The 72089-nt window shown below is 37.6% G+C and overlaps 6 protein-coding genes across 13 annotated transcripts in view; 4 read left to right on the top strand and 2 right to left on the bottom strand.

The window, feature by feature from the left end:
- Window positions 1-5568: 5568 nt before the first annotated feature.
- Window positions 5569-15582, top strand: LOC136246659 (uncharacterized). Of its 2 annotated transcripts, none has more exons than XM_066038194.1 (11): window positions 5569-5674; window positions 11671-11761; window positions 11814-11926; window positions 11980-12196; window positions 12609-12699; window positions 13713-13827; window positions 14324-14428; window positions 14487-14541; window positions 14595-14760; window positions 14811-14874; window positions 14931-15582. In XM_066038194.1, the coding sequence occupies exons 1-11, from the start codon at window positions 5654-5656 to the stop codon at window positions 15312-15314; spliced, it is 1422 nt and encodes a 473-aa protein (XP_065894266.1). In that variant the 5' UTR covers window positions 5569-5653; the 3' UTR covers window positions 15315-15582. The 2 variants fall into 2 exon arrangements, with proteins under 2 accessions (XP_065894266.1, XP_065894267.1); XM_066038195.1 differs by having other exon boundaries at window positions 5575-5678.
- Window positions 15524-23017, bottom strand: LOC136246662 (erythroid differentiation-related factor 1-like). Of its 2 annotated transcripts, none has more exons than XM_066038198.1 (9): window positions 22547-23017; window positions 17788-17900; window positions 17446-17737; window positions 17014-17387; window positions 16559-16746; window positions 16427-16504; window positions 16317-16383; window positions 16060-16266; window positions 15524-15599 (listed from the first exon to the last, which is right to left on the bottom strand). In XM_066038198.1, the coding sequence occupies exons 3-5, from the start codon at window positions 17675-17677 to the stop codon at window positions 16696-16698; spliced, it is 657 nt and encodes a 218-aa protein (XP_065894270.1). In that variant the 5' UTR covers window positions 17678-17737; window positions 17788-17900; window positions 22547-23017; the 3' UTR covers window positions 15524-15599; window positions 16060-16266; window positions 16317-16383; window positions 16427-16504; window positions 16559-16695. The 2 variants fall into 2 exon arrangements, with proteins under 2 accessions (XP_065894270.1, XP_065894269.1); XM_066038197.1 differs by having other exon boundaries at window positions 16559-16726; window positions 22547-23012.
- On the top strand, window positions 22222-26713 carry LOC136246663 (uncharacterized). Of its 5 annotated transcripts, XM_066038199.1 has the most exons (15): window positions 22222-23045; window positions 23091-23236; window positions 23295-23345; window positions 23406-23489; window positions 23626-23750; window positions 23813-23885; window positions 23940-23986; window positions 24036-24079; window positions 24134-24355; window positions 25008-25073; window positions 25123-25201; window positions 25247-25271; window positions 25321-25354; window positions 25412-25465; window positions 26409-26706. In XM_066038199.1, the coding sequence occupies exons 9-14, from the start codon at window positions 24279-24281 to the stop codon at window positions 25431-25433; spliced, it is 303 nt and encodes a 100-aa protein (XP_065894271.1). In that variant the 5' UTR covers window positions 22222-23045; window positions 23091-23236; window positions 23295-23345; window positions 23406-23489; window positions 23626-23750; window positions 23813-23885; window positions 23940-23986; window positions 24036-24079; window positions 24134-24278; the 3' UTR covers window positions 25434-25465; window positions 26409-26706. The 5 variants fall into 5 exon arrangements, 1 of the variants encoding a protein (XP_065894271.1); XR_010696722.1 differs by having other exon boundaries at window positions 22238-23045; window positions 23626-23885; window positions 24134-25073; window positions 25233-25271; window positions 26409-26713; XR_010696723.1 differs by having other exon boundaries at window positions 22238-23045; window positions 23626-23885; window positions 24134-25073; window positions 25316-25354; window positions 26409-26712.
- A 1401-nt stretch (window positions 26714-28114) lies between these two features.
- Window positions 28115-29741, top strand: LOC136247832 (probable outer membrane protein pmp15). Its single transcript, XM_066039654.1, has 3 exons — window positions 28115-29150; window positions 29538-29674; window positions 29721-29741. The coding sequence occupies exons 1-3, from the start codon at window positions 28115-28117 to the stop codon at window positions 29739-29741; spliced, it is 1194 nt and encodes a 397-aa protein (XP_065895726.1).
- LOC136246643 (uncharacterized) lies at window positions 29494-33676 on the top strand. The gene is made up of 2 exons (XM_066038173.1): window positions 29494-32552; window positions 33376-33676. Exons 1-2 carry the CDS (start codon window positions 30439-30441, stop codon window positions 33449-33451), a joined length of 2190 nt encoding a protein of 729 aa, XP_065894245.1. The 5' UTR covers window positions 29494-30438; the 3' UTR covers window positions 33452-33676.
- Window positions 33677-54593: 20917 nt separating this feature from the next.
- Window positions 54594-72089, bottom strand: part of LOC136246652 (uncharacterized) — a 32749-nt gene continuing 15253 nt past the window's right edge. For both annotated transcript variants that reach the window (XM_066038183.1, XM_066038182.1), the window contains 12 exons: window positions 67616-67705; window positions 65783-65846; window positions 65310-65479; window positions 64775-64802; window positions 63901-64374; window positions 62926-63110; window positions 59175-59627; window positions 58475-58609; window positions 57815-57884; window positions 57174-57235; window positions 56033-56519; window positions 54594-55736 (listed from right to left, as the gene is read on the bottom strand). In XM_066038183.1, coding sequence (XP_065894255.1) covers window positions 54748-55736; window positions 56033-56519; window positions 57174-57235; window positions 57815-57884; window positions 58475-58609; window positions 59175-59627; window positions 62926-63110; window positions 63901-64374; window positions 64775-64802; window positions 65310-65479; window positions 65783-65846; window positions 67616-67705 — 3207 coding nt within the window. In that variant the 3' untranslated portion in view covers window positions 54594-54747. The remainder of the gene's footprint in view (window positions 55737-56032; window positions 56520-57173; window positions 57236-57814; window positions 57885-58474; window positions 58610-59174; window positions 59628-62925; window positions 63111-63900; window positions 64375-64774; window positions 64803-65309; window positions 65480-65782; window positions 65847-67615; window positions 67706-72089) is intronic.

Consider the following 72089-nt stretch of genomic DNA (forward strand, 5'->3'; position numbering starts at 1 on the left):
ACAGTGTGCAAAAGCACACTCTGCGAAATGTGAAGCGTGAGTTTTGTAGGGGAGGTCTGGGGGCATGCTCCCCCAGGAAATTTTGAAAAATTAACATTCTGATATTGAATTTGGTGGCAATATTGACTGAACTTTGTCGATAGTTCAACACTGGAAGTATGAATACTAACAGTATAGCTACTGAACTAGAAAGCAAAATTATAGCTATAGTGTAAAGGACTAGGCTGCTCCCCATAGAAATTTTGAAAAATTAACATTCTGAGATAATATTTTGGTGGCTATCTTGGCTGAAATTTGCTGAGTTCAACACTGGAAGAAGTATGAATGCTAATAGTAGCTATATACTGAGCTACATAACAGAATTGGTTAGTATAGTATATCAATAAAATTTTAAATAATTAACTTTTTCAGATTGAATTTGGTAGTGATTTTGAATAAATGTTTATGAAACTATTAATAGCTAATTCAATGCAGCATAAGGAAATTTTGAAAAATTTACTTTTTGGGAATGATATTGATAGTAATTTTGACTGCCATTCACGAGAAACATGAATACTCTTTGCAGCATCTAGCTAAACCTAAAGATAATAATTACCTCTTTACAACCGAATTTATGATTTAGACAAATAAGCCAAGGTGGGAAAGTTTTTTATCCACCCACATTTCCGGCTCCAACTAAGTAAATGTGTCACTGTTAATTGGTACTTACTCTGTACATACACTACCATCATTATATGACTCTTCTTTACTGCTTTAATTTGCTACCTTTCATCATCATCAGCTGATTCATCACCAATTACTTCCTTGGTAGACACATGCGGTCTACAGTAGAGGGTGTAGATAATATAGTTCTACATATAAATCTGGCTATAGGAGATTGCAGACTTGCAAAATCAACTATCACTTGTTTAATTCTAATTAATGCACACCTCACTAAAGGAATTTTTGAGGATAGTGGGATTAGCTTCCTCTGGGGGATCAATTGGCTCGAGAATCATGTTACACCAAGTAAGAATATGTATTACTATGTACTAACTACTGTTTCATGGATGTTCTTTGCTGAGGAGTACTGTAGCTACCTTATACTTAGCTAGGCTATCAAGGTATACTAATTTACAAAAATTGTTATCAAAGTATACTTCGTATACCCCCGTATACTCTCAATTCGAGCACTGCATGTGGTTGCTTAGTGTGCAATACATACAAGTGTGTTGCAATGGAATTGATAAACAGCACATCACAGCAAACATAAAAAAAATGAAACCATCCACCACTGTATAATTATGTATATTCAAGTTTTGTTGGGGAATATCACCCAGTACATTGTTAGAATTTGACACCGCAAACATTAAACTTGGTAGCATGGCAACCGGGAGACAAACTGTCTAACAATCTTACCTAACACATTAGACAGGCTGCATTCCATTATGTACACTAAAGTGTCAACAAAACAAGACAATATAGAACCTATAGAACCATTTTCCTTCCTTTCCAAACACAACCGTTGTATTGCAAGTCTTAATACAATGGATGGTGCCTCTTAATTACAAGTACAATTAATTAGTACCACCATATCATCATCAAAATCCATATTGGTACAGAACACTAATACTATGCATTTTGTAGCATTGTACAGCATAGCATTGTTACATTAGAGTACTACATAGCAACTGTATAATTATAGCTAGCTACATCCTATGGCTACTGTATTACCTCAAATTATGGCCAATCTCATCACCACCGTATTAGTCACCAGAGTAGATAACACCATAGCCACAATAAATGCCTGTTTCAAGTATTCATAGTTTTAACAGACATCAGCCTTTGGTGTGACAATGCATGTGCGACACGCAACCATGCACACACCATCAATTTTGTGTGGCAATAATTTTTTATAATTATTTATATGATGTGTAGACTCAGTAGTATGCCACGCATCATGGTGTGGTGATGCTAAAACATGGAGTTTGTGTACCCACACGTGGAACAAGTTAATTTGCTTTACCCATGCAGAATAACATGTGACAATGTGCAAAAATGTTGCAAGTGTCAGTATGTGAAGTAAAGTGGTAGTTTGTGATATCATAAATGCACAACTTAGCTATATTCAATCATATATCAATTCTACAAATCCCCTGAGTGGTGTATTATTGTACATATCTAAATCTTATGATTGTGTACATTAGTTGTTAAGAATCCCTACCTAGTTTTGTAACTATGTAATCTGACCTATACACACTATCTCCAAGGAATACATACATATACAACTGTAACAATAGAAATAGTTGGCCTCTTCCATTCATAATCAACAAGTCATTACTTAACAATTAATTATAGATTACATATGTAGTAATCACTCATGATCAATGCTTTATTTTATTACGCAGCTTGTTGGCAATGACGATGTTATGAGAGCACTTTTTAAAAATGAAGGGTGCAATGTAGCTAATACACATGTGGGGGCTTCAGAAGTGTTTATTATTAATGATGCAGTGCATTCCTTACACAGCAACACAATGTAGTACTCTGTGACTGACACAATAGGAGATGTATGGTTTAGTCAGGTAGTATAACACTTCACTATATTCTTATCGGAATTTACAATTAGAATTAAACTGAAAGATAGTTCAGTAATATTCTAATATAATGCAAAAACACTATGTAGACCAATGCATGACCAATCTTTTACATAGGCATTGCATCTAAAGAAAGAATAACCACCCCAGAATGACACATTACTCAAAATGCATGGCTTCAAAATAGTCGATAAAATACAAAGTAAAGAACGTATTACTCACTCTTAGAAGGTATTATTCTGACTGTTACACAGACATGCATACAGGGATGAGTACACCAAGGATGTCTATCTTTACTCCAATCACTTTAACCATATATGCATAGCAAGCATGGTGACAAATTACAGATCTAGAGATGAATAAACCTTTTGTTCTTGATAGAAACACAAAAGCCATTGATCATATACCCATTCACATTTTGTCACTTGAACAAAAGAAACTATATTATCATTTATACCAATTTAATGACTCATTGTACATACATTATTATTGTAATATCACTGATGATTATAAAAGGACTATGGATTCTCATGATGGCTTCATATTTATAATGACTGATGTAACTGATAAGGTGACATCACTTGTTGTTTATCACACACAATGTAACTCAACAACATATCATTGACATGATGAAAAGAAGAAGCTTTAAAGTGAGAATTATATGGTAAGATCAAGTCAGGCACTAACACTCCATGGCTTTCATATGTATATACACTTGCCGTAAAATTCTGTTACAATTTGAATACGTACTAGACATATTAAAAGTTTAACATTTAAAATAAGAAATATAGGGATCGCTGAAAAAAGCCACGAAACAAGAAGGGATCGCTGGGGTGGTAATGTAAACCACAAATCCCTATTTTGACTTTTTATACTCAAATGGAGCATTTATAGAGTCAAAATAGGGATTTGTGGTTTACATTACTACTCCAGCGATCCCTTCCTGGCTTTTTTCAGCAATCCCTTCCTGGATTTTTTCAGCGATCCCTATTTCTTATTTAAAATTTTTAATATGTATAGTTTGTGTACTTTTTCCAAATCCATATATGGATTATAAGTTAATTGGCACATTAGTGTAGTAAGCTAACAAAGATTCCTTGGTTTAAAAGGCTAACTCATTAGATATTTTAATGCAATATTAATTTTGTAATCTATGATAAAGACTGTATTTTCATCCTGATTCATTTGTACACACACAAAATATAAGTTAATTTCTAGTCTATACTCAGTGTTTGAGCCATCATCGTCACACTTGGTACCATTGCTGAAAACACACTGCTATATGAGCTAGCTACCTGTCAGAAGAATTACTGATTGTGCACCTATCATACAGGAGACAGTGTTGATGACGGCACAGGAGACGTGAAGAAGAACAAGATGTCTTAGGTGTTTATTCTAACAGAAGGACAAAAATGAAACTCTATGATACAAGTTATAAGAATGGTAACTGTTAGTGTTATAATTCCTGTAGAGTCCAATTTTTTTTTCATAAATTTTCACGTGATATAATGATGCATACATCAAGCACGTACATTATAGGTGTAGAGTTGTCTAGCAGAATAGGTAGTGAAGAGATAGCTATATATTGTAGCTGTAGTGCTATTATTGTAGCGATGACGCTTTACAACACCTTTGTATAAATGCACGTATGAACAGGGCTGAATACAGCAGCAACATTGTGAGTTGGTATTAATCAAGCTAAATAGGAGATGGCTAGGCTTGGCCGAAAAGTCTTCCTATGCCGGTGTCTGCATGTACAAATCACAATGTCACTACCAGTGGCCAGTGGCATAGCCAGTCTTACATGATTACCAGGGATTTGGCAGTCATTACCCATACATGCAGGAGTACTTTAAACTAGCATATTGAGTTCCAATTGCCAGGACTTAGACTGGGCTCTAGCCCTGGAAAGCCTAGGTGTAGCCTGCTAGCAACAGTGTGTCACAAAGTGGAACACCATAGGTATAGTCAGCAAAGTCTGGTTAGCATGCATGTGGTCATGGCTAAATGTTTGCAACTGTCAATGTCACTAGCTGATCAGAGAGTGTGCTAGAATATGTACACAGTAGCTAGTTACACTGACATAAGCACAGTAGCACACAATCCTCCCATATAAGACTGTCAGGCTTCACACTCTGTAAGTTGTTTATGACATGGATACCATATGGGAGGGTTGTTGATTATATGTGGTTAGACCACAAAATATTATTAAATGGTAGGGTTGTAATAAACACCCCACCCAACCTTTTTTTGCGTGTGAAAAGCAGCCATGATATCAGCGCTACCATTTATCTTCCACTTATAATGGACAAACAAAGCACTCACTGTGATGGCTAGAAAGAAGAATAAACTGGATGCACGCTTAAACGGCTTCTTGTAGCAAAGATGGGCAGCTCACTAGAGACCCTATTATGGCAATCTTGTATGGTAGAAGAGTGCTGCACAGCTTCAATCTGCCATCTATTATTATTATTATTATTTGGGGGGAAAAGGGCAGACAGCAAAGCTGATTAAGCCCAAACAATCACAAATTATAAGTGCTGTTCAATCAAGTTTGAAAATGTAGCTAGAGTGTTCAGTTCAATTAGGTGCGTTGGCAGTGAATTCCATTCCCGGATGGTTCTTGGAAAGTAGCTTGTCATGTAGGTGGTGGTGTTTGTTGGTGGTACAATCAAGTGAAACGGATGATGATGTCTAGTGTGTCTGGTGGTGAAATGAATGTATTCTGGTAAAGATAAGCCAATTCCTCCATGCATTATTTGATAGAACAAATTAAGCCTCTGTTGTTTCCTTCTCTTCACTAGGGGTAACCAGTTGAGCTGTTCCAGCATGGAACTAACACTACTGTGATAACTATAGTCAGATAGAACCCATCTAGCTGCACGCCTCTGAACCTTTTCTAAGATCTATTAACGTTATAAAGACTATAGTCGAACAATACGCATCCCTGAGCACACAACATTCCATAATTTTGTTCTTCTACGGCTTCTTCCGTATACGGAACAGCAGGCAATGGCAAAGAACTTAGAAATTTATCGAGGTGGAGGCCGGTTAGCGATCGGGTTAATTAATGGGTCATGGACACGCGGAAGGACTCAGTGAGTAAGGCTGTGTAGTTTTTAGCTATCACGAAAAAGTGGAAGCCTTGGGCTGTACACGAGTGAAACAAAATAATCAAGACACACGGTAGTGTATCGTGCGGCCCAAGAAGCCGGCGCGTAACACCCGTGAGTATATTGACAGGAAGAAATAAAACGCAATTTTCGCACCTCCGTAGCTCTGTGCTGCCTTGATGAAACAAGACGAAGTTTGCTGTGGACACTCCCTCCACCTTCAGCACTCCACATTCAGAATTTGAGCGAAATCGCTTCAAGCGCTCCCGAGATATGCGACTTCAAAAATTGGCTTAGTTTCTTCGTTTTTTTTTCTTCTTATTTTTCTTCCTCTTTTCGCACACTTACAAAAACTACTATAAGACGCGAACGCCATATCCGATCGCCTTGAAATTTGGCACACAGAAGGGGGTTATAAAGGCGCATCTCTGTACCAACTTTGGCTGGAATAAGATAAACAGGCAAAGAGTTATGAGCGATTATTCACGAAAAATAACACCAATATGTTGTCACGCCTACAGGGTAAACCGCTTATGGGAAGAAGCTGAAAATCGGTGGGCGAATAGGTTAACTATTGAACCTCAAACCTTTTGTGGTTTGAAAGAAATCGAGCTAAAAACCAGGAAGATACAACGAAAAAACCAACAGTGTGTAACAATTACGCAATCTAAATTAGCTAATAAAAAAAAACGACTGCTTGCCACGCCTACCAGGTAAACCGCTTGGGGTAATGCTTTGAAAATCGCTGTACAGATGGAGTTATCATCTTAGAAAGGCTCTTCAATGGTGTAGAAGAATCAGACTTAAAGCCACGGAGTTATAACACGAAATCCAACTTGGTGTAGCAAGCGCGAGATCGAGATACTCTAATAGAGCAGTCATCCTAATAGAGCAGTCACCCGAAGAGAATTCAAGAGATCAGCTAGAAACAAGTAACCTGTATAGAGATCAGCTACAAACAAGTCACCCTGTAGAGAGATCAGCCACAAACAATTCACCCTGTAGAGAGATCAGCTAGAAGAAGTTACCTTGTAGGGAATTCATGCAACTATAGAAAGAGATAATTCAGCTAGAAGAAATCACCTTGTAGAGTTCAGCTACAAAGAAACCACAATGTAGAGAGTTCAGCTACAAACAAATCGCCCTGTAGAGAGATCACCTAGAAGAAGTTACCTTGTAGAGAATTCAGCTACAAAAAACCATCATGTAGAGAGTTCATCTGCAAACAAATCACCTGTAGAGAGTTCAGCTACAAACAAACCTCCATGTAGAGAAATCAGCTAGGAGAAGTTTCCTTGTAGAGAGTTCAGTTACAAAGAAACCACCATGTAGAGAATTCGTTTACAAATTAGTGACCCCGTAGAGACATCAGCTAGAAGAAGTTACCTTGTAAAGAGTTCAGCTACAAAGAAACCATTCTGTAAAGAGCTCAGCTGCAAAAAAAATCACCTGTACAGAATTCCACTACAAACTAGTCACCCTAAAGAAAGATCAGCTAGAAGAAGTTACCTCGTAGAGAGTTCAGTTACATAGAAACCATCATGTAGAGAATTCATTTACAAACTAGTGACCCTGTAGAGACATCAGCTAGAAGAAGTTACCTTGTAAAGAGTTCAGCTACATAGAAACCATTCTGTAAAGAGCTCAGCTGCAAACAAATCATCTGTAGAGAGTTCAGCTACAAACAAATCTCCCTGTAAAGAGATCAGCTAGGAGAAGTTTCCTTGTAGAGAGTTCAGTTACAAAGAAACCACCATGTAGAGAATTCGTTTACAAACTAGTGACCTTGTAGAGACATCAGCTAGAAGAAGTTACCTTGTAAAGAGCTCAGCTACAAAGAAACCATTCTGTAAAGAGCTTAGCTGCAAAAAAAATCACCTTTACAGAATTCCACTACAAACAAATCACCCTATAGAAAGATCAGCTAGAAGAAGTTACCTTGTAGAGAGTTCAGCTACAAATTTAAAGAAACCATCATGTGGAGAGTTCAGCTGCAAACAAATCACCTGTAGAGAGTTGAGCTACAAAGAAACCACCATGTAGGGAGTTCAGCTAGAAGAATCGAAGTTACCTTGTAGAGAGTTCAGCTACAAAGAAATCATCATGAAGAGAGTTCAGCTGCAAACAAATCTCCCTATAGAGAGTTCAGTTAGAAGAAGTTACCTTGTAGAAAGTTCAGCTACAAAGAAACCATCATAAAGAGAGTTCAGCTACAAAGAAACCACCATATAGAGAGTTCAGCTGCAAACAAATCACCCTGTAGAAAAATCAGCTACAAACAAATCACCCTGTAGAAAGATCAGCTAGAAGAAGTCACCTTGTAGAGAGTTCAGCTACAAAGAAACCACAATGTAGGGAGTTCAACTAGAAGAAGTTACCTTGTAGAGAGTTCAGCTACAAAGAAACCATCATGAAGAGAGTTCAGCTGCAAACAAATCTCCCTGTAGAGAGTTCAGTTAGAAGAAGTTACCTTGTAGAGAGTTCAGCTACAAAGAAACCATTCTGTAAAGGGCTCAGCTGCAAACAAATCACCTGTATAGAATTCAGCTACAAACAAATCACCCTGTAGAGAGATCAGCTAGAAGAAATTACCTTGTAGCAGTGGCGGATCCAGGATGGGGCGTTTGGGGCAAATGCCCCCCCCCCCTTCAAGATCGAGATACTCTAATAGAGCAGTCAATTACTCTAATAAAGCAGTCACAATGTTCATGAGGCAGTGTAGCTTACCTATGAAGCTACAAATAGGATTTTATTTTACATAAAAGACGTGATATAGTTGGTAAGGATAACTAGCTATTATTGTTGTGACCTTTTTTTTTTTTTTTTTGGTCTTCAACTGTTTTTCAGAAAGGTGCCCCCCCTCTTTCGAAACTCTGGATCCGCCCCTGTGTAGAGAGTTCAGCTACAGTAAAAAGAAACCACCATGTAGAGAGTTCAGCTGCAAAGAAATCACCCTGTAGAAAATTCTGCCACAAACAAATTGCCCTGTAGAAAGATCAGTTAGAAGAAGTTATCTTGTAGAGAGTTCAGCTACAAAGAAACCACCATGTAGAGAGTTCAGCTAGAAGAAATTACCTTGTAGAGAGTTCAGCTACAAAGAAACCATCATCTAGATAGTTCAGCTACAAACCTCCCTGTATAGAGATCAGTTAGAAGAAGTTACCTTGTAGAGAGTTCAGCTACAAAGAAACCATTCTGTACAGAGCTCAGCAGCAAAAAAATCACCTGTACAGAATCCAGCTACAAATAAATCACCCTGTAGAGAGAACAGCTAGAAGAAGTTACCTTGTTGATAGTTCAGCTACAAACAAATCACCCTGTAGAGAGATCAGCTAGAAGAAGTTACCTTGAAGAGTGTTCAGTTACACAGAAACCACCATGGACAGTTCTGTATTAAATATACGTATTATATATAAAATTTGTACATTTACTGATAAAATCAGAAATATTTAAGGTACATCTGCTTCATCTTTTCTTCTTCCTGTGGTAAAGAAAAAAAGATAGGTTTAAAAAGTCCCAAAGCAGGCCATAGGCTGGCTTTGGGGTATACAAATACAAAAAGAAGTGAAATCTAATCCAAAACAGCCAAGCTGTAAAAAAAGTGTGCGGCCCTCAAAAAGGCTATGGTGAAAAAAGATGTGAAATCCAAGGTGGCGGCCAAGAAATGGCTGTGATGGTAGGTTAATGGTAAAAATTTTAATAACGGCAATTTAGGTGAATTTTTTGCCAAGACCAAGCGGCACAAAAATTCACCTGAATTGTTGTTATTAAAATTTTTACCATTAACCTACCATCACAGCCATTTCTTGGCCGCCACCTTGGATTTCACATCTTTTTTCACCATAGCCTTTTTGAGGGCCGCACACTTTTTTTACAGCTTGGCTGTTTTGGATTAGATAATAATATTATGAATAATAATATGAACAAATCGCATAAAATTTGCAATTTTTGAATGTTTCTAAATTTCGTCTAGATCATTTTTACTGCTATATCACCATTTGTCTGAGTTCAGTGTTTGATAATAAGCCATCTGAGTGTTGTTTTGTGCTCGAGTCTGCTTTCTAAGGCTAGTTTTAGGTGACTGCTCTATTAGGATTATCAAAAATTCCACTGTGATCCCTATTATGAACTAGGCCTGCGCCTATTATGCCGGCATAATCTTGAGAATAATAGGTCACCAATTTCGTGAGAATGATTCCGGAATAATAGGATGGTTACAGGCATAATTTTAGAATAATTGGACGACCACGGGAATAATCGGTGGAATTAGGGGGCATGTCTCTTTTTGATTACCTAGAAGAAAGAGTTAAGCTACCACAAATGATATAAAGGAGTGCTGGCTGAAAGGAGCTGAAAAACCTCTAAAAGATCGATATACTCTAATAGAACGCTCAAATACTCTAATAGAGCAGTCAGATCGTTTCATGTTAACAATCTGCAGCGATTTAACTACATGATTATCTGCAATTCTGAAACTTGTACATCTTATACCAGTGTACCTTCTTCAAGTCTCCTTCTTCAAGTCTTTGAGCATTATTATCTACCTAACTTAGTAGCTATACAGTAGTTACAGCATACTATTTTAATACACTAATAATTAAATACACTTGAATTATTACTGTAGATAGCTATTCTAAGTCTGCTGTTATTATGGATAGAAAAATAATGTGTAAGTTGGAATGCTTCGTATATAGCTATTAATAATTCGGACAAAACTACTTATATATAGCAGCATCTTGAAAACTAAGTAACTAGCCACAGATATATCTGAATGAGAATAATTATGGAATAATAGGCTGGATACAAGAATAACAAAAAGAATAATAGGAGAACTTTTTTGGGAAATTCTGGAAGAATAATAGGTAAAATTTTGAGCATAATAGGCTCAGGCCTATTATGAACCCACTATCGTGGTTCATGATAACTATGTATTTATATGATATATTATAGCATTCTGGCATGTTATGTCAAAGTAAAAATACCTGTGGTAGTAGTACTAATTGTGTATTTGTACATCCACTATAACTATCAATTACTGTGTCAAAATTTTATTTTGTTTTCAGCTGTATGTTCTACTCTTTACAAATGAAATACAGCTGAAAAGTGCCACTACAATCAATCCACTATGTAAGAGGTGCAATACGTCCATTATAAATGCGATATCTCAAATATAAATGGTGCGATACAAAATTATGGATACTTTATCCCATTATAAGTTCTGCAGAGGTTGCTAGTTATGAAACAGCGTGCAAAGGAAAGAGGGAAATCATTTTGTTAAATCTTGACATGCATACAGTTTGTGTGATTGAAATAGAACATAAAACAAGCCATGCAGCACAAGAAGCCATTGATGTTTGGACCTCAGCAAAATTAAAAAATGAAGGAATTAATTGCAATCCTGTAGTGTTTGGTAGAAAGATATCAGTCAGTTAGTCTGGTACACTAAACCACAATGTGCACAGTGCCCTTCCATATTAAGTTGCTTGCTGTTAATTTCCTTGTATATAGGTACAGTATGTATGTAAGGTGCAACAGCAGTCTGTGCTCCACTATTGGGGCGGAATGTGTACTGCAAACCCTAAGGTTTTGCAGTACACATTCCTTAGCCATGTATGCACTGACTATAGTGAATTGAGGATTCTACATTGATTTTTAAAAGCACAAAGCGAGAAGTTTTACTGGGATATGCCAAAATGCCACTGAAATTACCTTTAATAGTGGTTACGACTGTTGGCTAATAGTTTACCTTTAGAGTGATAAGATTGTGAGTGTCGTGTCTATGAGCTGTTATGTGTTTATGGCTGGCTAGGCTACATCTCAGTCAGCACATTTGACCTGTTTGTGTACTGCAGTGTACATGTACACAAGGGGCTACAATGCCACCCCCTCGAATGACAAGCTTGTTGTACAGTGATGGATCAAGGCCACCCCCATTAATTCCAGCAACCTCTGTACCACATTATTGTAATTTTATTCTGTAGGTCATTTTATTTTCAAGCAATGGCTATTCTGCCTCATCAGAACCAGTAATACTGAAAACAGACTCATCTGTGAATGCAGATAAAAAGCATAGTTAGTAATATACAAATTGTGATGTTACTTTGATTGCATGATCTATGCTTAGTATTGACATCGAATCTACGAGCAAATCTTGAGGTTGATCATATCACCAACCACTCTGCATTGCTGACCTGGACGTTCCCTGTCACACACAGCATACATGGTCTTAAGTTTAAGGTCAGAGTCAGAGCCTGAACTCTAACAGGAACATGTGTACTTCCTTCCTACAGGTGAACTGCACTGGTAGCCAAGCATATCTAATGAATGGGAGAGCCATTCATGAGATTTATCATACAAAGTCTTATATCCATGATGCCTTATCAAAATACAACCAAGAACAGCTCATTGAAGATTTGGTACCAAATGTGAATTATACTTGCCAGGTGGTTTCATCAGTGGCAGATAACGAGCTAGTTTCTATAGTGCACTTTAAGACACTAGTTGGAAGTAAGAGGCATCTACATTACCTTGAGGGCTTCATAGAAATTGGAGCTTAGTAGTATATGTACAGGGAAAGTTAAGTTAGGTTAGGCTTCTTGAATAGCTCAAGTTGTGTTGGTCATGAATCAAATTTTGTCTTTTCACACATGTCCATATTGAGTTTCAGAAGGCTTGGCTTCCTTTAGTATTGTTGTGACTGGAACGGTGCTAATAACACATGGGCTGAATTGCTATCTCTCTATTGCATATCGTGGCACACAACACCTGACTTGCAACAGGAAATACCAACCTAGCACACTTGCACGTACTACTTTCATGATCTGTTGCATAAACATGCCATGCCCACAGGTGGGCGATTTGATCATTACAATTATGTAATTGTTTCTATGCGTGATTTAGTCTTACACTCTCTTACCAGGACCACAGGTACCCAAGAGACCAAAAGTTAGTATTAGTCATGATGTGGAAATTATCTTACATCCTACCTCAAATCAGTTTGGACTGATTAGGTAATCATGAGAAACTGTTTATATATACCACTTTAGCGTGGGCGTTCAAAGGTGCCGCTCAGTGTTTAACTCGCATATTTCCCGGGCACTATCAAGATATTTCCCGGGCAATATCATGGGAAAGCGGTTTGCCAATGACTTTGATACCCAGCCAGTTCAAAGAATCGATGCGCTTTGACTCGTTATATTGAGCGACATAGAGCTTTGTATTGTGGGACTCGGTTTTTTAGAGGTTGCTAAGCTTAGTACATAAGCTAAGATAGAGTAGTTAGTTGTTACTAAAGGATAATGAAGGCACAAAATAACTGTTTGGGCGATGGTGGATGCGTATTTCTACCCACCGTGTATCAGCCTTTGAACAGACCATGGAACAGCAAAGCTACTACTGCTACATTGAAATAGGATAGTAACTTACAGTTCTAAGTACTTAACTTAATATAATAACTTACTTACTGTCCCAATAGCGAAGTTAGTTGGCTTAACTTAGTACAAAAATGATAACAATATAAACTCCATCCCACAATCGCAAGTTTTCTAACATTGCGTGTTGAAAACTAACAGAGCATAGTAACGTATTAATGACGTTTTAACGTATGGACAACGTTTTGATGGCTATTAGCCCACGCTATTAAAACCACAATCGATCTTCAGATGCTACTGTATAAACAAATGGGATGAGTTCTCGTTAGTTCTTTCACCTATTAGGTGAGTGCGCCCAAGTGATATATATCACTTGTACCATGGCTGCTTGGGATTTTGCTGACATATACACCCGCAGCCCTCGGGCCTGCGGCCCTCGGGCTTTGGGTGTATATATCAGCAAAATCCCTCGCAACCTTGGTATAACTATTACATATATCATTAGTTTATCAGACAAATTAGGACTGTCATTTTTTTATTATGTACTATTTAATGTCAAGTATAAGCAATGAGTCAGCAATATTTAAATGTTTTAACAAAAAATTTTGGTGAATTACTTTTTTTGTTTTTTTTTGTTTGTTAATATTTTAAAGCCACTACACATTACTGGCAGTTCCAGTTCATAAAGATAAATCACAGCCAATTACAGAACCATTCTCTCCACTAATTCCGTACAACAAGCTACTGAACAAGGCAAAGTCCAGTCAAGTAGCTACCCATACTAGGGCTGAGCGATACTGCCATTTTAGTATCATGATCGATACTAAAGTCACTATTCACGATACTGAATAGTTCACGATACTTACAAACAAGTCAATCATAGCTGGTGCCACATAGCTTATTCCTCAGCATTCCTGTAGGAAGTCCTTATAGGTGATAGCAAACTAGCCACTATCATCCTTGTTTACAGTAACAGTTATTGTAACACATGCTTTGAGGTTGTTATGGTGTTCACACCTCTCTGCAGGGGAAACCAGATGGGTGGACTTTATCATTTACAAGGATTCTTAGCCAAGTACTGCATAACAAATGGATTTTTAATGACAGTAATGTACAGGCATGGTATCACGATAGTTAATAACAAAATATCGCGATATCGATACTTTCAAAATATCGCGATATATCGCTAAAACGGTAGTATCGCTCAGCCCTAACCCATACACACAAAAGTGTGGCTTTTGTCATTGATACATTCTCTGAAAAGCAACTGCCATCGAAACTGATACTGGAAAACACAACTGGGCTCTTATCTGCTTTCAAGCCTAACCAATACTATTCATTGGTGTTGGCTGTCTTCACTAAAACCAAGGTACTTAACTGTAGAAAGACTTCTTTGTTGTTACTTTTTCCTATTGAACTGTACATAGGAAAAGTCTTTACTGTATTCACTCAGCCCACCTTCAGATCCACCTTTCACATTGAGTATGTTTGTATATCACATAACAATTCCTCATTCCTGTTTCTCAATAATATAGATAACTCAATGTATATGTATGCTTCCTGGCATGCTAAGGAAACAACAGTTGGGAAGGTTTCAAAGTTGGTCTTATGGGCGATTGGATTAGTAGCATTCTGTGCTGTGACCATTACGATAACATGCATAGGCACTGTATACCTTCTACAGAATAGAGGATACAAAATGTAAACTATGAATGTATACTAGTATATAGTGTTACTAGTAATCATTGTAGACCATTTAAATGGAATGATAGCACTGATAGTGAGAATGATGAATTACTAGACAACACCAAAGAGGTAAGTGAAAGTATTTGTCATGGTTGTACGAATGGAGCCATTCAATCTTGCTACAGAAAACCTATGTGCCCATGAAGCCTATTATTGATTTGCATACAGAAGAGACCACAATGGTTACTGTAGAAGCAGATGCCACTAACTATGATAACCCACACTTTAGCACTTCCATGCACCATAGTAAAGGCCTGTTGGAAGATTTACAAGACACAATGGATTGTACTAGTGCAACTGTGAATCCTCCCCAGTCCCCATTTGAAATCTCTCAATCTCCTTCTGCCTGTTTTGATAAGGCTGAAGAAGTTTCCCCGTCAAAAAGGGGCCACCCTCTCCATTCTATTATTCCACACCAGGAGAACTGGAGAAGCTACAGACTGGGACATACTCTCTGCCACGCAGTGTTGGTCCCATTAAAACACCACGACGAAAAGCTGCACCTTTAAGAAGACAACCTGGCCAGAATAAAGGAATACCTATCCCTGCACCATGTAAACCAAGTGCCCTGAAAGAGTCTACATCTCAGGATACTGTACTAACATGACTATCAGCAGTATAACTTATATACATGTAGCAAATAGCTGAAAATATATTATCAAGTATCTAATACTTTAGAGGCTATATCTGTGAGCAAAATGTTGAGCTGTTTGCTGAGTTTCTTAATGTCTATTTCTTCAGTATCAATCTTTAATGAAGTGGCGTATAACTCCTTAGAACTAGCATCATTTCCACTATAAGAATGCATGAAAAATTTTATTTTAACACATAATTTTAAATTGTGATGTCTACACTGGTCAGATTTAAAATGTAGTTAGTTTATTTTGTGTATAAAACAAAAACTCTTTGAAGTTGTTACCTAGCATTATATATCATTACTTCTGAGAGTACAATATGTAAATGTATACCAATATATGGGGTCAATATTTGCCAGTTTCTTGCGTATAAAAATCTTTATACAAAATCCAATCTGGTTTTGTAACAAAGGTGTTTTTGCAAAAAGATGAACATTTTTTCTAACTATGTTTGGCCTATACACATGGTTTCTGTGTTAGCAGACAAAGTCAAATGTAATTTTGTAAATTAAATGCAGAAGCCCGATGTAACTCAAGATTACAACCAAACTTAAAACTCCCTCAATGTTGTTGTAACGTACACTAGTACATAACTCATCAACAACATACCTCTCCTCACCTTTTTTTAACATGGATAGCAACGACTTCTTTTAAGTTCTGTCTCAACTTGTGTGTTAAAAGATTTAATAGTTTGCTGGGTAGAGTACTGTCATCTGTGCTTGGCCCAGCACTGTCCTCTGGACTATTATTATCTAAGATATACTCTAAGACAGGCTTACATTGCAAGAGATATTCAGCATAAAGTGTGGTGATTTTGATTTGCTGCCTGTAAACAATACCAACATCAGATTTGAATACATATGCAAAAAAACATACCATACAATTCTTGTAGTGAAGCATACTCAATATGCACTTGAAGTATTTTCCAATAGTGATGCTCTAGCTGGTAGAAAGTTATACGTGAATCCTGAATAAGTATTACTTACAATATAACTGTTTAAAGCCTTTCTGTAGTGCTTTTCTGCCTGTCCTCGGGCTTGCTTTACTTTCTGCTGGGTCCCTTGCTATATGGTGACTGAGTAATTGTGTTGCATACACACATACAGACTTAAACGTACTGATCCAGATCTGATACTATGATGATAGAGACTAGCCAGTCGATAATGGCTATCACCAGTTCACAGACAAAGTCCAACATATCGAGGGCTATCACTGATGCAATGTGTCAACTCCGGTTCTGTGTGCTGTAAAGTCTTTAAGAGAATTTGAAGCACTTCACGCTCAACCTGTGTTGTAAATCAATACCCTACAACTGCATCATTAGACAAGAGACAGTTATGAACATGCACTGTAACATAATACAACCCAAAAGTTGTACAATCCAAGGAAACACTAACAAAATTATGTACAAATATAAAACCGACACTTTACTACATGTGACTAGCAAAGGCAGACTCAGCACTGTTACTAGGGCATTGTACGGCAGCAACAATACACTACATGTATTAACAAGCAGTATATTGAAATCAAAACAACATCTAAATGGGTTAACTTTTCCAAACCGAATAAATACCTCTTGAGTAGATAGTCGTAACAACGGTGCTCGGTCTTGTAGCAAGCTACCATAAGCATAGCACACTCCTGATAAATCATATTGAATTGAACTCCAAATGTCTGTGTGGCTGTGACGATTTTTTAAAATCTGGAGGGCACTTTGGTAGTAGGAAATTGCTTTGTCATAGTAGTACACTTTCTCTTGTTGGGAAAACTCCTCATTTTGATCTGTTGCAAGTGAGGAGAATACAGCTGCACATTGTCTCATTAGTCTGCCCAAGTTCGCAGAAACAAGAGCTCTGTTCGGAATGTCATTGCATACATCAAAACAGGCAAGCCCATCTGTTAGACATGAGTAACTGCTTTTCCAGTATTTTTCCACCAATTTAACATCTAAGCAGACAACATGCGTGTAGAACATGACAAATGTGTAACAGACCTTTAAACCTACCTTTAGCATAATCCATAACAAATGTGGCTTTCATGTAATAAACGCCCAATTCATTCCAGGCATTTCCCAGCCTTTGCTGCATGGTGGAGTCCTTCCCCTTGTCTCCACATGTTTCAGCATGTTTGTAGCTGTCCAAACTGGCTATTAATGTGGCTTCAAGGTCACCATGGAGTTGAAGACAAACGCTTTTGTCCTCTGACAAGTCATTACTCCATTTTTGAACTGCTGACATAATGGGATTAGTATCATCATTGACACATTTGCATGGAAAGTCAACTGGAAAATTGGTGGTCTGGAGATAATTTGTTGTAATGGAAAGCAGTTAAGTATTCAGTTTCAAACCTTTGACACAAGACTGTGCGTGTCACCACAATACAGTCAGGCCCTCTGTTGCAGCTGCAACTTTTCCTTCATGCCAGCATCACTACTGGATGAGCAAAGATGACCGCAACATTCTGAGGAAAGAATAATACCATCACAATCAAGTTAATCAGTTTGAGACCGAACAGATTACACAAAACTGCCTACTCCTTAAGCCTGTTGCCAGGTGCTATACCAAACTATTAGAAAATAAAACTATGATGCAAAATTATAATTTCCATTGCTCTTTTGGTGACCTGATCTCCTGCTAAGTACATCCAGGCCCTCACAACTACAGAGACCTGCTATATTTCTAGACAACATTAAGGTCAGTACACTTCACTCTGGACGGGGTATGGCAAAAAACAATAACAGGTGGAACCTTAAGTGAATCAGCAGATTCACAAACTGTTTTCTATTTCAACAGCTATTTTAAACTGACAGTAGAAACCCTGGGAAAATTGGCCACTGTTTTTCTCTATCTGTACGGGTGCAGTGGCGTTTACAGGACAACACCTTGTACATAACTCCTGTACTATAAGAGAGGGAGGAAACCACATCACAATAGAATTGCAAATTTCCTATGTAAGTGTAAACCAAATATTAGAGATACTAAGTGATTCATTTCGTTTCAGTTACATTTCTTGCTAAAAGTATGTATCAACTATATCGCATAGAAAATTACATTTAAGTGGTTACAGAATTAAAAGATAATTAATACTACTACATGCTGTACTATATCACAGTTCAATGAATATTCTTAGAGAGTATGTTCATTCAGGCAAGTAATACATAGGTATACGTTACAAGAATGTAAAATGGTTAAGTGACCAGGTATGTATTAACACAACAAGTTTTCTCTGTAATTGCATCACTAGAAATCTACAAACATACAAAGTCATATTGTGTTAAATTATACCTTATCAAAGTCACATGATTTGATTCCTACCATACCATTTGTATTCACTACATCCTGTAAACAAGTACAGCCTTGTTTTCAAGAAAATCCCTACAGTCATTTCTTCATAACAGACCACCCAAACATGATAACTCCCACACAAACATAGTTAAGTTAGCTAATATGTGATAATTTGTACACCTTTGTGATTTGTGTAAAACCAATCTGTAGCAATTTCCCTCTTATAACAAGTAGTTAGTTTATAAAATATGCTGTAGCTATACACATCACAGACTTCATAAAATACACAACTATTGTTATTTGATTGGCAAACATACAATTGGTTACATTCTTTACCGTGTGTGTTTTTTGTGTAGTGTGTGTTCGTGGGGCAACATAGCCAAGTGGTTAGAGCACCAGCCAGGGTTACAGGTTTGATACTCCACGATGGTCAGTTAATGTCGTTGTTATTTCCTTAAGGATGAAACTTTACTCACATTGCTCCAGTCTACCCATGCAGCTGTGTAATGAGGACCTGGTGTCAACTATGGAAGCAATTCTGTCTCACTTAGTGGTGTTGGGGTAGTTGTAAAACGTTGGGTTCTGTGGTTTCTATCCTGAGACCTGGACAGCCCTCTTGCCAGTTACTAGTCTTGCCCCAGTAGGATTTTTCAGCACAGACACAAGGTAGGTACACAGGCATCCCTGGTTCACTGGGTAGCAATATGTAACTGTGTTTCACCCAGTCCCTGGAGGCTTTGTTCTGTGTATGCATGCGTATGTGATTCCCTGAAAGGTGTTGATTTACGTTGAGCATTTATTGTAAGCTTTTAGAGGTGGCTCTTAACGACAGCTTGAGAAGAAAGAACTGCTGAAGCTTGTAATAACCACATGTGATACTACCAGAAACCCTTAAAGATGACCGTCTGATGAGACCACTATACTAGTTACTTCATATTGATAGCTATACTGTATCACTTCTTCAGGCCAATCATAGTTATTCAGAGCATCGACCACAATGTTTTGTGTGCTGTATGAAAGTTTGATAACACTGAGAAACAGCTGAGTGCAATGAAATAATACACACACACCCCTGGAAAAGGAAATGAGTGTTATAAATTACATGATCTCAAGCAGAAATTGGCTCAACAGTCTTGTGCAGCTACTAATAATATATTTCCCTATAAGCATGTAGAATTACTGAATCAATTCTTATTTTAGAAACCATTGTGTTCAAGTACTTTTCCAGATTGTGAAAAATAGTACACAAGTGTACTCTAAGACTCACTCATAAACAAAAAAAATGGTAACAAGTTTGTAAACAGTCTTGTAAGGCATTAGCTCTGCATCACTGTTATACCTATGGGACATGACCAATCTCTTACACACAACATGTCTATTAAGTAAAGGCCTATGGTACGCATGTCCTTACTCCAAAGATTCATGTTCTATTAACAAGAATCTTAATGTGTCAGTCTCTTTAGGGATTTCTACAAATAAGTGAATATAATTACGGAGGCACGGCCCTAGCAGTTGAAAGAAGTTGAAACTGTAGCAATATCTTTTTAATCAATATACAACAATTGCACTATAATAATGCCATATCAATGTATTGCCACACTACCCTTCATCCCTCCTATGATGGGGGATTTGACACACTCGAACACTAGTAGGGTAAACCTAACATGTCAATCCCCACCATAAGCCCTAGTTGTAACACAGGGAGTTTTGACGTTGTATTGAAAGTAGCATATAACACAGAATACTTGGGCACTTAATAAACACATTAGAACTATTGACTTTGTTAATTGCTAATTTCAGGTAACTGAAAATATTTATCAAAGATACGTAAATATTTGTATCACTATCCTTTTCCCTTCCCATCAATAAAACTATCAAGAGATGATGTCAGAGATTATTACAACCATAAAAGGGATCACTGCCTTCAGTTTCCTGCCTAATAAGTGGCTATATCTAGCAAATATGTATAATATTGAGAGTTGACATGTAGTTATGAATTTTGTAATGTATTGTGGGTTTTGGTATGTACATTCACCCACAATGTCTGCGCACATATTATGTGAACATTCCCTGCAAAACCTCTAACGTGCATGTTATTCCTACCAATACAACTGGAAGATGAAAGACAAATAAAATCTGCACTATACATAATTCCTCCCATGTTTGGTAATAAGCTGATCGTTCACCAGAGTAGTATATATTCATTGCTGGATATGCACAAGCAAGTGCAAGGAGAGTAATTCTGTTGTGTTAGTGTACTATAGCTATATTCCTGGACCAAGAATAATTAATGTTGGTCATTTCATTCTATGTGAATCACTACAGGATATTTGTATGCACTTATTAGTAACATGGGATTACGTTAGTTGACTAAAACACGTTGAGAACAATTTTTGATGTATACTGTCCAATGGTTTCATTGCACAGTGACAGAAACAAGGTAATGTTGGCCTATAGCCAAATGTAGTCTTACATCCCATACAGTTTGTGTGGTAATAAACCATCTGGTCATTGTTGTACATTCTGTGACCACTGCCCATGCAAATGTTGGCAGACCCACTGTGCACTATATGATGACAAATATTCTTCACATTCTAAATGCAACAAACTATATAGTTAACAATCTGTTTGTACAAAGTTTGAAAATGCTATGGGAATACTTGATTTCCCTACACAGAGCTCTCAAAAGTGCTGGCAAAGGAAGGTGTTTATGGTTTGTTAAATAGCTGTACTGTCAACAATGACTAATACATTACCAAGCTGATCACACAAGATGGCTGACAAGATTAGTACATTATTTTTTAGCACACAACAATACGGTAATGTAATATTCCAAGTCAAAGGATCTGCAACAAGATATCAAACGTTATATCTAGCAAGATACCAAACATGGCAATGATATCAAAAGCAAAATATTCAGAAAAGTTGGACCACAAGACATTCAGTATTTGGAAATTCTTCAGAAGGTAAAATTTCACACCTCAAATCTCTATAAACTGTACAAGAGTCACAAGGACACAGGGCATAGCACACACGATGTTGCATATATGGAAGTATGTATACAAGAAATATACAAGAAATATACAAGATTTCAGATCGGAATTTCAACAACATTTCAAAGCTGTGTGAAATTTCAAAGAAGTTGCAGACCATATATTCATTCCAGGTGTTCACAGAAGTATTATGCATGGCACTCCCATCTGGCATGCAAAAACTAAGCAAAATATTAGATAGCTAATTCTCTTGTTCAGACATTATGGTTTAGGACAACCACTGTTGAGCTTGGTGATGTATTTCATGATAAACTGAGTCACCCAGGGAGGGGGGCAACTGGGGCAGGTCTCAGCTCATTTGAGGTGTGTATTGTTGGGCCCATATTGCTTCTGGGCAGTCCTGATGGCAAACCTTTATCTGCATTCAGGTAGCCACAATGATCAGGATGAAAATTCTTAAAATACTGTATTTTTATTATTATTTTTTTATTATTATTAGCACTTTACAGTGACCAGCACTGAAGGTCTGGCAGCAACATGTGCTGCAGCCTTAGGATTACCTAACCTACAAGGACTTAGACCTAGTGACTTAACTTACTGACTGAATAAGGTGTAACAGAAAAGGGGCCAAAGTAAGGAAAAAAATCCCTCCAACCTCAGGATTCGAACTGCAGGTCACCCAATGTCTAGTCGGGGCCACACTCAGTCTTCCTCCAGGAGGGATGGATTTTCTTCCTTAAACCTAAAATATTTATTATTAGCACTTTACAGTGACCAGCACTGAAGGTCTGGCAAAAAAAAAAAAAGTATGAATACTGTATAGCTATACCTGTAGTAAACTTCTTTGTGATGCATTTATCATTCTTAGTGGTAGTCTCTGCTCTGTATGTAAGCTCTGTGCAAGCGACTTCCAAGTGGTTGCTACGCTGATAAGTAAAGCATACAGGATATCGGCTTGAGGACATCTGACACTCGGAGATACTGTACGACACGCTACATTATATATCGCACTATCCCTCGGCTTACGACGAAGTTAGATATATGGTCAGGAAACAGACGCAAAGATGTTTAAGCAGTCATCAAATTAGACCAGGTTAAACGTTCCATCCAAAAAGCTATTTAATTATCACCATATCACTCACGTGAGGATGTCATAACTAGGCAACGGTACTTTGAGGCAGCTGCTTCTGTTAACAATCGTTGAAGTTAAAAGTTGTGTAGCTACCTACGCAAAGAGCGAGGCTGGTAAATGTCTGGTTGCTTCATGGCCGGTGGTGGTGAAAGACGGTCGGAGCTACGCCGGCATCGACTAATGAATACCAGCTGGGGTTTGTTCACTGTTTCCTGTAATTGTTTAACTGTTACTTTTGTAGGCAACTACGGACTTTATTTGTTGTCCATGTGCTGATGGCTCGTTTGTGCTAGTGCCTACTATGCCAAAGCCGATTATATGCCTAAGTCGACTCGAGTAGCCATTCACATTTGCTGGACTCCGCCGGCTCGGCGTGATGGATGACAGGTTGGTAACACTGTGCTACTTGTTTTAGCTTATAGTTTTCATGTAGACAAGGTGGCAGACAAGGTGGCAGAGAAGCAGCAGTAGACAGAAGTGACAGGATAGAGTGATGGTACGTACAAAAGTCTCTCTGAGGCCGAGTTCATCAATGGTCTTACTCTATCCTTTGTAGTTCCAGTGACGTCGACATAGCATGCAGTGATTATGATTATGATTATATACTGGGTCGAGACAGCACAGCTGATAATTGACCCAGGTAATTACAGACAAAAAAAAAAAAACATTTTGCATACATAAAATTATTTATTGTGTGATGACAAGGTAGTTGGTAAAAATTTCTGTGGATTGCTCTTCAATAAAGTTGTTAGGTAAAGTGTTCCATTCTCTTAAAGTATTTGGAAAGAAGCTTTTCTGATACGATACAGTGGAACTGACTGGGATTATAAATCGATGTTGATGGAGCTGTCTAGTTGGATACTGAGTTGGTAAGAAATAAGATGGTAGCTGTATGGAAGGAGTAAGCTGATGAACGATTTTGTGAAATTGGCTTAACCTATTAATGTGTCTTCTCTCTTGTAGGGTTGGCCATTCAAGTGATAGAATGATACAAGTATGTACTGCTACAGAATTGATGGTCAGACTACCAAACATGGTAAAAATTGTAAAATATAATAATGTGTAATGTATTCTCAACTTGAATTCACAGTCGGAACACTATAACTGATTTGGTGCAGTCATATAGACATTATTGAGGTATGTCCATATGTATGTACTGTACAATATATAAAATACTTATTGACAGAATTATACGTTGCTGCTGAAGGATGTTTATTACTGACAACTGTGGTAAGAACATTCTTTATTGGTTTCATTTGTTTACAGTATCATACTACCCTATAGACTTGCAACATTGGTTACAGAAATAGGAGAAACTGATGGTTGCAGTTCCCATGGTTACCATTCATCTTCACCACATTATTGATTTCTGCTGGATTAACAAGACTTGAAACCCAGGAACAATAATTGTAATTGATGATATTTCAAAATGTACATTTCTAATTGTAGCAGTATTGAAATGGATACAGATCATACCACAATAACAGTGTGCGATACATACATTAGGTAAAATGGTCAGTAATACACACAGAGAATGGTGTGCTCGGTGCGAGGAGGCATATCATACACACTTTGGTGTGATATGCAGCCAACTGTTTTAACAGTGTACCCCACTCAAATCCATCAGCCATAGACACCTCTATATCCACAATTAATACTTATCGGTTTTCCTTTTTCATCAACTCACCTTTCCTTTGGAACAACGTACCTTCCAATATCTTACAGATAACTGACTCCAAACTGTTCCGTGTTGCCCTCCGGCACTTTCTTTTTAACTAAATGTTGCTTTGTATTTATCTGCTATTGTACTGTTTTATTTGTTGTTTGTGTATTTGTGTATCGTCCTTGTATCTTGTACTGTTTTGTCCTTTTGGGGAGCACGTTTGCAGGCTCAGCCTTTTGTGCAACCCTTCCTTGCCATTTGACTAAAATTGATAATAATAATTATGTCTTTATATCACGTTGTTTGACAGACTAGGTTTTAGATCACTACATGACAATGCGGTGAGACCACAAAAATTCATTAGCGCATTAACTTGATGTGATTGAAAATTTACAAGTATAGTTATTATATAGCTGGCCCACTAAAGTTTAAGTTTACTGTGTTTATTCTAAGTATATTGTACCAAACTGGGAATTACACCTTGTTGTCACATAGCTTTGTTCAGGAGGACCGGGATGTTGCTGTGAAGCACACCATGTATGAAAGTATTATAGTGCCAAGGTCAGCTAAGGTAGAGTGTAAATGTGAGGTCATTGTTGTTCCAAACTAGGTATCCCAATGAATCATACCTCATTGATAAAGGAACTCTTGGCATTATAATAATTGCCGATGTGGAGCAACCAGCAATGGTACCTTAACTCATCGCACTGAATTTTGTAGTGGTCACTCACTAGGCGATCTGCCACTTCTCTCTCCAAGGTACAGCTATGTGAAAATCGATAAAAGTGTTACAAATTTAGCAGATTAGGGGAAATAAAGTACAGCAATGAAAACTTGCACAGGTACAATGACATTGTTTCTCACACAATGTGTATAACATATTATGCTCTCTCTTATAGAATAAAAGCACTAGTTCCATGATGCTATACAGTAATGGACTACTGCATTAACAGGTAAATGTGTTGATTTTATGTCATAATATATGTGACCATCTCAGCAAAAACCTGACTTGTTCGCACACGTATGCGTATTGAGAAAATCAAAATTTAAAAATAATTCGTAAAATTATGCATGCTACAAAAAACTACACAATTTTTTAACGGGCCAGTACTTGAAAAAGGAAGACACAAATCGATTAAAACTATATACCATCTTATTCGCCTGTTCAAGGAGAGTTTGAAATCTTTGCTTCGTTTCTCTAGCTCTAACGATATGCGTGTCACGTGCGTTTGTTTATGATGCAGTAAACAATATTGTCATTGTTTCTTCTACCAAACCACCTTCATATCCATATGTACAAGTATCTACAGGGCTAATACTATACCTTCTCTGATGTGCTAATCCATGGTGAATGTTTTAAGCCAAATTGCAACATTGTAGACTAATCCAAATGGAAGTTATGGCTGTGAATGTAAGCACCTGTAGATTATTTTCAGTATAGTCGCTGTACAAATCAATTCCCTTACTCTTCCTACTGTCTATCGCTATAATTCCAAAACTACATACCACAGAAAGCTGAAACTTTGGTGGTCCATTCCTTGGACACTGCTGATATCGCTGAGTGAATAATTTTTTTTTAATTGTGTGAACAAGTCAGGTTTTTGCTGAGACAGTCACATATGTCTTGCATGGCTAAAATAATTTTTTGTGGTTAATGTTGAAGGATGCACAATACGGAAGTTTGGTATCACTGCGTTGTACTGTAAAATTTAGGGGGGGTGGGGGGGATTACAGATCAGTTTTATTATTAAATAATATTTCTCAAGCTATAGTTTAAGAATAGAAACTCTTTTGTCCCTGTTTCAATTCTGAAGTGAACATAGCTGTCAATTTTCTGCTATGCAGATGATACTGCTATGCTACCATGTCTCAGCTATCTTAATTTCCCTCAAACAGGTAGAAATGAAACAGTGGCATCTGGAACACCAGTGAGGCCTCATCAAACAGCTTCTTCCAAGTCCCTGCCAGTTCATCATCCCTTGTGAAGTTGCCTCTATCAAGATGTTCTGACCCATGTCTTCAATGAAGATCATCCAGCTCTACTAAATGATCGTTTCAGATGACCATCACATGCACTGACAGTACTAGACTTGTGCAATATGTGATGTATTGTTATCTTGTATCCAATTTACTGGCAATGTGGCCATAAACAATAAATTTCAAACAGTATTCATATTACTATTACTGTTAATTTACTGCATGGTATTCGTGGTGTAGCAAATTAACTGTAAACCCCCACTGAAATTTACTGTTAAATTACTAGTGATGTGTGTCTCATAGTAAAGTAGACTAACAGTAAAGCAGAAACCATAGTGCTGCTGGTGTAGTACGTTTACTCATCAGTTCACTGTTGATTTACTAGTCGGTGTGTTATTAGTAAATTATCAGTAGCCAAAATGTTCCCATCTGATAATTTGCTTCTTGATTTTTTGGGGATTTACTTCCTGTAAAACAACCAGTAATTTTACCAATTAGTGCATGTTTTGAAGCAGTGTAGGATATTCATTATTGATGGTACAAACATAGTGATATGCACCTCTTCCCGCATATGCAGAGTCCAGATATGACTAGTGTAAAAATAATAAAATACAAGAATGGAAAATAATGGAGACTGTTGCAAAAACAAAAGAAACAAGAATCAAACAATTGCTATGATGAGTCATGTCAAACCCATTAAAGCCAAACACTTGGAACTACACAGATCTCAATTCAGACTCAATGGATATGGTACATACCCTAGCTGTCTGATTTGTTCGACATGGTCTTGTTTCTTTTCTTTCTGTATGTTTACAACATGTTCACTATAATCCACACACTTCAGTATTCTTTCATATGCATGTTACATAATTGCCTCTATAGTGCAAAATTGGTGTAGTTGAGAACAAGTAACAACTGTTAGAAAACTGACCTTTCAACTCATCCCCTGTTGTCCTATTAATCCTATAGCAGCCACTGTTGATATCACTTTTGACAAGTTACCTATATAGTGTGTGTGTGTGTGTGTGTGTTATGCTAAACTTCATACAAGAATCATTTGGTAAGGATATATCCATAGCCTTCAGTGAACACTTGATCTTAATTCTAAAGTGCTGGCTATCTCTGGCTATGCAAGACCACAAGTATTGACACAATGCATTGGCTATGTAGCTATCAAAACTGCAGTACTATCTCACTAGTGACTTGTGAATACTACACAAGTAGTCAGAATAATGACATTAAAGCAATAACCATGTTTATAACCAGATTTGACAAAACCAGGCTTCTACACACATCCAGTTCTTTGACTTTGACTGCTTTTAATTTGACCACTCAGTATGCTATTGACTTAAAATTTTCACACAATTCTTTCATTGCATTATGACACAAATTTTAAAAATGGATTACATTACTTCTACGTTGAGTTATGTACTTATGATCCATTAAAAGTCACAAATATGGATGTGTGTGGAAGTCTGGTTTTGTCAAATCCGGTCACAAATGTGGACATTATCATGACATCATCAGTGTTACATCATATCCTCTTTTGAAGCTATAAACGTCAGTAACTGAACTACAAATTAGTCTTATTGTTACCTGTTGATACAAACATGGATCTCTTAAAAATGATCACAGCTGCTGTTCTGTTAGCATATTTGTTCTGTAAAATTGAAGGAGACAGTACAGTGATGCCTGATACCCAATCTTGGTACAGTGATGATGAAGACTTTGCTAGTGGTTCAGGTGGTGGAAATGAGAGAGGTCAGGATAAACTCTCCTGTTGTGTATCTGGAAACTTTACCTTTCATTCAATTGCTGACATTCTAAATAACATCTCCAGTGATAACACCATTGTCAATATTACAACTGATGTTGTGTTGTTCTCTAATGTGATATTAGAAGGTCTTGAAAATATCATGATAATAGGGCACAGAAATCCTGTTGTAAAGTGTAATGATGTTGGTGCAGTAAAGTTCATCTCCTGCAAGAATATAACCATTGAAGGTATCCAGTGGGAGGAATGTGGCTCTAAAGATTATCCAGGAATTGAATTCTACAACTCATCCAATGTTTCTTTAAAAACATGTTCATTCCATAACTTAAAAGGAAGAAGTGTTTTACTTTCAGAAGTGTCTGGAAATGTGTACATTGACAATTGTAATTTTACACACAAGAGTAAATACAGTGGACATGGAGCAGCTATACATTATATACTAAATACTAATAGTTCCAATAAACACTGGTTAGTGGTTCAAAATTGCAAATTCATTTTCAACAGAGCCACACAAAGTGTAGTTTACATTGATGGTTCAGGTAGCAGGATCCCTGGTCATGTTTACTTACAAGACAATGTGTTTGTCAACAACACAGGAGTACCAATTTACATTTCACATACTAATCTTCATATTAGAGGTAGTGTGTTGTTCAAGGGTAATAGAGCAAAGTCTGGTGGAGGAATTTATAGCAATAATTCCACTGTCATATTTTATGATAAATCTGATGTAAATTTTATTAGTAACTCTGTTAGAGCAAATGGTGGAGCTATTTATCAAGTTTATTCTAAAATCATTTTTGAGGCAAACTCAGTAGTGACATTCAATAACAAAAATGCAAGGAATGGTGGTGCCATAAACAGTAATAAATCTCATACCAAATTTGATGGTAACTCAAGCGTAACATTTAAATATAACAAAGCCAGATATGGAGGAGCTGTATATTGTCAGTATTCATCTCATATCACATTTGATGGTAACTCAAGTGTAACATTTAATAATAATGAAGCCTGGAGTGGAGGAGCTGTATATTGTGTGTCTTCATCTCATATCACATTTGATGGTAACTCAAGTGTAGCATTTAATAATAATGAAGCCAGGTATGATGGAGGAGCTGTATATGGTGTGCTTTCATCTCATATCACATTTGATGGTAACTCAAGTGTGACATTTAATAATAATGAAGCCAGTTCTAATGGAGGAGCTGTATATTGTCAGTATTCATCTCATATCACATTTGATGGTAACTCAAGTGTAACATTTAATAATAATACAGCCATTAATAATGGAGGAGCTGTACACTGTGATGAAACGTGTGCCATCTTATTTCATAAAAGTACAATAGTAACATTTAACAGCAATAAGGCCAGTAGTGATGGAGGAGCTGTCTATACCACACGGCCATCCCATATTGTATTTGAAGATAATTCTATTGTTAATCTTAATACCAATACTGCAGGACAAGATGGTGGAGCCATAGTTTCTAGCAATGTCACATTTACAGGGAGTTCAACTACAACATTTCATAACAATTTAGCCAGGCGAGATGGTGCAGCTATCTATTACATTAATAATGCAAAAGTTTCTTTTTTTGATAATTGTTTTGTTATGTTCTACAATAATACTGCAGTACAGCAAGGGGGAGCTATATATCTGTTTGACAATTCACTTATAACTTTCAAGGGGCAATCTAATGTCACTTTTCTAAACAACACAGCAATACAACATGGTGGAGCCATATATTCAGAGAGCCAAGTCATTATTCTATTAGAAGGATACTCTACAATCACCTTTAAGCACAATAAAGCTGGTCAAAGTGGAGGAGCACTCTATATTACTGACTATTCCACTGCTATGTTGACAGGACATTCTGAAGTGACTTATTCCAACAATGAAGTTACCCAGTATGGTGGAGCAATATACTGCATTGGTAAATCCAACATTACTTTGAAGGAGTATATTTCAATAGAGTTTATGAACAATACATCTGAATATGGTGGGGCCTTATCAATTTTGCAATCTTCCATATTATTTGAAGGAGACAGTTCAGTAAAATTCACCAGCAATAAGGCAGAGAATGGTGGGGCCATCTCTATTGTGATGTCTTCTGTGACATTTGTAGACAATTCCCAAGCACATTTTTTTTTAGCAATTTGGCTGCAAGAAGTGGTGGGGCCATGCATCTAAGTAATCGTTTCCTTGTAAATTTTTGCAATAATTCTAATATCACATTTTATCACAATAATGCTAATCGCCATGGTGGAGGTATATATTGTGACCTAACAAAAAGTATTGAAAGTAAAATTAAAGTCAACACTACAGATATTGTATTTGACTACAATACTGACTTCATCAGTTCTGACATTTATATGAATGTACCGACATCATGTGATGAGATGTGTTTGAACAACAACGTCATTAATGGAGAATATGATCAATTTGGTGGGGTCATTAAAACCTCCCCTAGAAAACTAGAATTCAGTGACTCAGCAGTTACATGTATTGATAATGACAATGATACAAATTGTCAAACTTATCTAACAAAAAATATAATGCTTGGTCAGGAAATTATAATCAATGCTTGTGTATTGGATTATTACAACCAACCTTCTGAACCAACACAATTTGAACTGAGTAGTGAAGATCAAGATCATTGTATTAATGGATCTGACAATGTACTAATATCATGTACAGTGTTTGAAGGAGTCAGTGTAATAGGAGAGAAAGTTGTTAATGCAACTAATTATTCAATGACAATTACTTCATATGATGGTAGTATATCTGACACGAAGAAATTTTCCATTGAGCTAATAACTGAACTATCACCATGTCACCCTGGTTTCTACCATGATACTACTACATGTGTATGCTACAGTGATAGTGATATTGTGTCTTGTTCTGGTAGTACATCATCTATCAAAAGAGGTTACTGGTTTGGTGAAGTTAATGATAAAGCTACAGTGACAATTTGTCCCAATAGTTACTGTAATTTTACTTGTTGTGAAATGGCTAATGGATTTTTTAAACTTTCACCAGTCAGGGAAAACCAATGTAATTCTCAACGATCTGGTACTGCTTGTGGTGGTTGTAAAGAAGACTATACTCTTTCATTTGATTCTATAGAATGTGTAAGTGTTGACACATGTACGACTGGACAAACAGTACTTGTGGTGACATTATCAATCCTTTACTGGGTGGTCATAGTTATATTAGTGTTCATTGTGACATACTATCACATTGGGATTGGTTATTTGTATGCTATTACATACTATTACAGTATGGTGGATATTTTACTGAGTGAACGCTTGTACTCATCACAAGGATTATTTAGCTTTGTTAGCATCATGTCGAGTATTGCAAAAGTCACACCACAATTTTTAGGACAGCTTTGTTTAGTAACTAATATGAGTGGAATTGATCAACAGTTCATTCATTATGTCCATCCACTAGCTGTTGCCATCATCATAGTAGTAATCTGCCAATCAGCAAGAATATCATACAAGATTTCATCATTTGTTAGTAGAGGAATTATCCATGTTATCTCTTTCCTGCTACTGCTATCCTATACTTCTGTGGCAACAACTTCATTACTGCTATTGAGATTGCTGAGATTTAATAATGTGGATAAGGTTTACACTTACCTGTCACCTGACATAGAGTATTTTCATGGTCGTCATCTACCATATGTTATCATAGCAATAGTATGTTCACTAATCATTGTGATGGGTCTTCCCCTTCTACTGCTGCTAGAGCCATTCCTTAACCACAAGATAAACTTTACTAGGATAAAACCATTGTTGGATCAGTTTCAAGGATGCTACAAAGACAAGTATCGCAGTTTTGCAGCTTATTACATGACATGTCGACTGGTGATTATTTTGACAATTATTGCAAATACATCCAACAATAACACCACCCAGTATTCATTGATCATTGCTAACTCCACATTAGCCTTGATACATGTGACATTAAGGCCATATGGATCTAACATTCTTAATGTGTTTGATGGCTTTGTGTTGCAGCTGATGATTGTGGTTTCAATGGTACCACTTATTGACAGTTATGATCCTGATTTATTGCTATCATTTATGTTTGTATTAGTTATACTACCCTTAATACCATTTCTGATAATGGAAATTTACCTTTACAAAAAGACAATTAAGAAAATCACTAAATATTGTGTACCACCTAAACCTGACACTACCAATGACCACAATGAGGTACCGTTGAGAGACTTTGTTGATAGTGTTATTGATGATAGCAAGAGGGTGAATGCTACTATTTGTGAAATGTAAGTATACCACAGTATGTATGTGCATTGAAACATGATATTATAGTGTTTTATATGTACTGTACAGTAGGTGCTAGATAAAGCCGTAGTTAACTATCAGTGTATCATCACGCAGTCATATACTCAAGTGCAGTCTATAAATGACCTTTTTCACGCACAAAATTTGACCCATTTTTGAACTTTGAAGTTTTGATCATGGCATATAATAGCCTCATTGAGTGTAGCTACAGTATCTGGCTTCATTCTAGTACTACAAGCAAGTTAATCAGCATAAGGAGTCAAGTGTTACATCATTCTCTTTGCTGGTATTGGGGGTTTCCTGGGGTTCTGGAAACATTGCAGTTCTCCTTCCAATTCTGTATCTCAAAATTTTTCCCAGCTGCATATAGCTATGATTTCAGTCTGTTCTATTAGAGTGTCAATAATTTATTACATGTGCAAAGTTTATAATCCCCATATCTACTATATAAAAGTTGCACCTATTATGCCAGCGTTTTGTTGTGTGTTATAAGTATCATACCAGCATATCATGCCACAAATTGTAGTTAGTTTCCCAGTAATGATACACAGAGGGAGAAAAAGAGATCTTCATAGTACATACTTTTACATCCTCCTATAGAACAATCAGAGCTAAAATGGTAACTCTTGACTTTTTGAAAGAGAATAAGTAAAGGATTTTACATTAATTTGTGACCAGATCTGCACTGTATACTTTAGTGTATAATTACACTGCAGTAATTTTTCTGCAATACACATCATGCTTTACAATGTGATTGCTGTCATAGCAGTAGATGGATTATGTTCTCATTACTTTTATATATAGCAGAGAATCAGAGATGGATGATGCTACTCACTACCGCGAATCCTTCATGGAAGTGATGGATGAGATTAAAGACTGACTGTGTGCTATAAGATGTGAACAATGACAAGTGCAGATTGTATGTATATAGTGTGTCACACATGCATGTATCCCCCTAATGTGTATCGTAGAATTTTTCAGCTTGAGATGAAATAGCTATAGTGTATAATTATGCAGATTTGTGTGCTTTGATTACTACTATTATGTAACTGAATTTGGAATATAACCCGTATGAGCATATTGTTGATTCATAGAAAAGCATATTAAAAAGCAGTGTAACTCACCTGACCTGGCAGATACTGTGTGCTTATGAATTTTTCACCAATGATGGAGCAGTTCATAGCATTTGAGAGCATCTAGTGGCTATGGTAGTCCATGCATAGTTTTCTGTCATTTTAGATAGGTTTTTCACCAGTGTTGCTGTATCACAAGTTCTCAAAAATGGGTGGGGTGGGGAAAATGTATGGAACAAATGGACTAGGATGGTAGGTGAAGACAAATGACAAACTACAAAATGGATGAGGATGGTATTTGAAGGCACCCATCCACAAAAAGATAGAGTACAAAATTGACAAGGATGGAAATTGAAGGCACATAAAAAGATATGACTACAAAATCAGTGAGGATAGCTGAAGACAGCAGACCACAAAACAACTTGTCAGAGGCAGGCTGAAATCTTACAAAATAGATTTAATTATGTCATCACACATTGATCATGAACTCTGTCGAACTCTCTACAGCATGTCGATGGTGTTCACAAACCTGTACAGATGTCTGGTGTGACTATACAGGCTGCCAGAAAACTTGTTTACCAAAAGTATACCCGACAAGTTAAAGGCAAGTTTGATGCACAAATTGTTAGCCTGGTGGTGTAGCAACTTTGTGCTAGTACGGTGTTACATATCACAGTTAGGCTTTTGCACCTGTTATGTTGAATCCAGGCACATTATATCATGATGTAAAAATCTACATAATGTGTGACTGGGTCTGCAGAAACAGAGATCATGTGGGCACATAAAATTTACATACTGTTTAAAACTTTCATGACTCCTAACTTTTAATGTGCTATATATGGCCATGAAATTTTCAGCCCTGTTTTAAGCATTGCATTAGCTATATCATACAAGTTACAGAATGCAAATGCTATATTCTATTCCAGTACTAAGATATTTTCTGTTGTGTGATGGTGTGTAGTTTGTGTCCACATGCCCTGTTTCGAAGGCCCTGTCACATAATTATGTGATGTAACTATGTTATATTTCTAAGTTGTTGTTGCTCAGAAACAGATGATGGCCAAGTTCTCTTTGATGTGGTAGGCATTGTCACACAACAAAGTACATTGTAGTTATTGGCTGGATAAATCTTTTCTAACATATATTATAAATGGATGGGATAGCTGCTCATGGTTGTATATTTCATATTTGTTCTTGTACATAATAATGTAGGTACATATTCCTGGTTGGTATTACAAGTTTTAGTTCTATGATATCCCATAGTGCATCAGATAATAAAATACGTACCAACAGAAACAACTAGCTATAATTTTTATGGTAATATTCCCAGGCCTGATTGGGGTAAGCTAAAATAGGTTTTAGTGTGTTATATAGGATGCTTTTATTATAATTTAAAGAGTACCAAAAATCAATGTGTATTATGAATTATTTCAGTGTGCTGGTGCTTTCATAGGTCATTTGTAGTAGTCAAACTATTCACTAAGTTATTAGTGGTCTAATTATAGAAGTGATAACTACAATGCTGTATATAACTTGACACTACAACAAGGCTAGTTACTGAATAACTAGTTATAATGCATTAAAAGTGACTACGTCACAACTGCACTGCATCTTTGTACCAGTATTTGTTTGGGGTAGCTATCAGAATGTGTGTGTACGTCAGATCAATTTGTTTGGTTTGACAAGTTTGACCATGCAACCTCCTTTGAGTTGATTCTGTATGTAGTTTTTAAGAAATGCCTGAAAATGAATTGAAAAGATTACATATCTGAACATGGCACTAGGAGTTGGTATGAAATCCTTTTTGTCACATTCACACAAATAAGTATTATATAGTGTTTATTTCTTATCTATGTAGAAATTACTTACCTTTTAGGTTACTTCCACTACTTGTAGCTGCTTGTAGAGTCTCCCACTAAATAACAAAAAATCTGAGCAGTTGAATGGGCAAAATAATACCACAAGTGCTCACAAAGGTCTATACTTGTTGTAGCCACTGTTGTCCAGAATTTTACATACATGTATTATTATTATTATTATTACTAGACCTGGGGCACATACAACCAAGTACAACCACCAATGGGGCAATCTACAGATGGGGCATGTACAACAGTGCATGACCAGCACATTGAATAGTGATAGTCACAGGTTTAGCGAAAAAATAATTATTTTGCAAAAAAAGAAAAATTCTTGCAGGCTACATAAGTATAAGTATGAAGGAATCTTAAACTACACTGTAGAGTAGGGACAATGTATATGTGTATATATGCAAGTAGTCAGCAAATTTTTGTCGATTAGTTAAAAGTATAATGCACCACATATTGCTAAACTGTACTCACTTAGAAGTTTATCAAGTTATCTAGCTTAACACAAGGTTCACTCACTAACTATGTTTACATGGTATTACATGTATAGCTCTATATTATGTGGTTTGCTTGACATATCATGTGAAGAAACACAAAGAAAGTCATGAAGGAAAGAATGCTACCAGTATGGATATGATGAAGCAAACAAGAGAAGTGTGCTTGACTTTATCCAACCAATACTGTCATGTCGTTGCGAAGAAAAATCAAGGCAAGTTTTTGGATGTTTTATCACCAGCCACACCCACACTGTCATCATCCTTACTATGCAGTACTATCGTACTGTACGATTTAATGTGCCCTTGGGTTGGTGCTATTGATGCAAGTTTTCATACTCAATGGAGGATTTTAAGGGCATTACACGATATGGTGACTGTTTTATTAGAGTATTTGACAAGATTTCAAAACCTTGTGTACAGAATTAGTGTGTGTGTGTGGGGGGGGGGGGGGGGGGAGGAGGGACTGTTTGAGTGGCTTCCACAGCCTCAGTCTGCACATGGAGCTAAGGTTCATTGGAGAGACAACCTGATTCAAGAGATTCAGTACTAAAGACAGAAACATGTAGAGAGATGTGTGCCAGGAAACTGAAGAAGGTGCAGAAAACTACTCTTTCTGCACAGGAACTTGTCACCATGAATTTCAAAATAGACAGAGCATCGCCAGACAAGTATTAAATGACATGTCCACAACGGAGGAAGAGGTAGCCATGGTTTGGTCCACTACCAATAGTTTGAGGTTTCATCCAGTGGATGGCTTCACTTTAATGGTCAATGATTGTGTGTGTGTGTGTGTGTGTGTGTGTGCGTGCGTGCGTGCGTGCATGTGTGTGTGTGGCTTTGAAAGGGAAGGGGTATGTGCCCTGTACCCCTTCCCACCACTGTCAGTAGCATTGTACACCTTTGCTATTGATACATGCATTGTATGGAAATTTGATGTTTAACATATAAAATATTATAGTATTGTCAATACAGCATGTACATATTATGTGCTTTGACTTCAGGTTCGGTGACACTAAACCAACTAAGGGCAGCCATACAAAGTTAATTTGACAACATGTTTGTGGTTATGCACAACAAATGCAGAAACTCAGACCATACTGAAGAATCTCAGTGGACTAACTTATGTACATTGTTTCAAAAGTGGCAGATAAAGCATAATACAATCAGAATTTTAAAAGGAAACTACTGCAATTCATGGAACGTATGCAAGTGGCCAAAATGAATGATGATTTTAGATGAATCTTTATTATGTGGCAATAGGTTGGCTCCAAAACATCAGGGTAAAAACCAGTTACTGATGAGGAAGTTTAAACATTGTAATTGGGTGGACATCAGAGATACTCTTTCCACAGCAGTGTGAAAATGACAATCACATAGTTCACACAATGTACTTATTCCTAATAGAACAATCACCAATATGTTGTCAGTACAATTTATTGTTTCACACTATCAGAGATTAGCTGGGAAAGAAATAATATTTCTTTTTGCTTAAATTATAGTACAGTTGCCATTACAGGGTTTCCACCGGTCATGAGAACTGCATGAAAAATCGAACACAATGACCAGTAACAGGAAGGGACACATGCATGCACTCAGCAGACGGACATTCAAAAGAGATCAATCTAAGAACTAGTTGATGTGACTCAACATTACTGCAAATGACAGTCAAAAATGAGATAACATCAGCATGAATTTGTGCACTATCTGGCTAACAATTTCCATATCAAACTCTCTATCAACTTGTCAGGTCTGCTTTTGGTAGACTGTTTTCTGACGAAATGCCAGATGTCTGTACAGGTTTTGAACAGCAGGGAAGTGTTTTTGGGGGTTCATATATGCACTCTGGACAGACAACCAGGGAGCTGAATGTGTGATGCATGTCTGTTTTGTGAGATTTCAGTCTATTCTTTCCTCTGATGGGCTGTTTTGTGGTCTGGTACCTTCAATTACCATCCTCGTCCATTTTGTAATCTATCTCTTACCCACCCTGCCACCCCCACACTCAGCCCCCTGGACGCATGATCCTGCAACACTGGTGGAAAATCTATCTAAAATGGTGGGAAACTCTACAAGGATTATCTTGGCCACCAGGTGTTCTTAAAGGTTGTGAATTGCTCCATCTTTGTTGAAAAATCCATATGTGTAGTTGCCAAGGCTGATGAGTAACAAAGTAAAAATACATTTTTCTCTGAATCAACAATGCGCCAGCCCATAAGGTGATTTTCCAAAATCCAGTCACACATAAAAAACTCCATAATATTATCATATATTACCAAGGTTTATGTCACGATACAAACATATATCATGATAACTAACTATAACATGATAAACTCCTTGTAAATTAAATATTTAAGTTGGACATATACCTCAAGTTAAAGTGACTCATAGTAAACAGGTTATAAGCATATTTTACTACAGCTGAGAAAAGTGGTTAGCACCCTATAGCAGGGGCATACTGAGGAGGTTTTCCAATGGGTTTCAGGAAACCCCTTGGATTTTACACACTACTTAAAACATCAAGAAATTGAAAATGCAGGTTTCCAGAATCTGGAATCTGCAATGGAACAGGACACATTTTAAACCATTATATTAGCTAAGTAATAGTTTCTCACATGATAGCAACACTTGTAGCATTGTTATGAATTATGATTTGGTAAAAAGATCGAGATACTCTAATAAAGCAGTCAGGCAATGTAAACTACTCTAATATAACAGTCACCTATCTGTAGCGGAAACTCCTTTTCAAAATTCCTGCGTATGCCCCTGTATAGAATCCTTAAAACCTCAGTTTACTTTGGGGTTGAATTGTGCTTACCATTATAAACCATCAACGCATAACTTAATTTAATAACAAATACCATATGTCTGGCCTCCCCACATCATTGTACAGGGTACTAAATGGTGCTACTATCGTGACAACATCAATATAATTGATTGGCTATATCAACACCTTACTATCTTGATACTACCGATAAATTGTGGCAACGCTACTATTTGACATCTTCCTGGTGCCAGTAGCGTAGCAAGACTTTTCAGGGCGTAGCTATACAAACCATATAACTAGCATGCCAATCTGAGGGAATGCCCCCAAGTACTGTTATTTTGAAAATTAGACCCTCTGAAATTGTGATTTCAACAATTTATTCGACTGTTGCATTAGGGTGACTGCTCTATTAGGATATCACAATATTTTATAGCATAAGCTTTCTACTAAATGCATAACACCCAAGAAATTTTTAAATTTTAGACCCTCTGAAATTGAATGCGAGACGGATTTCAACACTTTAATAGAATAGCTACTACTGAATACTCTGATTTTACTGATTGCTACAGTAGTGTGACTGTTCTATTAGAGTATCTCGATCTTTTTCGCTATGCTCGGACCTGGGCCTCGATTCCCGCTACGCCTCTGTTAATTGTAATTGTAATTGTAATTGTAATTGTAATATTTAAACAGGGATTCCACTCAGTGAAAAACACTGATTTTCAGTGGAGCCCTGCGAAACAAGCATACATACATACATACACAAATACATATATACATACATACATACATACATACATACATAAACATACAACACAAAAGGGTATACAAAGAACAGTACACAAAACTACACAGATACAATCAACTAAATTTATCATGATATAACCGTACAAATTTAGATAAGTTGGTTGCTTCAGTAACAGTTGATGGTAAACTGTTCCATATCATAGCTCCCCTGTAATAAAAACTTCTTTTCCCATAATTGTTGTTTACTCTAGGAACAAAGAGTCTATTAATGTTTCGACCAATATGACCTGTGATATCTCTGGAATAGTGAAATATATTGTGGAGATACGAAGGTAGCTTCTGGTGAATAGATTTAAAGATCTGTATAGCTGTATGAAACTTACGACGTTCCACCAAAGTAAAGGAAAACTTGCTCTGGTACAATGCTGGCAATTTTTTCATAAACTTAGAGTGAGTTCTTTCAATCAGTGCAGTAAACTTAGCGGTGGTGGGGCACCACACAACATCACAGTAATCAAACAATGGTAGGACAAAAGCTGAATAAAGCAAACATAGCACTGCAGGTGTCAAAGTTCCATACCGAAAGATTGATGAGAGTCTTGATCTAGCTCTAGAGGCTATATTAGTGATATGTAAGGACCACGATAATGTGGGATCAATTATAACACCCAAATATCGAACAGAGTCAACTTGGCTTAAAGCCATACCCCCAATTGAGACATTAAAACTTTTGCCCGAAATTCTTTGCCGACTTCCAATGAGCATGGCAGTTGACTTCACAACATTAAGACATAAATGAGAACTACTGATCCACCGAGCTACCTTGTCCAAATCAGATTGAACTTGTGCTTCCACAACACCCAAGTCTGAATGGCTATAATGTAACTCAGCATCATCAGCGTACAGGTCCATAGTAGAGTAATCAACGACAGATGGCAAATCATTGATGTATAAAGCAAAAAGCAATGGACCTAAAACAGATCCTTGGGGCACACCAATTGTAACAGTGCCCCAGTCTGATGTGTTACCATTAAACACCAGACATTGTTGTCGATTTAACAGTTAACCTGGTGCTACCTTTCAGTCCTACCCCCACTTAAATTACAGAAACTTACAACACTTCTAGCCGGTTTAGTTGTAAATCTTCGGCTCAGTTGATTCACTCTTTCAGTGCCGCTCAGTCAGCCGTCCTTCTGCCGGGTCGAGTAGCTAGTCTGTCTCAAACACCAACTTTCTATGTAGTATGACGGTACCAGTAAGGTACTCTAGCCAACGGCGGTTCATCCTAATCCGCGGAGTTTTGTCTTGATAAAGTTCGAAGTAGTATCAAGAGTTCATAATATATATACCATCTTTACAACACCGTAGACGAAGGGGTGATTTGATATATTTGTACCAAATTCTCAAAGGCAGTTATGATATAGAAAATCATTTATTTACCCCATCCACTTCTACTGTAACAAGAGGTCACACAAGGAAATTATTCAAACATCACACTAATTCGTATACAAGATCCAATTTTTATAGTAACAGAGTAATCAATGACTAGAATTCATTACCCCAATCTATTGTTGATTCTCCCTCTGTCAATGATTTTAAAACACTGCTGGACAGACACTATAGTAATTGCTTATTTGATTTTGTGTAGTAATTAGAATAGCTAAGTACATAATAATTATTAATTTTGTTTATGGATGTACAGGCATAAGCCTTTATCCTTAAAATACAAATACAAATATATATACTAAGGAGAGTATCCTACTCTCATATACCCCTGTAGAAAGGCGTATCGTGAAATTATGACGTAATACTTCTGAGTTCGTCCGTTTTTCTTTGTATAATTAATGATGTCATTAGTTGAACATATATTAAAATATATATATATTATTGTTTACTGAGCAGTCAGCCCTGCTGGTGTGCTCAGGAATCACATAAACAAATACATTATAATTAGGTACAATAATATGATTGGAGTCTAGCTGTAAATAGATCAGTATCTGCAATTTCAATTGTGTCAGTTGGTAGTATGTTCCACTCGTTTATTGTTCTTGAGAAATAGCTGTTTTGGTATGCCGTGGTGGATGAGGTAGGTAAAATATAGTGAAGATGGTGGTATTGTCTTGTTGGTCGTGTTTTTGGTAAGTAATAATGAGGAATTTGGAGTGATAACTGTTGGTAGTGTATCTTATGCAATATTTGTAACCTAGATAATTTCCGACGAATTTGTAATGTAGGCCATTTCAGCTGATCCAACATTAGAGAAACTTAACTGAATCTGCCATAGTCATTCAACACCCAGCGCGCTGCTCTTCGTTGTACTTTCTCTAATTCTGAAATATCTCCAACGTGGTAGGGATCCCAGACAGCAGATGCATACTCTAGTTGTGGTCTCACCATTGTTAGGTAAGCTGATTCTTTAACTTGTTTTGAACATTTGTTTAGATTGCGTTTTAAGAAATTGAGTGTTCTAGATGCTTTATTGACAACATTTGATATGTGAGGTGACCATGGTATCGATTGAACGCGTGCCTACCAACGTCGCTAGCAACCAAATTAACTCCAGCTCTAAGCGTTTCTCACCCAACTACAATCGTTTCTTCGTGAGTTAAGACCGCTTCGTAGGCGTTTCTTACTAGGCCATTCGCGAATACGGCTATCCTGGGTAAGGCTATAGTATCTATGCATGAGCGTCGCAAGTGTGAAACGGTGCTAACGATTCTTGCACTTTTACGGCTTCCTGTACGTCACAAACCACAACATCTTGTCGTTACGTCATAACTTCACGATACGCCTTTCTACAGGGGTATATGAGAGTAGGATACTCTCCTTAGTATATATAGAGGACTTGCAGCGTGACGTAAATCATCGTAATTGCTAAGCAACCGTAGCTGTCGGCCATGTTTCGGGACAGTGTTTTGGCTGAAAAGCGCTTTCTCAGGATTTGGTACAGGCTGTAATGAAGCGAATCAGTGTTGGGTTGTGTTGTAAATACCACACAGCTCGTTAAAAAAGGCGACGAAGTTAGAATTGGTGGGTAATGTATCGAAATTTAATTAGCCACCTATTTCACGAAGCCAATGATAAGATCTTCTATTTCGAAACCAGCCCCGCTTCCCAGTGCCACTATACCCAGCGCTTAGTGAATAAATCTCGTTACCTTCATTCTGACCCAATATGCGCCATAGAAAGTTGTCCCGAAACATGTCTGCCTAGCAACAGTTGCTTCACGCGTGCAAGTCCTCTATATTATGAACTCTTGGTAGTATCTAACACCTAAGCCATGAACTGGTTGCTATAAGCTAAAACCGGTTCCGACCAGCTCTCAAACCGGTTATACAAGTTCAATGTTAACTGTTATGCGTTGTAACTAACGCGTACTGCGGTTGAACCAGTTGCCAGGTACTGAAGAGATGTTACTATGGATAGCGTCAGGGGCGTAGCCAGGATTTTTTGGAGGGGGGGGGTTCCAGCACCAGCATTGAGTTACCAGAAGCAGGGGTCTGGGGGCGCAGCCCCCAGCTGCTGAGAGACTTTCAATACTTTAATGAATCAAAACTCAGCAAATTGCTATATTGTATGCAAAAAGTACATTAATTGTGATCCATATAAGTGCCCCGCGATGAAGGTAGTACTAGATAAAGCCACCTAGTGGAAACAGACAGCATAACACATAGAGACACATAGTAATCTGTAAGTGATAGTTATCTCACTGTGGTATAAGAACCATGAATCCACTGATACAAATGTACTATCAAAGCAATATAACTATACATGAAATATGCATAGCTTGAATTCATTTTGCATAACACAAGTGATAAATTACTGGAGCTCTATATCTTTAAACACTGCACACCAAAGTTATAGCTGTATAAGGTCATGCTAAGTTTTGCATTTAATGTTAGAATGTCTGAAAAACTTCATATGGACATGGATATATTTATACATGCATGTTCTATTAGAGTACACCTGACTGCTTTATTAGAGTATATCGATCTTTTTAACAAGTTTTGAAGAGGCCTAAGGCTCATGTTACCTCTGTAAATCCTTCCTTGAGAGATGAGCAAGCTTTATCAATTGCCATTACACTATATTACTCACTCATTTTGTCCTGCCACACTAAATGGTGTGTTAGGATCCTGCTTGCAGAAGTCAAAATTTTACAGGGGGGTTCCTGAACCCCCCGGAACCCTCCCTCCCTACGCCCCTGAGCGTTATATAGAAAACCTAACTTGGTAATGAAGAGTTGCAGGAAACAAACCCGTCGTTTTATTTAATGTTCGGATATCGCTTCATCCAATACCGGTTAGTGTTCTGTTCTATACCTTGTAGTTTTGTCTGTGAATTAATTATTTATGAGGTCATGTTTGTATTAGTACTTGGTTAATATTATAGCTAATATAATAATTATTATTGATTATTATTATGATTATTGTATGTACCTGTATACATACAGTTGTATGTGAGTGTAGAATTGTACATGTATATAATTGTACATGTACAAGTGCAATTTACCTGAATATGTAATATACATTAGTGCATGTAGCTAGCTATATCTGTAAATATGATGGTGGGGATATTGAGATGGTGGATGACTTCACCTGTATACCTTGGCTCAGTAGTGTCTAGTGATGGTGAAATCTCTGAGAATATTAAGTGTAGACTAGCTGAGGCTTCCCATGTTTTTGGCTATCTGAGACATCGAATCTTTGCCATTGTTTGTTTGTCATTAATGCACCTATCAATGTTAAGCCCCACTACCCCCTCCCGGGCTTACTAAGGGATTAGTGGGGGATTTTCGCCGATTTGATCAGAAATCTTGCCCCACTAGTGGGGCATTTGACCGTTCGAAATTTTAGGCGTTTGCTTTAGCTTGCATGCGAGCTATAAGAATTGATCTGTTTCCTAAAGTTTATTCCAGCGATACTACATGGAGATTTGACCACTAGTTGTTCCCCAGTGGGTGGAGAATTTGATTTTTCAAAAAGTCAAATCCCCACCATTTCCCCCACTATGCCCGGGAGGGGGGAGGTGGGGGATAACATTGATAGGTGCATAAGTGCTAAGAGAATGGTATATCAAGCGACAGTGTTAGCTGTGTTATCGTATGGGGCTGAGACATGGACACTTGAGGCTGACAATGTGAGATATTTGACTGTTTTCCATATTTGTGTTAGGACCATCTTATATATCTCCAGGTATGAACAATGGCAACAACACCTAACTTCAGCTACTTTACTTGATACGTTTGGCATTGAGCCAATATTTTTAAAATAATCATAGAGAGACTTTAACGTTGGCTGGGACATGATGGCCATATGGATGAGACTAGGCTACCTCAAATTAAAGAAAAAGAGACCTGCACATGGACCAAAGAAGTAGCTATTGGAGAGATTTAGTTTTTAATACTGACTTAAAACAGCTAAATTTAAGTGATGGCTGGTTGGAACTCAGACAGATAGTACAAACGTACGTTCTCAGGAGGGAACATTTCAATTATCACAATTTGGGAGAACTTGTGTGCTGCCAACCATCACAACCTGTAGGTGGACCTTTCCACTGTCAGTGTGGAAGAGCTTTCAGAAGAGCTGGTGATCATTTGAGACATCAGAAGTACTGCAAGTCAACATACTCCAAAAGCCTGCACTAGCCAGGCTTCATTATCACAACTTCTGGTTGTGGGCGACTTGAGGCTTGAGGTACATATGAATTGTAATTGTGATGGAGGTATAACACAATTCTAAATACTAATCAATTGTACCCAACTCAATATCAGAAACAGTTGAATAGAAAAGTGGAAATACAAGACTGAAAGTGGTCAAAATGTTATGTATGCTTTAAGGGAAGCCTTAACACCATTGTCACTGCTCATTACAAACACCGCACTAGTACTGTTACAGTAGATATTTCATGTAGCTATATAGTAGGTTTCAAACATAGCTAGGGTTGAGGTATACTTCATCAGTGACATAGGGAGGGGTTTTTCTGGGACTCCAGAACTTCCCTTACAATTTGAAGTCATTGGCATGCAGCAGGAACATTAAACTATTAAGACTTGCCAGAAAAGACAAGATCAATGTAGTGCACTGCAGTATAACTAACAAGGAACTTACAATGACTCCTCAGAAATGTTATTGACTAAGGGAGAACAAAGGTACACACTAAAGTTTTGATACTCTAATAGAGCAGTCACAACTACATACATTAATAGAGCATTCATAGACACTCATAACAGAACATATATATCTTTAAAACAGTTATTAAAGAAAAATAGACTGAGGAAATTTACTGTAAAGCACGATTAGAGTTTTTCACTTCAATTAGAGAATTTGTAGAAGAAGCATTTGGATCACTAAACTTCATGACCAGCCATAAGTCATAGTTATAACATTAATGACTGAGTCCAGCTGACTGAGATAGAATTGTACGAAATATATTTAGCATTAATTTTGACTCATCAGTTGATGCTGCACTGAGCACACTGGTAATATTCTCCAGGCTAAAACTATATTTAAATACCTAAACCTGACCCAAGACTGACATGGAAACTGATAGACGATGAATTTAAAAAAGGGTTGGAAGTTAACTCATACCTTTGTTCATCTTCTTCACTCATGACCAGTAAAGGCTGCAATTCATCTAGTGCTTTTTGCGACTGAGTGATGTTGGTTACGTCTGCTTAACTTTGACTGATCATGAGAGACCATTTAATTGTAGCATTACCAGTACTGCCTTCTCTGTTACATGATCATCATCACTATTGTCATCTCTATCATCAGAATGGTTTACATTACTTACGTTGTTCCCTCCTAAACTTAGTGAAGACTTCAAAACAATGATTAATTCTTAAGGCAGTTCAAATGACACATCTGTTGCAGGAGGTACACTGCTTGAAGGTTCTTAGTTTACTAAGTTGTTAAGCTGCTTTACTGTAGTATTACCCAGTTATATTGGTAGTAAAATGTCAGTAACTTTAAGTATATGGAACATAATTGTTTTACTAAGTTTTCAACTCTCAGCAAAACATCAGTGAACGCAGGTTTACTGGAAAACTACTAAAATAACAAACAATTAACTGTTCCATATACTGGAGATATACCGCACTTTAGTAAACAAAGAAATTTCAAGCAGTGGTGATGGCACAGGTATTGATTCAGTTCAGAATTGTGGGTTGTGTCAAATATATGCTAGCGCTAGGTACCAGCCTATTATGCTGGCACAATATGGACCATAATAGGTGCTTTTTAAGCATGAAGCATAATGCTAGCATAATGGGTAGGTTTTTGCCATACTTTAAATCATTATCAGTGGAAAAAATTGGCATACTCAGCTACTCTATTTACAGCCTTGTGTACTTTCCTATTCATTCTTTTCACACAAAAAAGAATTTAAGTTGTGACGTGTAGCCTTATTAGTAATTCTAATAAATGAATGAGCTACATAATTTAAACATTTGACATAATAAGCTGCTAAATGAATTGTTTATAAATGGTTAACTTTGAACAACATTTCTTGCAAGCCAAAAGTTATTGTTAGTTCATTATCCATATAGAGAAAGTGCAAAACTGTTAGTTAAACATGAAAGTTGTGGCAAAAGTTTGAGCATAATTGTGAGCATAATAGGTAAACTTTTTGAGCATTGCAGCATAACATAGCTAATAGGTAAAATGAAAAGCATAATAGGCTGGTGCTTAGCTAGTGCAATTATTCTGTTCTTTGAGTTCTGTGAATGCTATCTCACTACAATAGGCTGAAGTGCTATGACAGCATAACATTAACATATTATGTGGATATTTCAAACTATGGAGCTTAAATTATTCCTAATAGAGCACTCAAATGTATTATATATACACACCTAGCTCCTTAGATCAATATTCTCTAATAGAACAGTCACTTTGTAGTGAAATACCAGTATGTAGTTTAATGGAGCATTCACTAATCCATTATAATGAATTTGGGGAAAGCATTGGCAAACTTATGAGCATATTTGACTCAGGCCGGCTGCCTATTCAGAATAACATCTCCCCCAGACTTCTACACAGTTGAGTAGACAGACTAACTGCAGGTGATATGGGGTCATCTACACATTGAGTATTATTACCCAGCAGCGGCGGAGCAAGTAGTTGATATGAGGGGGGCTGGGCTGACCCAGACTTATTTCTATAATTTGGTAAGGTGAGACCAAAAAAAATAAAAAAATTAAAAAAAAAAGGTCGCAACCAACTGACAAGAGCTTTCTACCTCACCAGCTACCATTTCTAGCTGATAAACTACATAAAAATCCTTACATAGCTTGCTACACACTGAATACTTTATTAGAGTGACTGCTCTATTAGAGTATCTCAATCTTTATCACAGTTTTCAGCCCCACTCCAAGAAAGATAATTTCGGTGTGATATCATTCTGAGGGGGGGCTTCAGCCCCCTAGCCTCCCCCCTTTCCGCCGCCTATGTTACCCAGTGTAGGGACCCGCCGATTATGCTTATTATTTTACCTATTATGGTTTGCTGCACTGCTCAAAAATTTACCTATTATGCTTAGATTAATGCTCAATATTTACCTATTATGCTCAAATTATGCTCAATATTTTCCCATATTTTTCTAATAACTTTGCACTTTATGGAAAAGCAGCAAGTGGTTGAAGCACAGACTGTTAAATCCTTGCTTGTCAAAATGCATGTCACAGAAAAGAACGATATACTCTAATAGAACAGTCAGCTACCTGATAATTTTATTAGAGTTACTGACTGTTCTATTAGAGTATATCGATTTTTGTCGGATATGTATTTTGATAAGCAAGAATTTATAGCATTGCACAAGTTTTCTGCCTATTATGCTAGCATTATGCTCAATGCTTTCAGGCACCTATTATGCTCATTATTATGCCAGCATAATCGGCGGGTCCCTACCACTGGGTGAATATGGCTCATTGGAAAGTCATCAGTTTGTCACCAACACTACTTGTAACTTATTAGGAGTAGCACTTAGTTTGTTAGCAACACTGAGAAATTTTGTTTCAGTGGGTCAGGTGTAACTGCTTTTTGGAGACTACACATCTTTTGCAGTTTGGTTGCTTTGGTTTAGATATCACTTCCATTTGAATTGCAAGCCACAAAGCTGGCCATAAGCATGCTTTGGAACTTCTCTTTAAGCGATCTTTTCTCTAGTACAGAAATAATCATTTGTGTGCATAGCTTTGTGCTGATTAAAAATAAAATAATTATGTATATTAATAAGGTGACTTAATTCATCATTCATTCATTGTTCAACTATCCCTCTAGGATCTACAGGGAGGCAACAAATTAGCCTGTGTAAATTACCACCAGCTGGTAAATTAACATGAACCTCAAAACTATGTGAATGCAGAAAAAATCCCAGACCAGGTGGTGAATAGGGATGCGGCGATTATGCTGGCATAATTTCGGGCATAATAGGTATGTGTGGAAATCAGGAATTATGCTAGCATTTTGAGGTGATTATGATCATTTGTGTTTGAATATTTCTCTTTCATGTTCTCCAATAACTATCAACCAGTCCAGTGATGTACTATCTTACAATTTTAACAAAGGGGATTATATGAAGCTTAAAAGCCTCCTTAACGAAACTGCCTGGTTGACGGAATTACAGGATCTAAATGTATGCCAGTCTTGGAATTTTTTTATGCAACGTTTTAAGTCTGCTATGGAATACTCTATCCCAAGGTACCATAAACCCCAAAGTAGAAAATTACCATATACTAATCATAAAGTAATTGATCTTAAACATAAGAAGGAAACATTATGGAAAAGGTTCCGTAGAACTGGCAATCATTTGGATCATCTTAGGTTTACTGAAGTAAGAAATTCGCTTAGACGCCTTACACGTGACTTGAGATCTAAGTTCGAGATGAGAATTGCTAAGGAAGTGAAGACTAACCCTAAAGCTTTTTGGCGATATGTAAATTCTAAGGTCAGAGTTAAACCCTCCATTCCTACCCTGGTTGATGAGTCACTTAATGATACTGAAGCAGCAACTGATGGAGGTAAAGCGGAAATGTTGAACAAGTTTTTTACTAGCACATTTACCAGAGAATCCATGGATAACATCCCTGAGTTTCAAGACCGTGACTTTGTAACTAGTCTCGATGGCATAGCAATTGATGTAGGCATTGTAAAAGAAAAGTTGTGTGATTTAAATTCTAGCAAAGCTACTGGACCTGATGAGCTCCCCCCCAGAGTGTTGAAGGAAGCTGCTGCTGAAATAAGCATACCTCTGTCTATAATTTTTAAGAAGTCATTAAGCGAGGGTAGACTACCCCCAGACTGGAAAGTAGCAACTATTATCCCAATTTTCAAGAAAGGAAACAAATCTTCACCCTGTAATTACCGTCCTGTAAGTTTAACATCTGTTGTTTCCAAAGTTTTCGAATCTACTATTCGTGAGGGAATGTTAGAGCATTTGTTTGACAACAATTTGATGTCACCATGTCAACACGGATTCCTCCCTCGCAAGTCTTGTATGACACAGTTACTGTGTGCACTTGATGATTGGACAGAGACTTTGGACAGTGGTAATTCAGTAGATGTTTTGTACCTTGACTTTAAGAAGGCTTTTGACTCTGTTCCTCATGAAAGGTTGCTCAAAAAGATTTATGCATATGGTTTGAGAGGTGATCTGTTTAATTGGATACAAGACTTTTTGAAAGGACGCAGACAAAGAGTTTCTGTGAATGGTTCAATGTCTGGTTGGAGTGATGTAATAAGTGGAATACCTCAAGGATCAGTCTTGGGTCCTCTCTTCTTTGCAATTTTCATCAATGATCTGCCATCATTATTAAGGAATAAAGTTCTTTTATTTGCAGATGACACAAAAATATATTCCAGCATTAGTCGTGCTAACCCAATATCCTCCCTGCAAGATGATATTAATGCTTGCATTGAATGGTCAGTAATGTGGCAGTTGCCTTTCAACATTTCTAAATGTAAAATACTACATATAGGTCAGTTTAATCCAAGATATTGTTATAAGATGGATGGGGTGGACATTGTTAAAGTAAATGAGGAAAAGGATTTGGGGGGTGTTGATTGATTGCAATCTCAAGTTTCATAGTCAGTGTTCGGCAGTGGTTAATAAGGCTAATAGACTTCTTGGCCTTATTAAACAGACCTTTTCGGATATTTCTGTAGATTCATTTACATGTTTATACAAATCAATAGTACGTCCTATTTTAGAATATGGTAACTTGGTTTGGGGACCTTACTATAAAACAGACATCCAAAAATTAGAAAAAATCCAACGGAAAGCAACTAGAATGATCAAATCTATAAGAAATCTTGACTACGAGGAACGATTGAAAGTACTTAACTTGCCATCATTACATTATAGACATTATAGAGGTGACATGATTGCTGTCTACAATATGCTACATGATAAGTATGATATAGACCATTCTGATTTTTTTACTTTTTCACCCATTACCCATACCAGAGGTCATAAATTTAGGCTATTTAAATATTTTTCAAGAACAGATGCCAGGAAATATTTTTTTACAAGAAGAGTTGTTGAACCATGGAATAATTTACCCCAAGAAGTAGCATGTGCAGCATCAGTTGATGATTTTAAGAAATTGATTGACCAATATTCATCTAACACTATGTATAAATGTATGTAATTAGTCTACTTGTACTTTTTTTACCTGTTGATCAGGTGTAACAGGCTGTTTAGCCTTATAAATTACCTGTAATAAATAATAATAATAATAAATAATAAAGCTTTAACAGTAGGAAAATCTGCAGATTGCACAATTCCGTTAAAAAAGATCGAGATACTCTAATAGAGCAGTCAGAAACTCTAATAGAACAGTCATTGAATATTATTTACTCTAATAAAGCAGTCATATTGAAATGAAATTCTCTAATACAGTAACCAGCTAAAGAATTCAAGACTATTTGAAGCCTAAACATCAATGAAAATGGTCTGATACAGCAATGCATTATTAGCCAATTATGGTGGCATAATTTTGGGAATAATGGGCAATTCTCAAAAGCATAATAGGTGATTTTTTGAGCACTGCTCAAAAGCATAATGCTCAATTTTTGGAGCATAATAGCCTCATGCCTAGTGGTGAATTAATTTACAGACAACTTGCAGTTCAGACAAGTGCCTGAGGAGCCACACAGCTAGGGACCAGTCTATTTTGCTTTTTTTCCCACCTATTTTTCTTTCCAGCAATTCTTTTATTTTTCACCTATTATGCTCCATATTTTGCTCAAATTTTGCTCAGCACTGATCTTTGTTAATTGAATATTTCCAATTGCAAAGCTACAGTTTTGCCTTAAAGTGACTGTTCTATTAGAGTATCTCGATCAGCAATTACTTCTAACATGTAAAGCAAGAAGCTAGCTAATATTGCTTAACATGTGTGACTATTTTATTAGGGTATCTCGATTGTCACTTGTTGTTCCAGTAACAATTAGCTATGCATTGTCGATATTTTAGCGCGTCTGACTGTTCTATTAGAGTATCTCGATCTTTTGTGCAATTTTTATGTCCACTTCACAAAAATTGCACCTATTATGCCAGCATTTTGCTCATTGCTTTTACCCACCCATTATGCCAAAAATTTTGCTGGCGAAATCGACGGGTCCCTACACACAGCCTGGGATCCAGGATTTTCTATATAACTTGTTACATGCATAAGTGAACTGCAGGGCGGCTGCAGCCAAATTCTCTGAGTTCTCTATTGGGTCGGGTGACTTAATTGAAATTAGTTAATTAAAGTCTCTACAGAGTACACGTAACTTGTTTCTCTAGCTATAGCTGAACTCTCCTTAGGGTGATCCTGTTTGTAGCTGAATTCTTTATAGGATGAATTGTTTGTAGCTAGCTTGTTTTTGGACTGTATATAGAGAGTATACGTAACTTGTTTCTAGCTATAGCTGAACTCTCCTTAGGGTGACCTGTTTGTAGATGAACTCTCTATAGGATGAATTGTTTGTATATAGCTAGCTTGTTATTGGACTGTATATAGATCTAGTATAATTATTATTTTTATGATTTTCGGCAGCAGCAACATCATTATTTCATTGGGAGAGTGTTCCTACACACTATACCATACTGCATGCAGCTCTACGATTTAGTGTATTATCATTTAAAGCACAAAATACATATAGAGTGGTTGGAAAATACAGCACAAGGAGTGTGTGTTGAAAAACTAGTCCATGTCCAGCACAAGGCAGTGCTTTTAGCAATATACCGTTCTTTCAGTTATCCCCCATGAAGTGTTATTCTTGAGTACGTAGCTTTTGGCTATCAGTCTTGAAGTAGGCATCCAGCATACAATTTCTTGTTATAATAGAACAAACAACTAGTTATTAGTACCAATTAGCAATTCACAAAGTTGTCCACATTATATCAACCATATTTGTTTCCCATAGAATGAATTCACAATCTTTTCAACACTAGCTATACTGTATCTGCCCATGTGGTGTTGTATGGTAGATATAACATATCATAATAGCTGGAAAGTTTGGCGGGAGGAAACTGGTAAATTTGCCACTATAGGATTTTGGCGAGAAAAAAGTTTGGCAAATTTAGTAGAGCTAATACAGATTTGTATTGGACAAATGATTTGGTGGATTAAACACCGCTCACTTGTCAAACTTTAAATTTCTGGCTGTATTGGAGGTACTTCAGCACTTTGATCCTCTCACTTTAGTTAATGGGACTAGAGAATGTATCAACAATGGAATGGACAACTGGAATGAAACTTTTGATTGAATTGTTTCATGTGTAAAGAAATGAAATGAACTTTGTTTACAGCACTAACAGCAGGATGAAGACATCATTAAGAGTATGAATTTAGCCACTAAATATGAGAGCAACCAATGGAGATGGTCTCAATAACAAGAGTACTAAACTATGATACATCCATTACATTATAAGCAATGTGGTTAATGACACTACATCATTGTGACTTGTATATTTCTGCACAATGCTCCATGAAAGTACTTTGTGTTACATGTACTCTTTGTTGTGTAAGTATGCATATTATGTAATATAAAATACTGTCTTGAAATTCCTACAAATTACATTACATGAACTTTTTACAATACAACAATCAGATAACCTGCATTATCAATTCTTTTGGTTGGTATTCCCAGCATCAAATCACACTGCTTTGTATTGTTAACTAAGAACTTTATAATGGTAAAGTTGGTCAGTTTTGTGTATGGTGGGGCACAAAGATGCTAAAGTAGTGTAGAAGGCCTGTGTGGTAATTTTACCTTATTTGAATGTAAAAAAAATCGACTTAAAACTACTAATGTCTCACAGTACCTACTGTATGTATTAGTGATGTGTGATAGTAACTGTATCAATTATCATGATACTTGTATCATGACTGTAAACCCAAATGATATGATGAATCAGGGGCGGTGGAGCAGGCCAGAGTGAGGGGGCCAGGCCACCTGTAAGGTGAAGACCAAAAACAAAACAAAAAAAGGTCACTGCCTGCTGACAATAGCTGCTCTCCATATAACTACACATACGTAGCTAAGTAGCTTGCTACACTGCTTCTCTGAATACTGTGACTGCTCTATTAGAGTATCCAGATCCTGACTGTTCTATTAGAGTATCTCGATCAACAGTGTCCCAATAAAACTATGTGTGTGTGTGTGTGTGTGGGGGGGGGGGGGGGGGGGGGCGATGCCCTGTCTCCACTGCCTATGCTATGAATAATTTTATAAATTATTCCTATGCCATTGCAATCAAAATAGCACACAAAGTGAAACGTATACTTCAATGAACTGACTGGATTTGGATCTGTGAAATGGTATATGACTGGATCTGTGAAATGGACTGGATCTGTGAAATGGTATCTTATACCCTTTCCAATTGCATGTACTTGGCAATCCATAACTTGACTTGTGAGTATGGTACCAGCCTGAAATTTGGTCACCTTACACTCCCACTATTCCTGAATGTGATTTTAAGACAATGGGTTAATTAAACACATGACGAGTTATGACTTGTCAAACTTGGAAAGTCTATAAGATCCCTTTTCACAGATCCGGTCACATACGTATACTACAACAGATACCCACAGTGAGTAACTCACAGTGCTATTATAAAATAATGGTATATAGCTACACACAATACACACATGCAGATATTTCACAATTACAGTACAAAGTTACGAAAAGTAACAACTGACACAGAATTGCATGAAATATAATGAGCATTATTGTAATTTATCAGTTGATGCTCCTGTTATCCTGGTTACCACGACCACGGAAGAACCCAGTAATGTAAAACCATAACAAATTACCTAAACCTGATCCAAGATTAACAAGGAAACCGAAAAACGAGCGAACAGACCATGATGAAGCAGTTGAAGAAGTTGGAGATGGGTTAGATGTTTCATGAACAGTACCATAAGTTTGTTCATCTTCTTCATCACTCAGTAAAGGCTGTGATTCCTCTAGTGCTTTTTGTGACCGAGGTCTTGCCTTATGATGTTTCTGTTGACGTCTGCTTAGCTTTGACTGAGACTGACTCACTGTAGCACTGGCACGACTAATCAGTTGTGTCTTCTCTGTTACATTATCATCAATAAAATCGTCATCTCCGTCCTCAATATAGTCTACACTACTCCCATTGTTCCCTCCTAAACTTAGTGAAGACACCCTACCCTTCAATACAATATTTTCTGAAGGCAATTCAAATGACACATCTGTTGCAGGAGATGACGGCACAGATATTGATTTCAGTTTAGGATTAACATCTCCCAGACTTCTAGACAGTTGAGATGATGGAGTAACAGCAGGTGATATGGGGTCATCTACACGTTGAGTAGCATCAGGAGAGTGAAGGTGTTTACCACTAGAAGAATATGGCTCATTGGAACGTCTTCGACGTGACTGCTTGCCACCACCACCACCACTAATTTGTAACTCATTAGGAGATTTAGTAGCACTCAGTTTGTTAGCAACATTCAACAGTACTTGATCCTGTGAGAGATTTTGATTCATTGGGTCAGGGGTTATTGGGAAGGCAGCTTTATCACGATCAACAACTTGTTGTAATATAGGACTCTTAGCTAGTGAAGTGACTAGAGGACTAAATGGTTCAAGACTTGATCCGTGACTATCTGAGAGGTTAGCATGTGATGATGAACTGGTGACGTCATCATTAGCTGGTGTTATCAATGAAGGAATAGGTCTGTCCTCTTTATTATCATCACCTAATTGTGGAGAATTTTAAATACAGTAAAATACATTCGAATTAACTGAAACATGGCATGTACTTTAAATGTGTTGTATACAAAAACAATTCAGGAGATACAATTCCGCACTATTAAAAAAGGCCAATTAATTTTGTGGTCCCATTATCAAGGTATTAATACATCACATGGCCTTGAATGAAGCTACAAGCTCCTTTTGAATTCTAGACATCAAGCCATCATGAAATTTACATTCACTGCACATACCTTCTTAACCAAATAAGGACTAAACTAACAGCAAAATAGTACATATATACCTTCAGCAATTTCTGATGGTGATTTTACATCACAATTCTTGTCATCCTCAGTATAACCATAATCAGTGGTAACTTGTTCATCCTTTGACTGAGTTGTAACAACAGCATCAGAAGTGTCTCCCACTGGTGTTACAAACACTGGTGAAGTGTCACCCCCAGTAGTACCAGTTTCCACAGGTGTAGCAAACAGTGGTGAGGGTGACATCACTTTAGTAGGCAATGGTGTCTTACCAGCCACATAAGGTGACTGAGAAAATGTCTGAATTATTGGAATTTCTTGATTAGCTGGAGTACTAAATATGGTGTTGTCATTTTCACTATTAGGTGGTGGTGATTTATTATGTTCAGTAGTATCAGGTGTAGTGGTTGAGTCAGTTGTGGCAGTGAATTGAAATGGTTCAGTGAGTTTGGTAGATTGTTGTTGACTATCAGTAGTGATGGATGTACTAATGTTTGTAGTGTCTACACTACAATTGAACTGGGCATCCTGTAGGGACAAGATACCAATATAATATCTAGTGTAACATGATACAGTAGATTACGATAGACACCATCCTTAATTTTGTTTATTAAAACTGACCATTCTATTAGAGTATTTTGAGCATTAGTGTGTGCTCTATTAGAGTGCAGCAAGTGTAATACAGTATGTTCTATTAATTATTATTTGACTGAGATTGTCTGTAACTTCCATAGTGAATGGATAATTTCGTTGTAGGGCATGCCCTGTGGCCCTGTTTCTTGAACTTCAGACACTTGCATAAATTTATCACCAAGACAATACGTCTACATTGCTTTCCTTCTTGTACCCAAACACTTTACGACAGTATACTGTAAAACATGCGCTAAGTTCAATTTCAACATGTTACCTGTGTGGGTGTGTTTGTGTGTATAGTGTTGTGTGTGTGTGTGTTTGTGTGTGTGTGTGTGTGTGTGTGTGTGTGTGTGTGTGTGTGTGTGTGTGTGTGTAGTGTGTATAGTGTTGTGTTTGTGTGTGTGTAGTGTTGTGTTTGTGTGTGTGTGTGTGTGTGTGTGTGTGTGTGTGTGTGTGTGTGTGTGTGTGTGTGTGTGTGTGTGTGTGTGTGTGTGTGTGTGTGTGTGTGACGCTGACAACCAAGAGACACGACGACACGACACAGTCTACCTGTGGTGATGATGGTGTATCAGTTTCTGGCAGAACACTACTAAAGATCGGTACAGTACCACCTGAAAGACAACAACAGTTGTATGATGACAGTTTAAAGACAGGTATATGAGACTAGTAGTATACTGTATTACAAGATCAAACTTTAGATAGTTTCAAAATCGTTTTCAACAAAAAACAGACAAGAAATGTACACTAAGTAGTGCTCCCGATAAGAATTCTTCAGTGCCAGGACAAACGTCCTGACAAATTCCTGGCTATAGGCATTCCCTTTGTTGTGCTGACGATAGACATTCTTTTATGTGCTGAGACACTATACAAGTGATTTTGTGAGGTTTCTGTACAGCAGAGAGGTTAGCATTGGTACATTTGTGGTCACTCTCTTGGGTGGCTTTAATGTTTAATCTCCTAGCAACCAAGAGACAGATATTATTAGTATAATCAAATATGCACACCCTGGGGTTTTTGGGCTATTTTGATAGGACATTATGTCCTGCCAAATACACTGATGGTCAGACATTAGCTAATTTGTCCCAGTGTCCGACTGTTATCAGGAGCGATGCACTAAACAATACAATCATCGTCTATTCTAATACAACACTCATAATTACATCAACAGTAAGTACACCACTACAACTTACTATCACTTTTAATCTGGTCAAACACTGGTGCTAGATTCTTAACAAGAAACTGATCATTAGAACCATCAGCCTGTAACAATGGAAACAGCACATGCACCAAATGGTACACACACACACACACAATGCCTCTGGCAGCTATGCAAAACACAGCTATTACCATCCAGTGAACTACCACTGAGATGTCTGTGTACCACTAAGGCATTCAAGTCTTTTGTGAAGGAAAATCCTCCCTGGGGCAGCATTAGTGGAGCACTGTCAGGTCACATGGATAGAGGATGTGGACTCAAAAGTTCCACAACATAGTTTATGTAACAACTCTGGATAGGCTGCAGGACCAAGTGTCCTACAGACTTTCAGCACTTGTGCTGTAAAGCCTTAATAAATAAATAAAAACAACGACCCCAACACCACTAAATGAGACAATGATAGTTGGCATTTGTTTCCCTAGCTAACACCTAGTAACCATTGATGATACGGTTGAGTGGGCTGCTTTCCCAGTTTACCAGATCCCTATTACACAGCTGGATAGAATAAGTAAAGTTTCTTGCTCGATAAAACAACAACAATGGTATATAACTCGGCACATATACACTTAAATAGGATCTGTTTCACTGGTTGCTAGAGACATTTAAAAAGAATGCACAACACATGTATACCTACCACTGCAGGTTGCAAGAGGCCAGGTTGACCACCATCATCAACTGGGTCAGTGTTGGAATGACGTTTAAATGCTGCTCTGCGTCCTGATCTTTTAATAGACTGATTCTTTGATGATACCCTCATGGACTGACTCCTCTGTGTGTGTGTGTGGTGATAACACGTCACACAATCACATACACACTAAATACAGTTACTATACTAGTCAGAGGAGGATGCCACAATTCTGTGATTATGCAGCCAAGAATGGCACCAAGTTAAAGGATTTCTTTTGTTCATCTAAAATGACACTGTTGTACTGAGAATCATTATAAGGGCCCTCACACACATAGGGTATAGATACACAATTGGTTTTACCCAAAATATTTGGCAATAAAATAGTTCAACATCTTTGAGATCACAAGATGAAGGATCAACCTTGTCTGAGTACCAGTACAAGGAACACACAAAGAAAATGCTAGGGTTACAAGTCCTATAAGGCTGGCAGCATGAGCAGTGTATCATGTGAATTTTTAGTTGTACTGTTTGTTATGTTACAGTGTGTGACAAAAGGGGCTATTGTTTCATATTGTAAATGGATATAATTTTGGATCCTTTATGATTGAGAATACACAATTAAAAATGTATTGTCAATAACCCCCTCCTCCTCCTATGCAACACACAACACACACACACACAACACACAACACACAACACATCTTACCCTCAATGGAAGGCTGGTAGTCACCAACTGATCCTCGTGGTCACTCACTACAACATAATCCTCATCTTCATCATCATCATCACTTTGTGTATAATCTTTGCTCTGGCCCTCCTCTGATTGCCTTGACAACAGACGAAAACGTTTACGAGCAGCTGCCCCTAATATCCCTGGAGCAGAACCTGATAATGAATATGTAATACTCCTTGTCACCGACATGCTACGTCTCATGCGAGGCAGAGTACTGCTGGGGGCAATAAAACGTCCTGAGGCAGTTATGAACATGTCTTCATTGGTAGTCCCAAGCTGTTGTGAATTGTCCTTGTCAATGAGTCCATTGTACATGGGACTGGAGTGTATGGCAGGATCAATATCATGTTCCTCTTCTGAGTCAGTATCTGAAGATGTTGTGTGTACTTCAGTCTTTATGACTGCTGCGGCCTCCAAGTCTCCTTCCTAAGGATGACAGAAAAGTATATTAAACGAAAAAAAAAAGCATTAAGATGGACCTTCAGTGCTGTAAAGTGCTAATAATAATAATAATAAATACAGTACAACTGTAGCATAGAAGGTCTCCATTCTCTGAACCAATGAGCTACAGTGTACTTACTTACAAGTGAGCGAATCAAAATGACATCTATTCATTTACTTAATTTAATCACTCTAATTTAGTATGTGGCTTTTAATGAAACAGAATACTTTGACATAGCAAAGAGGACATGAAATGGAATTTTCAACCCTTAAGGATCACCCTGGTATTAGGATTACTCCGTACCTTCAATGTTGTGTGTAGAATTGATATAGAAGTACACAATAACACAATGAGACTATAATAGGGTAGGCTAGCCAACTACACTTATAATAACTCTGTAGAGCAATTACTATGGTGGTGTAACCTTAAGAGATTCACTGTAGTATTGCTATGTATAGCTGCATACAGATAATGTACAGGCGGGCACTATGGGAGGATATTCTTACCGCTGTAAATTATTTTTACTACTTGTCTGGGAATAACATGCAATGAACACACAATTACTGTATTAGTCACATAGTGACTTAGTTTGCCATACATTAGTCTCAATAATAGGAGTGCAATTAATCCGAAATCACATGGCCTTATTTCTGTAATGCGCATATCAATGTTTTGCTCCACTACTATGAACATGGGCAGAGGTGGGGGATAGGTGGGGATTTAAACATTTAAAAATTCTTATCCCCACTACCTGGGGCTACTTTTGATGTCGAATCCCCCACTTATCCCCCAGTAAAAGACCCCGAAACACCTGCTACGTGCCCTCGTAGCATCAAATACTCCACCACCTGGGGCACGATTTGAGGTCGATTCCCCGACTAATCCCCGCCTAGCCCCCACTTCTGCCCGTGTTCATAGTAGTGGAGCAAAACCAGAGGCGTAGCTAAGGGGGGGCAAGGGGGGGCATTTGCCCCCCCATCACTAAATGATTTTTTTTTAAACCTTCGTCACAAGTTTACCAGTATTAAACTGACACGCAAATGACTGTAATTTATGTACACTACTACGCGGTATCACCAGGGGTTGCTAGTGAATGCGCACACACAACATTCAACTCGCTCATGAATCCATCGAACGAAAATATTAGAGACATACTTCTATATTTAGCCTAGATTACTCGCGTGATAGAACATTTTTGAATCTAAAAAGAGTGACCCGCTTCTCCGCGGCAGGAGTCACAACTCACAAGTGACAAAGGAGACCAAATGACGCTACGAACCTACTGCCTACGAGATGATAAAGTGTTAGCTAAATAAATGTACCAAGTTTATTTTATCGAGTCGATCACACTGGAACTTTGTACGTATGGCAGTGCAGTCTGTTTTTACTTTGTCAGTCAGTCAGTCAGTCAGTCAGTCAGTCAGGTGGATCAGTCAAACTTACAAGTTCTGCTAGCAAGACAGGTGGGATTTCGTGCAATACATGGCATTTGAATTTCGCCGAGTGAAGTGAGTGAATACGTCATCCTGTCAGCAGTGTGCTAGGACTGCAGCACAGGCTGTGGCTAACGTAAAGTAACCTGTATTTGCACTAAAGTATTAGCTCTACGGAACTGTGGATGAATTTGTTGGAGTACAGTTGTGGCACGTGCGATGATGCTCGACGAATGTAGCTACCTCGATTGGAAGCAGTCAGTACTGAAATAGTTACGTAGCTAGTTCTTTAAGCTGTAATAATACGACACCGTATGTTGGCTAGCCCACCATTGGGTGATTAGCCTTTTTGCAATCATGAATGATTTTGAGTGTTTCGTGGGGGCATGCCTGCCCCTCCATCACCTTCTGGCTAGCTACGCCCCTGGGCAAAACATTGATAGGTGCATAATTGCACTATAAAGTAGCCAACAAAATAGCAGAATAACAGAAGCCTTTTAAGTGCAACAAGAAAGTGATATAATGAATAGCCAATGAAATAAGCTGACAATAGAAGCCTTTTAAGTGCAACACATGTAGACATTTTGAGTAGCCAATCAGAATTTCTGACATGTGAAGCCTTTTAAGTGCAACAACAAATGATGTAATACGAAGAAGGATGATGCAATCACCTGGTAGAAGTTAATGGCCACAGAACAGGATAGATGTGTACTACAAACCATGAAGGGTGGTCACTATGTGATTAGTAGGCAATCACACACATTTTCGTGCAATTATGGAATAATTGTACTCGTAACAGCCAAAATTGCACTCAAATGTGTGTGATCACCTATACGAATTAGTCCTTGCTAACACACAAATCCATCAGATAGACCTTTCTCTTGCTAACTTTTGTGAAAGCTACTTAAGGCCAGGCAAAGTTAATTCACACAGTTTATTGTCTCGGTTTTCCAAAAAAGCATGTGGTCATTATTTCACTTTGGGAACTGAAATGTGCAGAAATTGCTGCTGAGCTGCATTTCAGCTAGAAGTCACATTGCCTTTATCACATAATACTGTATGCCACTCCCAGTTACAACTAATTTGTTTATAGCCATTGTAGTGTAATGCAACATCACTGCTAGCATGTGATATTAGCTACGTAGAGACTTTCCTAGATAAATCACAAGTTACTGAAAACTGTAAAGTAGGAAATTTTCGTTCAAGATAATTTAATTGTAAAATATATTCGATGTTATATTTTCGCAGGCAGCTTAAGCCACAACAATATTTCACCAGTGAATTTTTTTGTACAAACTGCTGAGCTATTAACCTCTATACTGTATCTGCAGTCAGCACACCATTGGGATTAGAAGCCAGCACCGCTTTCGCTACGTTCCTTTGCTGTAGTACGCAATGCGGCACACAATGAAGTTGATCAAGGTATGACAATGTTAAACTGGTATCTGTTGTACAATGAACATCTAATTGTAATGGATCCCTACAGTTGTGACTGCATTAGGTATGCTTCAACCTTTTGTTGTAGTCGGAGCTAGTACAATCATATGCAACTACAATAATTCTGGCAGAGAGGGCTCTATAGGCCATTCTGTTTTCTCCATCATTCCTCAGTGTTCAAACTAGTACACTAATTTTGACCTGTGTAATATAGCCACAAACTTTATGACAAGCCACCAAATAATATTTCACAATTAGAAAATATTCACGACCGTAATATTATTTTCATTGGTTGAGGCAACCACAAAATATTCTTACTCTCGAATATTTCCCTATCTATGGTAAACTACTATACATTGTTAATTTCTTATAATGGCATGACTATAGGGCTTATATTCCATTTAACACACACCTCAGGCTTTCCACCATCAGTGACATCATCAGATGATGTTGGTTGAATAATTTTATCATCATCATGGAGACCAGGTTCATCAGTTCCTGTTGTTGTCAATGGCAACTGATGATTACTTTCTGTGATGTCATCATGGATCATGTGATCCTCTTGCATCACGTGATCTTCTGCATCACCATCACATTCTATATACATGTATAAACATCCATAATTCACACACACACACACACACACACACACACACACACACACACACACACACGCGCGCACGCACCTACACACATGCACACACGATTTGCATAAACAATGTACATACTTCAAACATTTCATAAAGTGTTACACCCCCAGGTGTTGGTACACAAACACTAGTCTTGCATGGATAATCAGTTCAAATAACTTGAATAATCAGTTTTGATTAAAATAAAAGCCAATGCTATTCTCTACTTACTGTGTAGTATAATGATGTGGGGGAGGCTAGACATAAGTTATTTGGAATTTTCATGAAGATATGTGTTAATGGTCTACAAGTCAAGTCCACAATAAATGTTTTAGGCTCCTATGTAGTACTGTACATCAGTGTTGTTTAATATGAGTCATTTAATAATGACGAGGATAAGTATTAATGCAAGCAAAAGTTATGAGTATGAATTAGTCACCTGTAGTATATACTGTATATAGTCACTGTACAAATTGATTTCTTTGTTCTATCTACCGTCTAACGTTATCACTCCAAAACTACTCACCGTAATAGGCTAACCCATACTTTGAACAATGTAAATAATGCTAGCGTTGAAAAAAAAAAGAAATTAGAATGTTGTGTGAGCTAGGTGGGTATTGGCTGAGAAAGTCACAAATAAATAAGCTAGTAATGGAAGCCTACTCATCAGAAGTTTTCTACCCAACTGAGAGAGGCTACAACTACAACAAAACAAACAAACAACAACAACAACAAAAACAGTCAGCTAACATACATACCATCTTCAGGTATTGGGGTCATTGATGGTTCTGTACAAATCTGAATATCACCAAGGCTGACAAGAGAGCTACGTTTAGAGGATGCCACAGACGTCGCATCACTATCTTCCCCCTCCAAGTTGACACTCTCCAACGATGATATACTAATAACTGATTCTCTGTAGGGTAGAGTTCCTTTAGGAATCTTTCCAGCTGTTTCATCAGATACAAAATCTATGATCTTGTCTTCTTCTATTTGTGCAAGAATTGACATGTTTCTCAGATCTCCTCTACGCATTTTGCCATCTTCTCCACTGTCTCCAATATGGGAGTCGTGAGCAGCTAACTTTGACCACTGTAATGGGCCGTCGTCTGGCGGTTCAACTAAGTGAATCATTTCCGTGTTTTCGTCTGCAACTGTGGAGTATCCTAATAGTTTGGGATGGGAAGGAGTCTCGTCTCGAATAATGTTAGAAATATTTGTATTAGTGGATCCTACAGGAAATAAAAATATGAACAGATTACAACATAGACATCAATATTCAAATGTACAGATTTAACTACTCTAATATAACAAACACTACTATATATTCTAATTGAGCAATCATCTTCCATTATGTGGGATGAAGAGCGTACTGTAATATTTTCCTTAACTGCATACAGTTCAAGTTTACTATCCACACAGTAAGGAGAACACAATAATGCTGTTGGCACACAATTCACCCAAAATTGCAGTAAATTGTCCTCATGTGTACAATGCACACACACATACAGACAGATATTTGTCCAATATGAACAGGATAAAAATGATACAGAATCCAAAACTACAACACAGACCTGCTACATAGGAGGCTAAAGTGTACATATAGCGAAAATGAAATGTTTTCATTCCTACCTGGTTGTGTTTCCATGTCATCAGATTCCTAAGAAATTAACAAATTGATTTAAACATACACACAGCTTAATAGTACATGTACCAATTGTAGCAACTGAATGTCATATGTAATGATACAGAGTGAGTTTGTTCCCGGAGGAATTTACATATATGTAGCAGTAAATAAGCCTACAATACTGGAACCACAACAGCCACCATATAAAGTTGACACCTTTTGTTTGTGCCCAAATTTATTTTACTAATACATATAATATTCATATTAGAAAAGTGTCATGATTGTATTGGTCAAAATATCTCCTGGTTATTAAGGTGACATTACTAATAAAACTGTTCCATTTTCAGAGATCTAAATGTGTGTATACTAATACAAATGGTAACATGGACAAGTCCTCATTATTATAAAGATTTCTTTGATATTATACACTTTTAGAGAAGAAGCAGTACAAGTACACCACATACAGCATTATAGCATTATATGGACATTAAAATTGTAATTGAAAATTGTTATCACAAGCTCCAACAGATCACTACATACCTTACTACGTTTGACGGAGATTTTTCTTCGACTTGCATGATGTCGGCTGAACACAACAGGACGTGGTCCAATGTCCTCATTAACATTTGATTGGTCTGAGAGAATTTGGCGTGGCTCGGATATGACCGGTTCATCCTCACGATATGACCGAGGTCTCTTTCTATTAGAGTCTACATGATGTGTGTGATGAGAACAATATAAAAACATGTCTCATGATAAAACAGTTTATAAAAGCAATGACATTTTTAGTGAGCCCTAACATATGGTAGTGGCTGACATGTGTGTTATGAAGAATGGAACAACAAATACAGTAGAGACTGAGTTAATTGATAGTTTTGTATAAATACATTCTTATTCATCATTTCAAATGTGTTACAAGAACCCAAGACAAGCTACACGTACAAACATACATATGCATGCAGACACATACATGGACTACACAAACACGCACACACGCACACACACAAGCTTACAATAGTCTTGCTTCCCGGGATGACTAATCAACTCAGCATTCCTCGGTAAAGCACTAGTCTTCATCTGCATGACAGCAGGAATGATATATGTGTTTAATCCATGTGTACCAGTACAATTTAATGTGCTCATACACAGAGACAGTTTTGTACTATATGTGACAGAATACACAAGAAGCTACGTACGTAGCATAAGGAACTGTTAACAAGGTGTGTAAACCTCAAGTTATGTACATTAGAACAAAATGTCAACAATCTGTAACTTGGAAGAGTATAATACTCCAAATTTTCATGATGATCAGTGAGAACATAGATAATAGAGTAAAGGGATAGGAAACGCAAGCGATTTCCGGTTTGATTTCCGTTACGCGTGACTTGATAGGACAAGACAGTTTTGTGCTCAAGCATGAGAATTAGTGTTCTAAGCAGCGTAAATAGTAATCCAACAGACTACAGCAAGTATTTAGGCCTATGTGAGAGATTTTGGTGAGAGAATTCAGACCGTAGATTTTGTAACAAAGCGTATCGCATTAACCGTGGTTGTTACACGCTGTCACACTTTCGCTCATAGTACCTTCATGTCTCGTCCATACTGCTTCTTTTATAGCCGGTTCCACTTTCGAATGTTGTGGTAAGCTAGGCGTGTCACCAACACAGTCTTTTACCGCTGCGTTGTACTGCAAGGTGGTTTAAACTTTTGGTTAAAAATGGAAGATACTTAGTCGTTTCTTCAAGCAACAGTTCCTGTTTTGCTCCGATATTTCCTCTGGTTCCCTCTGTTAAATGGTAAGGAATAGGTTTATCACAGTTAAAAGGATAGAATATATTTACGAAGAAAATAAAGTGGTTTAAAGTAATTTTTGGGCCGTTTTTTTCACTTTCAATCTCCTTTAATTTTGCGTATAACTTCCTTGAGACCATCCTATTTCCTTCGATTACTTACTTGAGTTCACTGTAGCGAAGTTTCACAGTCGTTGGTTACAAAATTCTGTCGTTACAACAATTTGTTTCTCTTTGATACAAGCGCAGCAAGCGTAACGAGTATGTTCGTGACGTAATACACGAAATTCCAATAGAAGTGTACGTATTTTGTGACGTCACGTTATTGCGTTTCCTATCCCTTTTAAGTACTCTATTATCTATGGTGAGAACTATTGACACATAAAATTTGTAGGAGTGTTATCACTGACATGGTTGGTTTTGTGTGGGTACGAACTAGGGCTGGGACGAATATTGAAATTTACTTTCGAATATTCGCTAATATAATTTCGAACATTCGAAGCTTCGGTATTAGCTTTCAAGTTACAGGTTTTCTTGTATTTATGCACATCCTTCCTAGGTTTTACCTTTCTAAACCTATTTAATAAGTTTGTAAGCATTTGGAAAGTGCATAGCAGCAGTACTGAATGACACGATTGATCAATTGCAAATGGGCGTGTCCGCTATACTGTAATCATGCACAGGTAAACACCGAGTAATGGCTAAAAGTTCACTTTCCATGTATTATCTATCACCTTATAAGGTGTTTTAAGGCTGCAACTATGGTAGCAAGCTGAACTATGATGGTTTAAAAGTGGGAATGGCACACGAAGATCGATCACGAATAGACAAACATTGATTATGCGAGAGGAATAAAACAACAACATTCATAATTCTTTTGTAGACTATGAGTGCATAATGAAGCTTCGAAGGATACTTTTATAATTTGAAGGTTAAGTAAACTTCAAAGTTTACTTAACCTTCGAATTCGAAGCTTCGTCCCAGCCCTAGTATGAACCATATTTTCCTCACCTGTATACACCATGCAAACATACTAGCTCATACAGTAGTACTCACCCAGATCTCTTCAGGTGACAGACAGAGGTCAGTCTCAATCAACATCACTAGAGTATCCATCCACTTCATCTTATCATCTTCATTCTTTGTCTAGTGAGAACAAATATTATTGCAGACCAAAACTGACCAATATTCAAGTATTCAAGTGAACAACTTTGTGAAGTCATGAATGTGTCTATACACTAAGTACGTGCGTGTTGTGTTGTGCGTGTGTTTACGTACAACTTTACATATGTGGTACGTGTGAAAATACATTCACAGACATCACTAATATGGTACAGCAGGTGTTGGATGGCTTCCTATTACTAAACTGGACACCACAATTACAACTACAAACACACACACTATATAAACCACTCAGTGGTGACATTGAGGCTGACTCCCCACAATGGGAGAGATTCTGAACAAAGTGTAATGATAATGATATTAATTTTTGTACAAGTTCCCACTAAACTTGTGTGGAACTTGAACTACGCAACTACAAGCAGCCCTCCCTATTTTTATTATGTACTCTTGACTGTACATATTGTTATACAATATGAAACACTAGCATGCACACTTAAAACTGTGTAGCAGATTTGTGATTTTCAAGGGTTGGCAGCAATCGGTAAAGGATAGAAGTACTCTCTTTACACACACACTCCTATATTGTATAGGAGAGATTTTGCGTACCCTCACGTAAAAAAAACTCTCCTGTAGACAAAATATGGGAGTACACGCATTTAAATAGGATACCTCTACATTGCGGTGTTTTCCCATAATATATACGTAAGAGTAATACTGAATACCTGCGCAAAATTCCATGATCTGTTTGGTAGCATATTTATTTCTATCTGTGCTGCTAAATGAACGGGAATCTGTATTCTGCGGAATACGGAATAGCGGAATAAGCAAAAATCACATTCTAAACTTTTGTTATTGTTTATAGCCTCTATAACGTTTTAACATACATTCCTTACCTTGTAGAGAACACAATCACGATGGCACCGATCCTCTGGGCGATCTTTAAATAGGGCTATTCACTCCAGAACAATCTAACTAAGCTAAACTATACTGTTAACTTCACTACATAATCAAAGTTCTTTTTGCTATACTTGCTCATACCAGCTGCCACACATGAGCAGCTAGTTAGCTAACTGGCCGAACAGTTTATGACAAAACAATCCACCCCCTAGGTAGCTACCCTACATACATGGAATAATCTAACCTTTCTTATGACTCTGTTACCATTGCCTAAAGTGTTTCAAATAAATCCGGAGGATAAATACTGCTTTCAGCTCCCAACATCAGAGCTCCAACCTCGGCCCTAACACTTCGTATATAACTCTAATAAATTCGGGCAGTTACTCATGTGTGACAGCTGGTATGAGCAAGCATAGCCCAAAGAACTTCTAGTTTTTTTAGCGATTGTGTAGTGAAGTGTATTTGATGGTAGTTTAGCTTAGTTAGATTGTTCTGGAGTAAATAGTCCTATTTAAAGATCGCCCAGAGGATCGGTGCCATCGTGATTGTGTTCTCTACGAGGTAAGGAATGTATATTAAAATGTTATAGAGGCCATAAACAATAACAAAAAGTTTGAATGTGATTTTTGTTTATTCCGTTATTCCGCTATTCCATGGAATACAGGTTCCCTAAATCAATTGAAAGCTTTGTCAATACTTCAATTGTCACCTTCTTTGCTGACATCAACAAAGACCATTTCTATAATATATAAAGAATTTAAACTTTAGTGATTCCTGAAACAGTATTTCATTAATATGGATTCCCTTACTTCACCTACCTACTGAACATAAGAACATCTTGCAGCAAATGTTGTGGCTAGATGATGCAATCATCATTGCAGGCCAGAAATTACTGAGGCATCAATTTCCTGATATCAGTGGATCCACAGTGGCAGTTCCAGTCAGGAGGTGTGATGTTCTATCTGCTGGTGCCATTCACATTGTACACAGTCAATCAAACCACTGGATATGTATAAAGTTAATGAGAACAAGTCATCTGTAAACCTGTACGATAGCAAGTACTCAAACATACCATCCCCAGTTATAGATTTGATTCTTGATATCACCAACTATGAAGGAGATGTAGCTACCATCAAGAGCATGAAAATACAAGGGGTTGTACCAGTGGAGAGATCCGTAGGTCCTGAAGGGACGAGGAGGGTTGGCCAGGGTAGACATTTCCACAAGTTGAGCTCACCCCACTTTAATCCCTTTAGCAGCTGCCCACTCTTTAAATTCCCAATCATATACGAGCCACTATCAGCCACCCAGATCTGGAGTACTACATGGAGGTGAGCAGCGAGGCCTACCGCTTCCTCTTTGGATGCTGCTGGGGTAGACAGGAGGACTGCCATGAGCATGGCGTAAGCCTGCAGTCAGCTGCAGAGGTCAATAATAGTTGGAGATTTCCTGGGAACCTTGCTCACAATGTGGCCTTCCACCATTGACGAGCCTTCACGTGGGTCGGATCCTCCAACAAGCTGGGCTAGATTCACAAGTTCTCAGCATCTCCTCTGTGAGTCTTGTGGGAACCAAGGGAATACCCTCCGAGACTACTAGGCAATGGTCTATGGAGAGCTGAGAGAGGACCGACAGGCTGCTCACAGGGGGAAATAGGAGTCCCCATGTTGCCAGTAATGGTTCAACTGGAAGAAGTCACCTGAACAAAGCAAATAGCAGAGATAATGGCAGCTCTATTGCATTGCAATAGTGTGCTTCACTGAGCAAACAAAGAAATTTATATGACAGATATGATTAGTTACCACACCCCTTTTTCTCAGGGCCCCTTTGGAGAATACCACTGGCTGGATGATGGTCTTGTACTAAAACTAGCAGTAATGCACTACGAAGGAAGAGACAGATAGTGCACTGCACCAACATCAAGGGTACATGAACAACAGAAACAACAATGGTCAATATTCGATAGTTACCTGACAATGTAGGTGGGGCTTGCACCTTAGTGGGAGTAGCAGTGGAGGACAAAGGTTCCTAAATGAAGGTCTCGGCTGTTGTAGGATTCCAGCCACCACCGTGGCAATGTTGGACAGGTCATTCTGGGAGAGACTCAAACAGACAGTGGACGATGTGGGAGGCTGTAACACTGGCACAGACACTGGTATCACCGTGGCAAGGGGGGGGGGGGGGGGGGGGAATGGAGGTACTGGGACTAGTGGAACTGAGGCCGGAACCACTGGAGCAGAGATGACAGAAACCACTGGATGTGGATAACTGAAGTTACGGAAGCTGGAGCCACTGCAGGCAACGGCGACGAAACTACAGTAGCCAGACGCTGATGACCAAGTTCATACACTTTCACACAGAGCAAAGACACAAGCTGTTGATACACTGAGCAGAGTCCAGAAACAATGAGTTAATTATCCCACTTGCCCCCAATAACCACATTCCATCAAGTGCAAGAGGTTTGAATAGAATGACAACAAAGGGGAGAATGCATGGATTAGATGCGTTAACACTCTTTAACCTGCAGTTAAACTTGTATGAATGAGTTGAAGTATAGAAAATGGTGGGGAATACTAGTACCTGTATATGGATCCCAATTCCCTCAAGCAGGTAATATGTAGTCATCTGATTGCCACACCCATGTGCCCATGTGTGCCTACAGCATGACATCCACAGTCACTTTTATGCCTGTAACTAACACAACCACCAGACTTCACACAAATACCAGACTTCACACAGCCAAAAAGTTGCACAGAACTAAACAAAAGCCTGTATCTGAGATATCAGACAACACTGACAAAAAACACATATTGTACCTATCTAATTCACTTCACAAAGAAAAGTTTTCTGCAGGCTGAAGCTGCATCCATGTTGCTACATGTATATGTAAATAACGTTTCCTAGCTGTGTGTCTCCTACAAATCAAATAATTATGAGACACAAGGGTGATATATATATCATACAGTGAAACCTTACTTAGTGGCCACTTCATTAATAAAGTCAGTGGCCACATACTGCAGGACCAAACTGGTAAAACTCACACCCCATTCACACTACCTTCAAACCCTGGTATAGCACGGCACAGCTAAAAACAAATTGCAGTGTGAATCAATCGAGCTGTGCCAAACCGGGTCCAGCACAGCACAACAAGGAGAGGTAGACTGGTATGTATTGGCCTGGGATAGGATACAGTGTGAATGTATTAGGCTAACAATATAACTTGCTTCTGTTGGTCACAGAACAAGTATATTCTACACTCTAAAAACTGTTCTTCAAAGTGGTTATGACGTATTGTAGTTCTGCTTCACTTTGGGACAGTTACGCTCTAACAATGCGTTAATATTCCTGAGCACTCACTAGCTGCGGCTATAACATTGTACGACTTATTTTAGCTGGTTCTATGTTTCCTCACTACAATCCTAGTGCCTTTTATTAAGCATCAAAAGCTTGTGCACTTGTTTTAGCTAATTATTATTTAGCGCTCGCACTATTGAGCTCGTGTCAGATGCAG

The sequence above is a fragment of the Dysidea avara genome, chromosome 2 (genome assembly GCF_963678975.1).
Source record: "Dysidea avara chromosome 2, odDysAvar1.4, whole genome shotgun sequence".
Classification (NCBI taxonomy): domain Eukaryota; kingdom Metazoa; phylum Porifera; class Demospongiae; order Dictyoceratida; family Dysideidae; genus Dysidea; species Dysidea avara.

Excerpts from the sequence above, each read along its gene's own strand:
- LOC136246659 (XM_066038194.1), top strand. The coding sequence starts at position 5,654 with ATGGACACGCGGAAGGACTCA. Across the intron at positions 5,675-11,670 it reads TGGACACGCGGAAGGACTCA|GTCATTTTATTTTCAAGCAA; the intron begins GTGAGTAAGGCT and ends TTTATTCTGTAG. Across the intron at positions 14,761-14,810 it reads CAGAATAGAGGATACAAAAT|ACCATTTAAATGGAATGATA; the intron begins GTAAACTATGAA and ends TAATCATTGTAG.
- LOC136246662 (XM_066038197.1), bottom strand. The coding sequence starts at position 17,677 with ATGTCAGCAGTTCAAAAATGGAGTAATGACTTGTCAGAGGACAAAAGC. Across the intron at positions 17,388-17,445 it reads TGTTATGGATTATGCTAAAG|ATGTTAAATTGGTGGAAAAA; the intron begins GTAGGTTTAAAG and ends TTGTCTGCTTAG. Across the intron at positions 16,727-17,013 it reads TACGACTATCTACTCAAGAG|GTTGAGCGTGAAGTGCTTCA; the intron begins GTATTTATTCGG and ends TTTACAACACAG.
- LOC136246663 (XM_066038199.1), top strand. The coding sequence starts at position 24,279 with ATGTACATTTCTAATTGTAGCAGTATTGAAATGGATACAGATCATACC. Across the intron at positions 25,074-25,122 it reads GAAAGTATTATAGTGCCAAG|GTATCCCAATGAATCATACC; the intron begins GTCAGCTAAGGT and ends GTTCCAAACTAG. Across the intron at positions 25,272-25,320 it reads CTGCCACTTCTCTCTCCAAG|GGGAAATAAAGTACAGCAAT; the intron begins GTACAGCTATGT and ends TTAGCAGATTAG.
- LOC136247832 (XM_066039654.1), top strand. The coding sequence starts at position 28,115 with ATGATCACAGCTGCTGTTCTGTTAGCATATTTGTTCTGTAAAATTGAA. Across the intron at positions 29,151-29,537 it reads ATCTCATACCAAATTTGATG|CCATTAATAATGGAGGAGCT; the intron begins GTAACTCAAGCG and ends ATAATAATACAG. Across the intron at positions 29,675-29,720 it reads CCACACGGCCATCCCATATT|GACAAGATGGTGGAGCCATA; the intron begins GTATTTGAAGAT and ends CCAATACTGCAG.
- LOC136246643 (XM_066038173.1), top strand. The coding sequence starts at position 30,439 with ATGCATCTAAGTAATCGTTTCCTTGTAAATTTTTGCAATAATTCTAAT. Across the intron at positions 32,553-33,375 it reads AATGCTACTATTTGTGAAAT|CAGAGAATCAGAGATGGATG; the intron begins GTAAGTATACCA and ends TTTTATATATAG.